At 32.4% G+C, this 72,089-nt stretch overlaps 3 protein-coding genes and 1 pseudogene across 3 annotated transcripts in view; 2 read left to right on the forward strand and 2 right to left on the reverse strand.

Annotated features, from left to right (window-relative positions):
- The window catches only part of LOC134707462 (proteasome subunit beta type-1-like), a 9,841-nt gene extending 3,460 nt beyond the window's left edge, over nt 1–6,381 (forward strand). The window contains exons 4-6 of the mRNA XM_063567215.1: nt 2,767–2,896; nt 5,161–5,267; nt 6,105–6,381. Coding sequence (XP_063423285.1) covers nt 2,767–2,896; nt 5,161–5,267; nt 6,105–6,290 — 423 coding nt within the window. The 3' untranslated portion in view covers nt 6,291–6,381. The remainder of the gene's footprint in view (nt 1–2,766; nt 2,897–5,160; nt 5,268–6,104) is intronic.
- A 3,769-nt stretch (nt 6,382–10,150) lies between these two features.
- Nucleotides 10,151–40,409, reverse strand: LOC134705818 (glucose dehydrogenase [FAD, quinone]-like; annotated as a pseudogene).
- Nucleotides 40,410–41,289: 880 nt separating this feature from the next.
- On the reverse strand, nt 41,290–57,981 carry LOC134705819 (oxygen-dependent choline dehydrogenase-like). Its single transcript, XM_063564535.1, has 10 exons — nt 57,861–57,981; nt 57,295–57,503; nt 55,385–55,574; nt 52,246–52,367; nt 51,291–51,458; nt 47,449–47,538; nt 44,211–44,385; nt 42,946–43,171; nt 42,490–42,657; nt 41,290–41,377 (listed from the first exon to the last, which is right to left on the reverse strand). The coding sequence occupies exons 1-10, from the start codon at nt 57,979–57,981 to the stop codon at nt 41,290–41,292; spliced, it is 1,557 nt and encodes a 518-aa protein (XP_063420605.1).
- Nucleotides 57,982–65,697: 7,716 nt separating this feature from the next.
- LOC134705821 (uncharacterized) lies at nt 65,698–68,148 on the forward strand. Its single transcript, XM_063564536.1, has 3 exons — nt 65,698–65,721; nt 66,158–67,426; nt 67,606–68,148. Exons 1-3 carry the CDS (start codon nt 65,698–65,700, stop codon nt 68,146–68,148), a joined length of 1,836 nt encoding a protein of 611 aa, XP_063420606.1.
- The last annotated feature ends 3,941 nt before the right edge of the window (nt 68,149–72,089 follow it).

The raw sequence follows: 72,089 nt of genomic DNA on the forward strand, positions 1-72,089 counted from the left end.
GTTTATGACCACAAAAGGAAGGTTGGGATTAATTTTTGGGAGTTTTGATCCCAACTTTTTAGGAATTAGGGGCCAAAAAGGGCCCAAATAAGCATATTCTTTTTTTTTCGCACAGTAACTTTAGTTTAAGTGAATAGAAATCTATGAAATTTTGATACAAGGTTTATAACCACAAAAGGAAGGTTGGGATTGATTTTGGGAGTTTTTGTCCTAAAAGTTTAGGAATAAGGGGCCCAAAGGGTCCAAAATTAAACTTTGTTTGAGTTCATCAAAAATTGAATAAATGGGGTTCTTTGATATGCCAAATCTAACTGTGTATGTAGATTCTTAATTTTTGGTCCTGTTTTCAAATTGGTCTACATGTTTGTACATTAAAGTCCAAAGGGTCCAAAATTAAACTTAGTTTGATTTTAACAAAAAATGAATTATTGGGGTTCTTTGATAGATGCTGAATCCAAACATGTACTTAGATTTTTGATTATGGGCCCAGTTTTCAAGTTGGTCCAAATCAGGATCTAATCTTTACCATTCAGTGATAACAAGCACATTTTTACATTTTAATGTATTATGATGTATTTAAATGAGTACTTATTGTTGCAAACTCCATTAAAAATTTGAATTGAGATCAGTTTTGGAATAAAGGATAGGGGGATATGAAAAAAAATGGGGGGGGGGGGGGGGGTGTTGATGGGGGGTACAATTTTTCTCATTTGAAATTTCACAAATAAAAAGAAATTTCTACAATTTTTTTTTTGAGAGGATTAATATTCAACAGCATAGTGAATTGCTCTAAGGCAAAACAAAAAATTTAAGTTCATTAAGACCACATTCATTCTGTGTCAGAAACCTATGCTGTGTCAACTATTTAATCACAATCCAAATTTAGAGCTGTATCTAGCTTGAATGTTGTGTCCATACTTGCCCCAACCATTCAGGGTTCAACCTCTGCGGTCGTATAAAGCTGCGCCCTGCGGAGCATCTGGTTATTATTTGGTTAGAAAACAGCTTACAATACATGTACATTTTGTAATATGATAACTTTGTGGCATTTCCCATATGATAGTTTTAACTTCTAAAATATTATATACAAAAATATGTAAATTTTAATACACTTAATTTTACTGATAAACTCGTGATAATACTTAATCCATCAACACCAAATGATGTAAAAGCAGTTGTTTCTTTATTAAAGAGTCATTAGAACTGAGGAAAGGAGAACAGTAACTGTTTTTATCATATTTCTTATAATATTGTCGAGTTTTCATTATGTTTCATTATGTTTGTTTGTCAATGTATTTGTCACAACCAAAATTGGTTTTTGTATGTTTTGCAAATAAAGATATATATTTAACTGTGCATATTTGTGAGACAATCTATAACTATCTTTCTTATTAATGTTTTATACTATTAAATTTCTAATTTTGACTTGTAACTTTAATTTTATTGTGAAAACTATGATAAAATTTAATCTTATTGTGAAAACTATGATAAAATTTAATCTTATTGTGAAAACTATGATAAAATTTAATCTTATTGTGAAAACTATGATAAGATTTATCTCGAAATTCTTGTCTTAGGCCATGGAAAAATAATTCATGCACGATTAAAGTTCCCCTGTAGAAATAAAACATAAAGATATAAAATTATGCATGGTTACAAAAAAAAAAAAACCTGCCTGCCGGGACGTTAAAATTTTCCAATGTTAGGGGAAACTCATGACAATAATTGGCATCATGGTCAAGTGAACATTTGTTTTCCTCCAACTGTTGGTAAAATAAGAAGGAAATTTTATATGAATTCATATTGAAATTAGGAGACCTGTTCAAACCAGAAACATGCCAATTATTGACATTTTTACAGTAAAAAGTAAAGTAAAAAGCATAAAAAATTTCTTGTTCCAGATAGAACTATACTATCAGCATCATGACTATATGCATGTAATATAATAATAACATTCATGTACTTTTGATATTACATTTTGCATTAACTGATTATTGATTTGCTTAAAGTCATAAGAAACGAGTTACCGGTGAAAAATAATGTTCTTCCAATTCTTGAACCAATGCATACTCACATCATAAACTTAGTCTTCTGTGAACGAATTTCTCATTTTTTTCGTGTAAATTTCGTATAATCGTCTTTTTTTTTCAATTGGCCAGTGTTGGTGTGAAAATATGGCAGGTAAATAAAGTTCGTGTTTTGAATCCGAAGTTTAACGATTGTCACCTGTTTGTCAACAATCGACATAAAATCAACAAAAAGCATGGAAATTGAGCACGTGTTTAACATGTAAATTCAGATAACAGTTTATTTTAAGGACATTCATGCGTATTGTGATCACCGGATTTTTACGAGGTGGGTCACACTGAGGTCACTTTGCATACGGAAAATATGTCGGGGGGAATTAATTGCTGGAAGCAAGCAATTGAAATAAAGTAAACTTCTTCTAAATGTGAATAGATTAAAGAATTTTCTTCAGAAAAAAGTATATGTACATAAGTTTTATAATGAAAACTATCCATTGAGTTATAAAAAACATATACATTATTTTTTTTGATTTGAGGTTTCTTATGACTTTAAATAGTTTTAGTTATTTTTTATCATAATCAGGATGCAGACAATTCTCAATACTACTAGACAGGTTAAGAGGTAAAGAGCTTCTTAAATGTGGCAAAAAGTAGGACATACACTCAAAAAACTCAAATGGAAATTGTCTTTGATACACATATTTTGATTTTCTAATTAATTCAAACTTTTTTTCTTCAGATGTATGAACATGAACACAACAAGAAAATGTCAACAACAGCTGTAGCCGCCATGTTGTCAACCATGCTTTACTCCAGGAGGTTCTTCCCATTTTATGTCTACAACATTGTAGCAGGACTAGATGAGGAAGGTTAGTTGATAATTAATTTGCACACACTTTAGACACCTCTTACATAAGAAAAAAATGTTGTATTTTAAGTTTGTGACCAACTGTTTTTCAACAAAAGGTTTTATCTTAATATCAGATGCGTACATAAAAAAAATAAAAAGATGGGTTTTTACCTTCAAGAATATATTTTTTTTATTATTTTATTAGGCCACACCAATTTGATTCCTTGTTTTCAACGCCCGCACCTATTTTTTTCAAAACAGTTTTTTTTTATTTTTATTATATTTCCGCTTCCCGCATCCGGAAATGAAATCATGTCCATTTCCCCCACCGTTTTTTTTTGTAAATATTATATAAAGATCTCAACATTTGTTTTATTAAAATCACAGTCTAGCCTTTATATAACGATTTTAAACCTATCAGCACCCCACAACACTGTAAATATCTGCGAGAATATTTGTTTCAGCATGAAACCAATTTATTCCAAGCGGGAGTGCTCCGATATAAATAGAAATACCAGAACAAAACGTTGGTTTCTTTCCCCCTAACTTATATTCCCTATAAAAAAATGTTCGTTGTTAAAATACAGTACAAAGAACTTCTGAAGGATTTGCCTTCAACTGCAATTATAATGTATGGTGACGGTTATACCCGCTGCAGGTTTGTGCACCTGTCCTGGTTGATTCAGAGACCTGTTGTTCAGCAGTTATCGTTTGTTGATGCGGTTCATTGGTATTTTCCCGTTTGGAAATATAATTTAGATCGTTGGTTTTCCTGTTCGAATTGTGTACAATACTAAGTTGTGGTCCCTTATAGCTTGCTGGTTGGTCTTGATCAAAGCACTGTGTAAAAGGCCGTACTTTGACCTATGTTTGTTATTATCAGGTTGGGACAAACCCTCCCTAAGACAAGGGCCTTGAAGGGGTCATTTTACCATGTTTACTAATACTGTTCAGTCTATTGTAGAAAAGAAAATATAAATATTAAGGATTTGTACAGTGCTACTATACAAAACCTTTGACAACTTAAGAATTTTTTACTCAAAAAGAGGAGAAATACATTATATTTTAAACAACTTTTCTAAAAGAGGGATGGGTCCACTTATTTTGAATGATATCAAACTGTTAAAGTAAATGTGTTAACATGGTTAAAGTCCAAGAATATTACAAAATTCTTGGACATGTTTTGACCATTTAATACCAAATATTATAGTTCTTTGGGAAAATATAAGCCCTTTTGTACTTAAAGTGTTTTTACAAAAAAAATATATTATAACTTTAATATTTTGACCCCTCATAAAAGGGATATTCATAACATTAAGGGGTTGTTCTGAACCTGATTATGACTGTGATGGAGAATTGTCTCATTGTCAGTCACACATACATCATGTACATAGTCCAGATTTAATTATTCAATTATTTCTTGTTGAACAGGGAAAAAATACTTCATAAATTAAAGAAATGTCAAGGTACAAGTGATAAATCAAGTTTTAATATAGTCAAAACATACTTTTTTAGGATTACAAAAAAAAATTATAATCGCTCGCCTTTGCTTTTTAAGCTTCGCCTCAAAAATTTGCAAATTAAATATTTTTTTATTAAAATTTTCAAATCGCTCGCTCGCCCCAATTTTTGGAGTTCAAAAATCCGTAGAACAAGAAATTAAATTGGTGTGGCCTTATCTTGACAAAATAAATGTGACATACACAATACATTAGATTTGCTTTTCAAGCATGGATACAACATTTTTTCATTGAATCCTAATTTAATATTCCAATTTAATACGTTCATTTCAGAATCAGTACTTATGAAATATTATTGGAATATATGATGAACAGATACATTTTTAGGTGGCTTTGAAACTAATATAGTTTGAACGTTGGGTTTTCTTATTATGCATATTTAATGAGAATATTTGTGTTTTACAACCTGTGACTATATACATGATATAGCATCTATTTCAAGGAGAATTTTAGTATCAATTTGTCATCCTTTATAAACTTTTTGAATTTTTATATTGTATTAAGTTTATGACTACATGAATAAATTTTTAAACAATTTGATGTAATATTCCATTAGTATTTGGTATGATTTTCTAAAACAAACATGTCATTCATTTTAATAGAGAGTTTTAGAAATGTGTTCATATGGTAATTTAAATTATGTAAACTATATGCACATATGTGAACATATAAAAGTGGATGGTTGTTTCACTGACAATCATACCACATCTACTAATTTTTGTGTAAACTAATGAAATTTGATATTTTATTTGTCATTATGTAGGTAAAGGATGTGTATTCAGTTTTGATCCTGTAGGATCTTATGAAAGGGAAACATACAGAGCAGGAGGATCAGCCAGTGCTATGTTACAACCTTTACTAGATAACCAGGTAAGCATTGCAAATTAAGACTACCAAAACAAGTCTTTTGATAATATTTAGGTAAAAAATTGTGACATATCAAATAAAATCTTAAGAAATAAAATTGCTTTGTACCCTACTTATAAAATGATAATTAGATATAAAATTATACACCTTATACAGGTATAATATTAGATAATAGTGAGAATCCAATTTTATACCTTACATGCTTATACATGTTTAGTGACTAAGTTCTACACTAAGCTTAGATAACCATGACCTGATTTCATTTAAATGGATGAATGACTATATTTTTAGTTAAAGTGCATATCCAATGCAAGCAAATACAAATCATAGTGGGGATATCTTTGCAAGTTGATGCATCATTTTCAGTAAACAAAGATTGTTCTCAAGTTAAATGACCTTGATATTTAGTAATGAATGATTTTCTTTAAATGAGAAGGGGGTAGACTACTGTTCACCATCACTCCATTTCTGTATTGTTCTAAAAATGTTATATGATATACTGTAGATTCATTTATTTTAGTGGGTACCAGTTTTCATGGATTATTTAGGAAAACCTGCATTTTTCGGGGATGTTTTATTTCCTTGTGTTTTCAAATTCTCCATACAAGCCTATAGAAAATTTGTCAATTGTTGAACATTTAATTTTGTGGTTCATCTCTGCTCATGAAATCAACAAAAATTGGTATCCAACAAATAATAATGAATTCACAGAACATGCACTAAATTGGCATTAAAACAAAGTTATTTCTTTACCATTTTTACAGTGTATCACACATCGTCACATGGCTGGGACGGCAAACATTTAATAGATGATTGATTTTGATTATTTTGTACTTTTAGATTGGTTTTAAGAATCAACAAGGAGTAACCAAAACACCTCTATCACAAGAGAAAGCTATCAAATTAGTTAAAGATGTGTTTATATCAGCTGCAGAAAGAGACATATACACTGGTGATGCTATTGTATTAAATCTGATTACAAAAGATGGAGTTAAAGTGGAAACTTTCCCTCTGCGTAGGGATTAACTTCTATTATCTCATAGACTAAGTGCTTTGTTTGTAAAATCTCCATTATATTACACTGTGACAAGTTCATAATAAAATTTCATAAAACATGGTTTCTTGTAGACTTCTGCATTCTTATACCTGTATATTGCATGGGTGCCCAATATCAACATGAAATTGCTAAACTTTCTCAAAATATTTAATCCCAATGGCTAATCTGTCATGAAACAAGTTGCTCATTCTGTTAACATAATTTTAATAGTACATACAAGTAAAACAGGAATTTTCAAAATATCAGAACAGAGCAACCCTACACCTACCACACAACCCAGTCTAGATACCCAATAAGTTTGACTTGATACAGACACAAGTTGTACCCATCTTATGTGATCACAAACAAAACTGCCTTGTTTGTTGTGATTTGTTAAATGTTGATTGGTACTAGATATCAGAAAGTTTTTGCTATATAATTGGTGAACATATGCGACAGAATTGTCCAGGTTAGATGGATAGATCGGTAAACAAGTTTACCCTCTCCTTTGGAATAAGATAATTAAAACAGTCTGGTTTGCATTTCACAAAACAGTTCAACAATGATTTTTATATTCAGATGAAAACAAAAAAGGAGAAGATGTGATGAACTTTAAGATTTTTATTTAAAACTATTTGAAATTGTGATAAACAAAACTAAACAGGTAGTTTAGAATCTATGATGTAAAAGGAAATCCTATTTTGAGCATTTTATGAAAAAAAAGTAAAATCACAAAAATACTGAACTCAGAGGAAAATCAATTTGGAAAGTCCATAATCACATGGCAAAATCAAAAAACAAAACGCATCAAAAACGAATGGACAAGAACTGTCAAATAGATGAACATGGGTTTTATCTACATTCAAGACATTACAAGGAAACAGGAAAACAAACTTAGAATTGTACCTTATAGTCATTAGGCCTTATTTGTATGGACAACCTCTCCTTTATAAATATCGTGTATTTTCTTTGGCTTGAATCTGCTTGAAATATTTGCTATTTAAGCATTGTTTTGGCTATTTTATTCTTGAAAGTTTTAAGATTAATCATGATTTTTAAATGCCTTCATAATGCTAATTGTACAAGAAATATAAAGGAGTAGCGGCATTAAGGCCTAGTTTTGGCCCAAGAAAATAAAATGTTTGATAGCCATTTTAAATTGGCACATAATGTTAAGAAATGCATAGCGTCAAGACATATAAATGAAAAACATAAAGATTTTTGGAAAGATTAGAACTTGTTCTAAATCTTTACTTAGGCACTGGCCTCCCTAACAATAGGACAGGTTAGCTTCTGTTACTAAATGTATTCACACTGAAATATAGTTCCCTGTGGTTCTCATGTATGTGCACATAATACACATATAAACTGAACAAAACTGGATTTATTATTAAAGCAGTTCATTCAAGAATGTAGGTCATTTAGGTGTGTTGATGTGCAGGCTTTTTAAAAAACATTTTGATATGGTAACTGGGTATTGATTCAACTAGTATGATTGACAACTGTCATTATCACCAAACAATCAGAGACAAGGTGGACCTTTAATTACAATGCCCCACCTCCTAAACTGCCATTCAAATTGACCACATTACCTATCAACTTCAGTCTTACATAATTATACAGACCACTCAATATACATATAATTTTTGATAATTTTTGATACACAAGTATTTGACCTCATAATTGAATACACAAATGTTGTATATTAGATGTTTGATATTTATAAGGATGATAGATTTATTTATTGCCAATTACTTTTGATCTACATTACATAAAGTGATTCTGTAAATTATATCTGAAAGATAAATGATTAATGGATTAACCAGATCATAAAAACAATGAAATATGAATATAAATATGAACAAATAAAAGATATTCAAGTAAGGCCTATAATTTACTTGATAAATTTCAAATAATCATCTGTGAGTAATCAACAATTAAATTAGTACACTTTTTTTTTTTATCAGGACAGTTTAAAAATGTAAAAACTTTTAATTATAACCATTGTTTATTAGTTTATTTCCCATCAATCATTATGTCTATTTTAGTCATTTAAATTTGTATTAGAAGTGAATATATATTTTTGCAATCAAGAAAGAATCCCCATTTCAATAATATAAGATTTTTAATTGGTTTATGTTGAAAAAGTACATTTTCAATGCCCTGTGTTGAAAAATACTTTAAAAATTGACCATAAGTCACTCTAAAACTTTTTAATCTTCAATGCCATATAATTTCTGTTTCAACTTACAAAATGCCCCGAAACAACATTTTTCATTTTTTTGTTGTTGACACTTTAAAGGTTTAAGCTGTTTGTCCAGATTTATGTCTTATAAGGATAGTTGGTAACATTTACTATAAGAAATTTTGCATTTTTAAAAAAAAATTATAAACATGTTCAGAATCGGCAACATAATTTCAATAAGATATAAACTGCAGTTTAAATAAAACTGTGCAAGTTAAGAGACCCATATTATTTAATTTGAGCTCATTTTATCCTCATACTGGAAAAGCAAGTTTCCTTCTAAAGACCTGCTGTAAATGCAATTTTCAGCAATAGTGCTTTAAAAATGTTCATTTTTCCCCACCATACCTTAATATGAAAAAGTAAAATCACAAAAATACTCTGAGATAATTCAAACTACTGTTCTAATCTTTCCATGAGTGATATCCATCACTTTGATTATCTGATGATGCCACAATTACGTCATATGTGCTGTTTTCACAAAAACAATAAAAAATACAGAATTTATGCAGTTTTCTATCTTTAATTCCGTTTTGAAAACATCCTGCGCAGCCGAGAAACGACAAAATAATTTAACAGAAGCTTTATTATAACTATTGGCATATTCTGACCAAATATAAAGTTGTTTCTTGGGTGCGCACATACTTTTTCAATCTAAAATATACTAAGAATTTGACGAAAAAACAAGGAAAATCACGAAAAAGAAAAAAATATGCAAATTAGGTTATGATTTGTTGCCATGGTAACTTGTTTGATGTCAAATTTGATTTGTGTTTCTTAGTACCTTATACTTAAGTCAAGTTTTTAGTAATATAAGAATATGTATGATAACTTTTAAATTTGCAGTAAATTTTGGGCCAAGTAAGGGCCTTATTGCCCCTACTCTTTGGGAGATTTGACTGCTGTCAAGCTACTGGTCTATAGAGGGATATTATCAAGTTAAAATAATGGAGGATTCCAACAATTTCTAAGACTTGACAATACTTGAGTTTCATTGGTGTTGTTCAAATACAGTCTGAGAAATAGCAGTATTGCACTGACAGCTAAGTATAGCTAGTTCCATCAGTGGCTGAGTCATACTAAATACTTGAATTAATAAAGGCAACAGTAGTATACCGCTGTTCAAAATTCATAAATCCGTTGAGAAAAATATAAATCTGGGTTATAAACTCAAACTGAGGGAAACACATCAAATATAAGAGGATACCAACAACACAACACTAATATGCAACACACAGAAACGAACTATGATATAGCAATGGCCATTTTCCTGACTTGGTACAGGACATTTTATGAATAAACGGTGGGTAGTAACTGGTTTTGTGGCTAACCAAACCTCGGGATTTACTGCTTTTCCTGTTATGCTTTTAGAAAACATGTCGACTCGAATTCAGAAAATGTGTCCAGGTAGAAAATGTGACATGAATTCCTGTGGACTGTTTTAATGTGAACAAACTTGTTAATAGCCTTTGTTGGTCATGCAGAAAGAAGGCTGCATAAAAATTACATTCATATCACTCAAACGTGTTTTTTCATGATTTGCATGTTATTGTTTTCTCTGGACGCAAAATCATAACATTTAAAATCTTGGTTACAATACTTAGAAAGTATGCCATCAATTTTATTCAGAATAGGCGAAGATACATTTTCTGTACACACCGTTATCCGGATTGTCACTTGATTTCTTTACAGATGCAAAATTAAAGTTTGTGTACAGGACATACCCCTTATTAACGATGATAATTATGATAAGCTATCAAAATAGTTTATATGAAGTATGACCAATATGTATTTTACATAATTAATTGTAAGCTCTAGTATTTAGATGGCCAAAAATACTGCCTCTGAGTCTAAAGAACTAAAGTTTTAAAGATTTTATTTGTTGTCTATATTCTCCGACAGTGTCTTTTCCTCTAATGAGATCAGCAGCCTTTTCTCCTATCATTATACAAGGAGCATTTGTATTACCAGATACTTGACGTCTTACAACAGAACAATCAGCGACTCGTAGTCCTTTTATGCCTCTAACTCTAAAATGAAAAAAAGAATGTATTTACAAATAATACTGCAGTGGTACGATCGTTTGTTGTGCTAGATGTCATAATTAAACGAGATACTCGATATTGCACCAAAATAAGAAATTGCTAGTAAAAGTACTCAATTATGACAAGGACTTATATACTATATACGTCCCTGATTATGATAATAATATCAATATTGACATTTTTCTGCAAAGTACATATATCTTTCGAGTCAGATGAACGTATACAAATAGATTCCAAATCTTGACGTCCAATGTTTATATATTATAGGTGTTTTCTTTCTATTTTGTATCTTCTATCGTTTTGTTACATGTATCACCCCTCAGTTTTAGTTTGTAACTCGGATTATTTTTTTAATCGTATTATGAGTTTCGAACAGTGGTATACTACTGTTGCCTTTATATATGTACACACACAGTCCTTACCTTAAATCTTGGTCAACAACAGCCGTCTTGTCGTTGGGTCCACCCATTCTACACGTTGATACTGGGTGGTAAACAGACACAGCAAAATGACGTAATAGACATTCCCAATATGAATCACTGTCAAATTTTTCTTTGTCACATATCCCGTCAATAACAAATTTGTTTAAAGTTGCACCAATTTCTTTCATTGCTTTGGTAGATGTAATTTGTTGTGATTTTTTAATAGCTGAAAAGACAAAATATTAAAAAGAAAATGTATTATTTCATCGCTATAAGGGGCTAAGGGACTCGGTGATCGAGAGGTCTTAGAAGTTAATCTTCTGTATCACTAGCCTGTGAACACTGAAGTTGTGACGGTTAAAACCATAATCTTTATTATCAAGGATTGCAACTTTTTCTGAAAAAAAGTGACTTAGTCGGTGGTTCTTTCCGTGAACCCTTGCTATATCTAATAAAAACAATAATAGCATGCATGAAATAATTGATTATGCCGAAAGTTAAGTTTTATTTCTGTTTTTCATTTATTTTTGTAATTAAAGCTTCTTGTTACTTTTTATATAGTCTAGCATTCGTTTGATAAAAAAAAAATAGAGGCATAATCGCCCCACTCCTGTAAGAAAAGTTGATAAAAAGTATAGGAATTAACGATTTACGTTTTCTCAACTGTATGGACTTTGAAAACAAAAACAATACCTTTAGCATAGTTTTTCATACTTTTGGTGTATTTTCATTCTCTTTAAAAATAGAATGACTATTTCTTAAAATGATTTATATAAGTTGAATTTCAAGAGTCCATTGCGGTAAACCTCTACACATACCGCTTAGTAAAACTTTGATATCATCCGGATGTTGCAGGTAGTTTGGATTTATTATAGGATTATCAAAAGGGTCTGCACTTTTTAGCCGTATTGATCCTTTACTCTCAGGATGCGACAAAATGCTCAGCATGGTAAACTCTTTCTTACTTCCTGTTTTTTTCAGCTGATCTTTAACCTGAAAATAAGAAAGGATTCATGGTAAGCTTGAATTCAACATATAAAAGAGAATGCTAAATAAAAGACTATCGTCAAAGTGTCAAGCGTCTCTACCAATATACAATGGTTTGTTAGAGTTTTTAATTGCATATCTCCCATGAGAATTACTCCTTTAAATAATCGATACAGGCTTATTTTCAAATTCATCTCTGATACTGCTGATGTAAACCTTTGACATGAAATGGAATGGAAGAATGGAAATGGGGAATATGTCAAAACGACAACAACCTCACCAAAGAGCAAATAATTACTAGTAACAGCCGAATCTCACTAATGGGTCTTCAATGCCACGACAAAATCCTAAACCCGGAGGTGAGAATCATCTGGCCCCTTAATAGAAATATATACTTATTCGATGAAAATGGACGTCACACTAAAATCCAAAACATATAAGTGAACTAAAATTAAAAAAATCAAAACATTCAAGACTAACAAAGGCCAGAGGCTCCTGACTTGAGCCTGACAGGTACAAACATGCAATGGAGTTAAATATGTTTTGTGAGATCTCAATCATCCCCTTATACCTCTAGCCAATGTAGAATAAAGAAACACACAACAATACACACAGTTACACTCTGATTAAAAGAAGTCCGAGTCCAATGTCTGAAAAAGGTAACAAATAAACTAAGCAAAATGATACACAAATTAACAAAAGACTACTTACATGCCACCTCAAGACCTCAATTAAACAGATTGAAATATTATGTTTTCATCATATGAAAATCAAGCATAATCCATCCTGTTAGCAGTTAAGCATCATACCATCATAAAATATAGGAACATAACCAGGCCAACAACTGGTTTTGGAATAAATGTAAAATTGAAAATGGAAATGGGGAATGTGTCAAAGAGACAACAACCCGACCATAGAGCAGACAACAGAAGATCACCAACAGGTTTTCAATGCAACGAGAAATTCCCGCACCCAGAGGCGTCCTTCAGCTAGCCCCTAAACATATATATATACTAGTTCAGTGATAATGAACGCCATACTAACAAAGGCCAGAGGCTCCTAACTTGACTTGTGTTTATTTCCGATGCAAAGAACCTATGAATGAATCAATATTAATACCATGATATGCCATCCATAATGACCTGACAACAGTATCGTAACTATATCCCGTCTAAATACATATGTTTAAAGTTTGTTTAATTTTTTAGGTGAAAACCTACATTTTTGTGCTTTGCAAAAAATATTATCATAAAAGATTGGACATGAAATACCAGAACATAATAGAATACACTGTATATACGATAGCTTTTCTATGTAAATCGGTTCAGTTAACTGATCTTATTTCATATTTTTTTTTAAATAATCAAATCAGTAGGAATAACATAATTTATGCTTCTAAATTACGTTTTCCTTAGTAACGAGATACATAAGAAATTTTATGGCAATTTAAGATCATGTAGTATTACTTCTCTTTTCAAGTTTAATTTTAGTCCGTCTTCAATAAAGTCTTCATCTTGTGCACCATTGAATAATTGTAGCTGAAAGTCCGGCCACTCTGGTTCATTTTTGCTTCTGTCTTTCATTTGTCCAAAGATGTGGCCTTCGCCTGCACAGTATGAATTCCATCCTTATGAAAAGAAATAAGCATAACATATCGAAGTTAATATCCAGAAATAAAAAAAATAAAAACTTAACCTCAAACGACATAATCAACACACTAACAACGATCTGTTAGCTCGTTCTTTTGAAAGCATCTCAGCAGTCAACATATAAATATTTCAATACAAGTCTATAGCTCCTACACAAAGACGTTGTATTTTACAGGATGTATTTGATTGCACTTAATATTCAATTTCTTTTATCTTATACCAGACAAGTACATATATAGCCCTACTGCACTTGCCTCTCGTAGTTTTGAAATTATTTTAAACTCAAATATATGGACCTCTTATAGTACTATTCTATGCTGGTCCCCTCCCTTGCAACATACGGGTATCGCAGTTGCTTTTAAAATGCTTGTTACACTGCATGGACATTTGCCCATATGGTTAGACTATATGATGGCATCTAGATCCAACTTGATTCACTGAGTCACTGATAAGGTCTTTGCATCGGAACTAAACACATTTATTCTAAAAACAGTTGTTGGCATGACACGGGTTATGTTCTTCTCATATACGTTATGATAGTATGATACTAAACCCCTAACGGGAAGGATTGTGCCTGATGTTCATATAATGAAATCATAATCTTTCAGTCAGTTTAATTGAAGTCTGGAGCTGGCATGTCAGTTAACTGCTAGTAGTCTGTTGTTATTTATGTATTACATGTATTGTCATTTTGTTTATTTTCTTTTGTTACATCTTCTGACATCAGACTCGGACTCCTCTTGAACTGAATTTTAATGTGCGTATTGTTATGCGTTTACTTTTCTTCATTGGTTAGATGTATAGGGAGAGGGTTGAGATCTCACAAACATGTTTAACCCCGTCGCATTTTTGCACCTGTCCCAAGTCAGGAGCCTCTGGCCTTTGTTAGTCTTGTATTATTTTAATTTTAGTTTCTTGTGTACAATTTGGAAATTAGTATGGCGTTCATTATCACTGGACTAGTATATATTTGTTTAGGGGCCACCTGAAGGACGACTCCGGGTGCGGGAATTTCTCGCTACATTGAAGACCTGTTGGTGACTTTCTGCTGTTGTTTTTTATTTGGTCGGGTTGTTGTCTCTTTGACACATTCCCCATTTCCATTCTCAATTTTATTGATATAAAGGATACGATATACACAGTGAAGTCTGTTTCATATTTTGACGTACAACTATATATTTACAATGATTGTCGTTTGCAAAAAAACCTTTAGGACAAAGTGATGATTTTAGCTTCCCAACTGCGAACTTTCCATTTCTATGTAGTGCCTGCATATAGAGTACATGCCTCCTAGTTGATTCGTTATTCCAGGGTTTGTTTTTCCTGTCATATTGTCGTTGATAGAGGATTGCTGCTAATTAGTAAGCTATCAAACAAGAAGTTTCTAGTGGTGAAGTTGGAAACATTTCATGCTAAATTTAATTAACGCCATCCGGAGTTGGTTGACTGTTATGAAATATATGTTTCAGAGATGAAGACAGCTATGCTGTAAGTGTTTTCCCTACAATCCCGTCCTCTTTCCACAGAATGCAACCTACTGAATAAGACTTATCACCGGGTTTGTACTTACACGAACAACATGACGGGTGCCATATTTGTAGCAGGATCTGCTCATCCTTCCGTTGCACTTGCGAACAATTCCGATTTTTGATGTGGTTCGTGTTGCTCAGTTTTCTATATTAATTTGGAGTACTTTTGTTTATCTTTTGTTTCTTTTCTTCTAATGTCATGGCGTTGTCAGTTGATTTTTGAATTATGAGTTTGAAAGTATCTTTGGTATATTTCGCCTTTCTGTTTTGTGCTTGCATGTAACATAAACGGTACACATTTTCTGCATCAGATGCACATTGCGACAAATCATTTATCTTTCGTGATGCTTGCGGCCAAAATATATTTGAATATCCATTATATTTGAAACCTATCTTATCTCCATCCCTCCCTTTTTTTAAAAAATTAATTCTTATCTAAAAGCGTTTCATAATCATGCGATAACTTAAACTGTTGTTGACTTGTTTGTAAGTAGAAATCTTACAAAATAATTATGTGGACTCATGTATACCTTTTTATTTTTAATGGGCTCTGCTTATTTTTTTTTTAATTCATTGGTAGTTTGGTGGAACCGTTTGTCGTGAAGCTAATTAATCGACAAGATGGAATTCCAAAATTCATGCATAAGATCATCCTATTCGATTTCCATTATTTAACTATCATATTTGTCAGTCTCTTCCTGCTTTTCTTGCACTGTTTGTATCATAACAATAAGAAAATTTAGTTGAACAATTTTGTTTTATGCATGGTTTGTTTCCACATTTCTTACCTTTTCCTGTCAGTTCGTACCAAATTGTATTGGCCATTGAATTTGACAAATCTTTAGTTACAGTATATGATTGGTTGATTTTATACTTCATAAAAAACATCATGTGGTCTTCTAAGTTCTCCCCAACGGGTAAATCAGCTTTCAACGGTATCTAATTATATTACAAACAAATGATATAACTATTGCAAGGTTTAATTAGAAATATAAATCCAAATCGAATACTACATGGACACCTATAGGAATCTGAATTGTTTACTTGCCAAACACATGCATCAGTAACAAAATCGAGAAAGGAAATGGGGAATGTGTCAAAGCGACAACAACCCGACCATAGAGCAGACAACAGCAGAAGGCCACAAATGGGTCTTTAATGTAGCGAGAAACTCCCGCACCCGTATGCGTCTTTCAGCTGGCCCCTTAAAATATGTATACTAGTACAGTGATAATGGACGTCATACTAAACTCCAAATTATACACAAGAAACTAAAATTAAAAATCATACAAGACTAACAAAGGTCAGAGGCTCCTGACTTGGGACAGGCGCAAAATTGCGACGGGGTTAAACATGTCTATGAAATCTCAACCCCCTATACCTCTAGTCAATGTAGAAAAGTAAACGCATAACAATACGCACATTAAAATTCAGTTAAGAGAAGTCCGAGTCTGATGTCAGAAGATGTAACAAAAGAAAATAAACAAAATGACAATAATACATAAATAACAACAGACTACTAGCAGTTAACTGACATGCCAGCTCCAGACCTCAATTAAACTGATCGAAAGATTATGTCTTCATCATATGAATATCAGGCACAATCCCCCCGTTAGGGGTTTAGTAGCATACTATCATAAAATATATGAGAAGAATATAACCCGTGTCATGCCAACAACTGTTTTTTTTTTAAATAAATGTGTTTAGTACCGATGCAAAGACCATATAAGTGAATTAATATTAAAGCAAATATATGCAATATTCAATGACCTGAGAACAGTATCGTAACTATATCCCTTCTTAATAAGTCTGTTTAAAGGTTTTGTAAGCTTTTGAGGTGAATACTGACATTTTTGTGCTTTGTAAAGAATATTACCATAAAAGATTGGATGTGAAATACCTGAACGTATAAGACGTCTGCATGTTAATTTATATTTACGAACTTTTTCCTTTTACCGATGATAAAATTTAGAAAATTTTTTGACTAGTTTGTGATATCGAAAACCCTGGTGTAATATTTTTTCAGTAATACATAAATTTCTCTCGCTAAAATCTAATACGTTGTTACATAAACGAGCGAATCGTACAAGTTAAGATATATAAATACCATAAGATGACGACAAGGGAACGTCATCATCTAAAAAAGGCAACAGTAGTATACCGCTGTTCAAAACTCATAAATCCATGGACAAAAAACAAAATTGGGGTAACAAACCAAAAATGAGCGAAACGCATTAAATATAAGAGGAGAACAACGACACAACACCGAAACGCAACACACACAGAAACTGACCATAAAAATGGATAAGACTACATACAACAGTACCGGGGAGGTTTGGCTAGCCAGAACACTCCCCATATTTTCTCAAAATGTCCAGTACCAAGTCAGGAGGAATATGTCAGTTATTGTCAAATAGTTCGTTTCTATGTAGGATTTAATGGCTTTTATTTGTGTTGCATTTCATTATTTCTGTTGTTTCGTTTTTTTCCATTATAATTGACGTGTTTTCCTCAGTTTTAGTCTGTGATCCCGTTTTGTTACCTCTCAATTGATTCATGACTTTTGAACAGCAGTATACAACTTTTGCCTTTATTTACCGACATCTTTCTCATACAAAGCTAAATTGAAAAAAAGTAAAATTACAAAAATACCAAACTCTGTGGAAAATTCGAACCGGAATTCTCTCAGCAAATGGCAAAATCAAAAATTCCAAACACATCAAACGAATTGATTACAAATGTTTTATCCTGATCTGGAGACTTTTCTTATGTAGGAATTGTGGATTTAACCAATTTGAATGATATCCTCGTTAAAAGAGATAAAAAAAAACCTGGTCAAGTAATTAAAACTCAATACTTGTAACCCTAATAAGGAGTTATTTGATATTTTCTATCATTGTGTTCTCTGGTCTTGATGTCGGTTTGATATTTTGTATAGGTATATCAAATAACTATACTAGTAAATCAAAGTAGTGATATTGACCGCTGATAATAGTTAAAATGGACAAATCAATTGTTATTTAAGTACTCACATTAATAGGCGATACACAATTAAATGATTAAATGATTATTTGATTTGAAATTGATCTCAAAATAGAATAAACGTAAAAAAAGGTCGAAACAGTCATACAAGGGCAATGACTCCGTGAATGAGACGGTTGTTAATTTCGCTCGATCGACCTTTCTGGAGGTCTTTTGTCACTGATTATTTCTCCTCAAAACACGTTATACAGAGTTCAGGGCAACGGTATTTCAAGGAGTAAGTTTGGACTTATTTGTAGTTCTTGTCAAATAATTAACTGTCCATCCATCATAATTTTAATGAAAATTGTCAATTACACTGGGAAAAATGAATAAACCCTCAATCAAGGCAATGTTTTAAATAGGAGTCAATTGACTTTTTCGTTTACCGGTATATCAAACTATTTTTAGAGCTATAATTTCATTTTGTAGGTTTGATTTTTTTATGTTCAATCATAAATAAAAGTAAATTAGTAAAATAATAAGTATTTTTTAGCAGCCTAAATATTAAGCGAAGAAACATTGATGATAAATTATTCACTTGTAAGTGAATTATGCGACCGCATTGAATTCATATTCATTTAAACTTTAATGTAACCCATTGGCTAGCGATGGATAACGCAGAAATTATTTGTAGTCAATTATTAAAAGGAAAAGAATGTCAACATCGACAGTGAAACAAATTATATTCATTTGATTGACTGATTCGATCCACAAAAACTCACTGTTCTACAGGTAAAAACGATAATTTATATATATTCGTAATCCATAATACGAGCTTAAACAGACATAGAAAATTTCAATTGCACGAGGTCGTTATCTATTTATATTTATATTCATGTTTTCATAGCTTATATAACCAACGGTAGTCTTCTGAGTTAAACTTGATAGTTAATTACTAGAAGATGGCGTCTAGAATCAAATATACACGAAACAAAGATACCTGTTATCGATGTCATGCACTGCAAATTGTTTTTTTTTAATACTTTTTAAAATTTGGAGAATGCTTTACATTGTTATAAATCAAATATGAGAATTTGAGTCAAATCGATTAATTTGACAGCTAGTGTCTTTTTTGTGATTTCTATTTATAATTCAGGGGCAGCAACCCAACAACCGATTGACCGATTCATCTGAAAATTTCAGGGCAGATAGTTATTGACCTGATAAACATTTTTATACCATGTCAGATTTCCTCAAAATGCTTTGGTTTTTGAGTTATAAGCCAAAAACTGCATTTTACCCCTATGTTCTATTTTTAGCGGTGGCGGCCATCTTGGTTGGTTGACCAGGTCACGCCACACATTTTTTAAACTAGATACCCCAAAGATGATTGTGGCCAAGTTTGGATTAATTTGGCCATGTAGTTTCAGAGGAGAAGATTTTTGTAAAAGATTACTTTAATTTACGAAAAATGGTTAAAAATTTACTATAAAGGGCAATAACTCCTAAACAGGTCAACTGACCATTTTGGTCATGTTGACTTATTTGTAGATCTTACTTTGCTGAACATTATTGCTGTTTACAGTTTATCTCTATCTATAATAATATTCAAGATAATAACCAAAAACAGCAAAATTTCTTCAAAATTACCAATTCAGGGGCAGCAACCCAACAACCGATTGACCGATTCATCTGAAAATTTCAGGGCAGATAGATCTTGACCTGATAAACATTTTTACCCCATGTCAGATTTGCTCTAAATGCTTTGGTTTTTGAGTTATAAGCCAAAAACTGCATTTTACCCCTATGTTCTATTTTTAGCCGTGGCGGCCATCTTGTTTGGTTGACCGGGTCACGCCACACATTTTTTAAACTAGATACCCCAATGATGATTGTGGCCAAGTTTGGTTTGATTTGGCCCAGTAGTTTCAGAGGAGAAGATTTTTGTAAAAGTTAACGACGACGGACGACGACGACGACGGACGACGGACGACGACGGACGACGGACGCCAAGTGATGAGAAAAGCTCACTTGGCCCTTCGGGCCAGGTGAGCTTAAAAATCTTAAATAACTTGCCAACAATATAGTCATATGTTGAATTAACTTTGATATTAAGTGCGTCATCTGGATTCTGTTTTGAAGTAAACCAATACAAAACAGCAAACAAAGCTGTTATAACGGCAGCAGTATGTACCATTGTCTAAAATAAAGTTTAAAATGGTGGTTATCTTACTTTCGTTTACGACTTTTCTTCAACAAAACAGCCCTGAGTGGCGCTTCAATTTATAGATGAAAGACAAAATCAGAATGAAATTTAAGGGCAGTGGAAATCAGGAAGAATAAAAATAATGTGGTAAATCTTGTCTCGATTACCATTGAAAAGACGTCAATAATCGTCGGAATTTGTATAACTTTTAGTTAAATCGATGCCGTTACTTATTAGTTTACTATCAATACCTGTATTATAAAACCAAAATGATCTGAACACTTATAACCATAGACCGTTTTCACGTAGGAAAATGATATATGCATGCTACTAAAATCAAGTGAAAAAAGTTAAATATAAAATACTCCGAACTCTCACGAAAATTCAAATGGCTAATTCAAAATATCTAAGACATCATTCAAAACAACTGTCACATTACTGAATTGGTGCAGGCGATGCATTAAAAATGGATGGTAGGTAGATAGTCTAGTAATACATACCGAACGAAAACATGTAAGCTTTAAAACACTTGGAGCACATGCTCAAATATATAGAACTAGATTAGATATCTTAATTTCAATTTCTTTTCAAAGCTATTTTGAAGTTATTTTTTGAAGGTATGCAACACATCTCTGTTGAACGATAGATAGGTTCAAAGGAAATATATTGGTGTAGCACTATAATAGCATCTAAATGATCAACATGTGCTTACAAATTTTTTTTTTAAAAGGAATTTTACATTAATCGTTCAGCATCGCGCGAGTAAAGGACGGCTGTGTCCCATTAACCCCATCAATCACTGAAATTACATTTAAATCTGATGATGCTATAGAAAAGAAAAATTGTCCAAAACCTTCTTTACCCTCATTTTCTCTTTCCACCTTTACTTAGTTTACATAAAATTACGGTGCATTGGATTTTCCGTGAAGGTTCGACTCCGATCATGTACCAATACAAGCGTAGGGAGATGTGGTACATGTAGGATTACCCACTGACAAATATCAACGACAGTTCAAAAGAATCGAATGGAAGCACTTATAGCCAACAATTCGACCGTAAACAGTGTGAGAAATCCGAAAACGAGATTTAAACCGAAAATAAGGATAGTTGAGTATTTCTCATGTGATGTATAAATGTTAGAATTATGAAGTTTTGATGGACTCGACAAGTATTCATATATATTCTAACTTTTAACTTTTTCATGATTTTTTTTATATCAAAACAAACAACAAAAATCTTGATTAACAAGACGCAATATGCATTCATTTTTTGGTGATGTTTTCGATGAATGTAAATCTAGAAAAGCACTTTTGATGCATACTGTAACATACTGTAACATGCTGTGTTGTTCACACTATCTGCTTATATAACAATATGAAAACATTATTATATTAACATAATAATACTTATCTTGGACAGAAAATGACTATACCTGAATTTGTCATGCAGTACTGTAACATCTAAACTGTTAACAAACTTTAGTCAAGGTAAGCTATATTTAGATGTTTATAGAACCTACACGTCACTAAACTAGTATCAAGGTGAATGTTGTCTCTACTGAATGTAAAGTTGATAATTCCCTACTTGATCATATATTAAATATAATCTAATTATCCATTCTTAAGTTCATATTTCTTCTGAAAAAATTGGCAAAAGTCAGCTTTAAGAGAGAGAGACGAAAAATACCAAAAACGGACATCGAAACTCATAAGTAAAAAATAACCCAAATTAACAAGGCTAAAAAAGAAAAAAAGACAAACAGACAAACAACAGTTCATAAAATACAATATAGAAAATAAACATAGAGAGACACGAATAGATATAGGAAGATGTGGTGTGAGTGCCAATGAGACAACTCTCGAAACAAGTTACTATTTATAAAAGTAAACCATTATAGGTCAATGTACGGCCTTCAACACGGAGCCTAGACTCACACCAAACAACAAGCTATAACGAGCCCAAAAATTACTAGTGTAAAACCATTGCAACGGGAAACCCAACGGTCTAATCTATATTAAAAACGAGAAACGAGAAACACGTATAAATTACATAAACAAACGAAAACTACTGTACATCAGATTTCTGACTTAGGACAGGTGCCAACATTTGCAGCGGGATTAAAAGTTTTAATGATACCAAACCTTCTTCCTTTTTCTGAAACAATAGTATAACATCACTACATAGAAAAACACACGATAAGATATCAGCTGGAAGACTTAACTCAATCAAAAAACGTAAATAAACATACTATGAACGAATAAATTTGATTGAAAACAGGGGGTGATCTCATATGCTTCAGAAGTATATACAACACATGGGCATCTGGAATTCAACAATAACGTGATCTTTTTTCAATATTATATTTGTTGATTATTTTAAACATTTTATAGTGTATATACCAAAATTAATATTATCCCAATGGAAAATATGATCTTCCGGACATTTTTGATAAGCACCTGGATTCTATTTATAAGTATTTTTAAAACAAGTTCGAAGATTGGAAAGAATGCAAAGAAACACATATCATGATGTCGAATTCAACGTATAGTATATTTAATCAACATAACAGAATTACAAAGGCACGACTGTAAATGATGTATACCATAAAAACGCAGTCTTTATTTTGCACCATTAAAACGAACATACCTTTTTTTTAAGGAAAAATCTATGGAGTACAATTACAGAGATGTGATGATTTGAAGACAAATTCTAGAAGGTTTTTAGCCGATTTTATGTGCTTTCCATAAAAAATGCAACATATGTATTTACAAATGTACACATAATGAAGTATTTCAAAAGATTGTTAGCAATATTAACTAATTTGATATATACCTATGATGAATAATTTACAATTATTATAAAAATAATTAAATATGCGATCTTCTCCTCGTATCCTCTACAAAATATGATATGCACGGACATCTATCCGTGGATTATCACTAGATTTCCTTAGAGATGCAAAATTTAAATATGGTAATAGTGCACTTTTAGAAGTAGCACTAATATAATCAGCAGTCAAAATAATTTCTATGATGATTGACCATTATGTATTTTCCTGAATTGATTCTAAAAATGTATCAAAGGCAACTATTTAGAAATTGTGTCTGAGCCAGCATATTAATGTTTTAAAGATTTTATTTGTTGTCTAAATTCTCCGACCGTGTCTTTCCCTTTAATGAGATCTGCAGCTTTTTCTCCAATCATTATGCAAGGTGCATTTGTATTACCAGATAATTGACGTCTTACAACGGAACAATCAGCTACTCGAAGTCCTTTTATGCCTCTTACCCTAAAATTAAACCAATTAAATTAAAAGAATTACTGATAAGATTATTAGTTACACAGTGTGCAATTGTCCTAATACGAGAATTTGTCGGGTCAGCAAAATGCATATCGGGTGAGGCGAAGCCAACCCCGAAATGAATTTTATTGGCCCGATAAATTCCATATTAGGACAATTGAACACTGTGTAACAAATTTATTCAGATTTTGTTAAATTACATATTGTTATATTCGAATTCAACATAAGGAGTACATCAACCAAATATATTTTAGATATTTAATCTAAAACTGAAAAAATAGAAATATTTTGAACTATAAAGCAACGCAATTATTTTTTTTATTAGGTCAATGATGCAAGGGAGATACTTACAATTGACGTAATAATTAACAGAGATAATTCCAATTGACAAAATGATTAAGGGAGACAATTCCAATTGACGTACTTAAAAATTGTACTGAAATTTATCAGGACAATATCAGCCAATCAAATTGCGAGAAATTATTCTAAATCAGGATAACTTCAGATATCTGATGTCATCACTTAACGACAACACACTTGGTATTGCACCAATATTAAAAACAAGAATTTACAGGACAGACTTCTCTGAAAATACTTCTTGATTTCTGTAAGTATGGATTTGAAATTGTTTTCTGTGAGATAGAAATATCAAAATATCTTGAATCCAATGTCTTCATTTTATGTGTTTTTTCCTATAACATATTACAAAATATCAATAATATGTATCATCTCTTATATAAGGAGAATAATACATAGCCCAATCCGTATCATATTCCGTATTATCCCGAAATACCATTATCGACACGAGGGCCTGTAGGTGAGGTTGATAAGGCATGTGCTTTGGATTTTGCCATGTATTATTTTCTAAATATAAGAAATATATCAAATATTCAAAACTACTTAGTATATGATAAATATATATGTGTGTGTATGTCCAACAAACTTTCGTTACCTTAATTCTGGGTCGACAACAGCTGTTGTGTCGTTAAAATCACCCATTTTACACGTTGACACTGGATGGTTACCAGTTACTGCAAAATGACGTAACATACATTCCCAATATGAATCACTGTCCATTATTTCTTTGTCACATATCCAATCAATAACAAATTTGTTTAATGTTGCACCAATTTCTTTCATTGCCTTGGTAGATGCAATTTATTGTGATTTTCTAATAGCTGAAGACATAATTTGAAAATGATAATTTCGTAGAGATTATATAATATTCAGAAACTTCGCTATGACACGGGCCTCGGTTGTCGTGATCTCAGAATTGTCTGTATCAATAGTCTGCGAACACTAAGGTCGTGACGCTTTAAAAACCTTACTACTATAAGATTAATTACCTAGGATTGCAAGTTTTTCCACAGAAAGTCGGTGGTTTCTTTTCGGACATTTGGCTATCTCAACTATTAAATCAATAAAAGCACACATTAACTAGCAGATTGTGTCGAACGTGTCTATTTATTGCTTTTTCGTCTTTGTTGAGTTGTTAACCAGGTGATCTGTAACGCATAACTATACAAAATTAGCACACAAACTTAACTATAATTTGCCATAAGTTTGTTGCTCTCTTCAATTGGTTGAAAAAGACATTACGAAATTAGGTTACTTTGAATTTGCATATCTTCCAAACAAGGACCGTAGCTCATAAACTCAGATACAAAATTATTGGTATGTATATAGAAGGTAAACAGTGTCTAGGGAGTTGATATTTTCTAATCATCTTTAAATTGTGAAATGCTAGCGTTTTTGCGACAAAGAAAGAAGTCTTTAAAAAGTACTTTCTGCTGCTTCTTCATTGAATTAAAATTCGTTTCAAATATATACAAGACAAAACATTTAGATTCTCTTTACTTTAATTAATTAATTAAATTTTCATATTTGCATGAATCTTTATAACAAAAGCAATACCTTATCTGTATTTTTCACACTTTTGGTGTGTTTCTCATTCTCTTTTTGAAAAAAAATTACTATGTTTTAAAACAGTGTATTGAATTTAAAATTTTATTCGAGGCAAACCTCTTAATTCAAACATACCGATTATTAAAACATTGATATCATCTGGATGTTGAAGGTAGTTTTGATTTGTAATAGGATGATCAAAAGGGTCTGCACTTTTTAAACGTATGGATCTTTTACTTCTAGGATGAGACAAAAAAACTCTTTCTTACTTCCTGTTTTTTTCAGCTGATCTTTAACCTGAATATAAGAAAGGATTCATGTTATAATAATATATAGAATGAACCATATCAAAGAGATTGTTACAGAATGTCGTCACAGTGACAAGTGTCCTGGCCAATATACAATGATATGATAGAACTTCAATTTCCTATATTTCAAGAGAATTACGTCTTTAGTCTTTAACAAATCGATCCAGGCTTAATTTCAATCCATCACTAATATTGCTGATTTTTATCTTTGACATAGACTTAACTGATCCCTTTTAGGAAAAATATAAACGTATGTTCAGGAGCTAGCTGGCGCTTACAAGGTAACTATTCAATATAACTGTTATTTACGTTTCAATTAAACTCTTCATAGATACCAGGATTGACATTTTATATTTTCGTCTACAAAAGATTCATCAGTTACGCTCAAATAAAAAAGTGTCAAAAAGGCCAAATAAAGTACGAAATTGAAGAGCATTTAACTATTTCATCTAAAATACTTCTGGTTTCATATAAACAAATTTCAACATTAAATTCTACTGATAAATGAACACGAGGGACATATAACTTTCTATATCACTCTTTCGAATAATATAATTCATTACATCTTATTTGATTCCCCCCACACAATGAAGTTAAATACGAACGGACAGCTTGTAAAATAGGAATAGAATCATTGTGTAGAGGTGGATGGAAACTTTTTTCAACAGACAGTCATAATTCATAAATGTACTTATTTTGTACCCCTGGCTTTGTATTTATATAATAAATTATATTATAAACTTGTTCAGAAACAAGTGTCTGTGTAACTGTTCATATTATCATATATCTTCATAGAATACATATGGTCGACTTTAAATTGGAATCTAACTGACGAATGTAGGTGTTTGAAGTTTCAAATTTTCAACTTCCAAAATCTCAACAAATATTAACCCTCTGCCAATAAATTTTACATATTCTTAACATAATGTTTATTATAGCCTTTACATTAACAACCGATAAGAACAGCTAAAGAGTTATGAAGAAAAATTACCGAAATAAGCAAAACCACAACACGCTATCGATGCGTCAGAGACAGTTGAATGTGCGTTTTAGATTGGCATAACAAAACAATGTTTAAATTGTAATCGTGTTCTGCAGATTTCGTATTATGTCTCAACATACCATAGCGAAATGTTTCCATAGTATTAGCTCCTTAGATACAAGAATAATCGTCTAATCTGTAGACTTTTATCTAATCAATGAGTGAGGATTTGTAAGCCTAGTAATATGAGCAAAGCAGAAGAAGCTTTACCTGTTGGCGCAACCGGTTTCCCTTCTTATAAAGTTCACATGATGTTTTCAATGTTTTGTATTTTACATTATTGATGTACATCTTTTAAGGAATTTATGAGACTTTAAAAGCGACAAACATAAGCTGAATATATTTTGTATTGTTTTAATGATGTATCAAAGTAATACACATTAGATACAATAGAACTTTGCTTTTCAAACGGCCATAAAATCTACAACAACAAGAGAAGAACGGAGACTTTTCTAAAATACGAAATACCCAATATTTAATGTCATTGATCAGACAAAAGTCCGGGACATTTGGTGAGTATGTTTACGAAAATACTTGGTTTGAAACAAAAATGCATAGTTGATTTTAAATACATTATAGAAAAGTCACTACAAAAAGGGACTATCAAATATTACGTGTGTAAGTGTGTGTCTCTGGCTGTTGTTTTGTGAATTGAGATAAACTTTCAATCATACAATTACGTAAATTGACCTAAACTATCATTTTCGAATAGTAAATAATGTGTTATTAGTCCTGTGGGCAATGCTGATGTTGATATCTTTTATAAGAAAAAAACCACCAAATTCATATAATCAGACTCATCAAATTGACCCCTTATGGTTTACTTATAACTTATGGTGAAAACAAATTATATTATTCATTATCATGTTTATAGAAAATATTACATAAGCTTAAGACATTTTATGATATAGATAATGCATATTTTAAGGTTTTTCTTGTCGTAGAACACACCGTCGAAACATATTCTGTTTTTTAACAATTTTGCAAAAAATTGTTATCCTATCTTACCCATCATTAAAGTGGGAGTTTCTGCCCAAATTATTTTGGTTATAATCACGCCTAACATTTAAATTATAATGTATATGCAAATAAGGTGAAAATAATTCATTAAAATAAAACTCACTAATTTAGAAATAAAAGTGTGTTATCATTGTCCAGTTATATTAAAAAGAAAATTTACGACCATGGATGATATGGATTTGTTAGAGTGGGACCCGATTATAATTACGCAAAGTTCGTACTCTCAAGTAAGTGGGAAAAAAGAAAGTGACATTCTAAGTTATTTTGATTTGAAACCAAGTGATACTGATTTGGAAATTACCCGTCATCAGTTTAGACACGGTCAGTCAGAGACAGTTAAATACCTTCAACACAAGATAGGGGAAACTTAAGTAGAAAAATATAAATGGGGTTACAATGCTTTTAATAGTTGGCAAGCCCGGCGCCGTTTACGTCAGATGATTTAGGAATTCCTCCGAATTGTTTGCAAAAGGATTCGGTACACATGCACAAAACAGAACTGTCTACTACGTTACACTATGGTATAGCAGAGGCCAACAAAAAAGACAGAGGTACATATCCGTACAACATTATTTATGACCTGTTTTCCACAATACAGGAATATATTCGTCATCAGAAATCGTCCAGTATTAACTTCTTCACGGATCCCGAATTTCTTAGGGCTAGACAAGTGTAAGATGCTGTCATGAAAGAACGGGCAACTGAAGATCTCTGGGCAAATACGTGCTAGCAGGCTGGTGTGATATCGGTAGATGAAGAAACGTCATTATATGACAAGATATCTATGGCGTGGATAATCCCCAACAACTTCTAGACACATTGCTTTATTTATGTTGTTTACATTTTGCATTAAGGGGAGGTACTGCACACCGACGGCTCAGACTTAATTCCAATCTACAAAAAACTGGCTCGTTTCAAGATAAGGATGATTAATTAAGATACCTGTTGTACACAAAGGATGTTTCAAAAGCTAACGCGGGTTGCCTAAAGCACAGAAAAGTTGTTCCAAAATGTTTCCGAGCATTTGAAAACCCAGAAAACAGAAATAAATGTATTGTTACTGTATTTGAAAAGTACAAGTGACTTTGGTAAGTAGCTTATTATTTATTAAGAACTTTATAAAAAAAGGGGGCGGTTATTTAACGCGTTAATGCTTTTCAACCGTTACAAAAAAAACCGACAAATGGTATTCCTTGTACGTTGAAATGAAGATAAAAGAAGGGATAAAGATACAAGACGGACATTCAAACTCATAGGTAAAAAAAGTGACAACAATAGTATCCCCTCCCCACTAATTTAAAAGCCGTATCTGTACCGATTTCCTTATAAAGGTTGCATTAAATTTTCCAATACAAATCCACAGGATTTCATACTATTTTCTTTAATATATCTTCTCATCTTGCTTCAATGAATATGATAACATTTGAAATATTTGTTGATTTAATCTAACATAATTTACTTTTACAGCTTATTTCCTAATGCATGTAGGGTAATACTTTGGTTAACTTGTTCGTCCTATTACATATATTTATAATTGTAGTTGGGATAACTTCCAATCAAATTTGAATATATGCTTGTTTAATAATACTTTATTGGTTGCAGATGTCAATCTTAAATACAATGCTTCCGCTTATATTTATACAGATAAATTAAGTAAGCCAGTCAAAGTGTTACTCCACAAGCATTAAGAAATTAGCTGTAATTTACCTGTAATTAAAATCATCTTTACATTATTACATTATGTGTTTTTAACATAACGTTTTCTTTTATTTCAGTCCAGCTAATGGAGGAAAGGATTGTTTCTAACTAACACTTTTAAAACATATCAAAGATGGACAATGGTATAGAAACAATCCTATTGGACACAACACATTTCAAGGCACTGTGAAACGGTTATGCACAAGTATTGGACTGATAGGAAAGTGCACAAACCATAGCATCTGAGCATCTGCTACAACATGCCTTTATAATGCAGGCATAGAAGAACAACGTGTTGCCGAAACAGTAGGTAATATAACAGTAGAATGAAACATTATAATGTTAGTATTTTCTTTTCAATATTCTTATTTATCCAACACAAAATTGAATAAAAAAAGAAGGTTTCCTTGTCTGCGTGATATTTCCCAATATCTTTTCTTTTCCCCAGTTATTTTCAATTGCTTTAATAGAGAACTGATGATTGTAAATAAAATATATAATTATCTTTGTACAGGGACGTCAGGAAACTTATTATTAAGATAAATGATTGGATCTGTCACGACCACGAAATTTCTGGTAATCAGATCTACTATCACTAGTCCGATCGTCTATGTGTCCTTCATGCTTGAGTTACTCGCTTCTCGAAATTTTGAATATTATTTTATTTCTTGTATTGTGATGTTGAATATGCAGTTAAATAAAAAAAAAGTGCTGACTTGAACACAAAAATAATTAAGCTTTTTATTGCAGGTCATCGTAGTAATGCATTTAGAGTACACAAAAGAACTTCTGCCGATCAAGAAATAGAGGCATCGAATATTTTATATGGATTAAGACCGTCAGACGAAAGAAAAAGACAAAACCATTTGCAGCTGCGGGTGCACCAGTTGGTAGTGCTTCGGTTGAATATTCAACAGACGAGAGTGAGAAGAAGACTTGCAACTTTTCTTTCATCTTTTCGTTATGATCAATTCATGTAAAATAAAATGAATTAAATCTGTTCAAAACCAGTCATTATTTTATGCCTTGGAGCGCATTGTATTGAAAAATGGTATCGTCCGGGTCGATTCTGAAAAAGAATGACCTATCGTTCTGATTGAAAATAACTCCATATAGGTTTATAAGTCAGTTGAAGAACATATACTTCTCTTTTCAAGTTTAACTCAAGTCCTTCTTCAATGAAGTCACCATCTTGTGCAGCATTGACAAATTGGAGCTTATAATCAGGCCATTCCGGTTCATTTTTGTTTCTGTCCTTTATTTGTCCAAATATGTGGCCTTCGCCTCCACAGTATGAATTGCATCCTTATCAATTCAATAAACATATCGTAGATAATATCCAGAAATTTGAGGAAAAAAAATGATAGTTATCAAAGTAGCAGGATTATAGTTTTTTACGCCAGACGCGCGTTTCGTCTACACAAGACTCATCTGTGACGCTCATATCAAAATATTTATATTTATATAAATATAAATATTCAAGTACAAAGTTGAAGAGCATTGAGGATCCAAAATTCCAAAAAGTTGTGCCAAATACGGCTAAGGTAATCTATTCCTAAATGAAACGGTACATTCAACACACTTACCATGATCTCGTAGCTTGTTGTTTTAAAAGCACATAAACAGTTACCATATAAATACTTCAAGTCAAGCCTATCGCTTCTGCATCACGACGTTTTGTTTAACATGATATATTTGATTGCGCTAAGGATTCAATATCTTATACAATATAATTAACCATACTAGACTTGCTTCTCGTCGTTATGAGATCCTTATAAACTCTCTTGAAACTCTTATATAACTATTAATGCTAAAACCAAAGCCATCTTGTGTTATGCATATAACAAAAGACGTGCAGACCACTACGATCACAAAATGTTTGAATCACAGATATCCAATCATCAAAGGCGTCTTAATATATATCCACAGCTAAATTTAGTAACAAATACACAAGATACCTCACAGGAATACATTATTTCACCATATTGGATGATAAACTCTGTCAAATTCCGTATCTTATATGTTAGAAAGGTGTGATATAATTAGTATGTAACACGCTTCAGAGCTTTATAAAGAATGTATTTAAGGATTATGTACCCTTCTGTTGCTTCAATGCTAAACATATGGAATTTTTATAGAAAATCCACCGCCTTAATCCTTGTTCTATCATATTTGGCAATTTGATGACCGATAGATATAGGATTATTACATGCAGTGCTAGCATTGATTTCCTTAAAACAAGTCTATTAATGTAGTTATTGGTAAGAACAAATACAAATACTGACCAAATCAAGTACACCTTGTAGGGTACTCTCGACTTTAGGTACTCTGCACGAGGTATTTTGGAATTAACAGGTTGATTAGAACTTTTTGTAAAAAATAAACACTATCACATCATAAAAAAGCAAGTGAGTAATCTATGTTTCATGGGTAAGTCATTAAAAGGCAGAACTAGTAACCAAAATGGGGAGTCATTTGACGATTCCTATCATCAGTATTAGCATAGGTCTGGCCTTGTTGTCGGTTTGATATTTTTATGGGTATAAATCATATATATAAATCAAGTTCTAGAAGATGATCGCTGAAAATAGTTAAAATAAACAAATAAATAGTCATGAAAGGAATAACATAAATAGGGAATACACAATTGATCATCTTATTTGTAAATCGCATACGTTTGACCCCTTTTGCTGTTTAAGAATCTCTCGAACTATTGAAATAGATCTCAAAATAGAACAAACGCAAATATAATGTAGAAATTGACATACCACGGCATTAACACATTTGAGGTATCGATATTCAATTGCAACCGTTTGACCTTTCTGTAGATATTTTGTAAATAAACTCATCATATATATCAAGATCATATCATGACAAAAACAAGTGAGACAATCTGCAAGGCAGCGTCATATTGATAGGTAATTTTGGACTTATTTGTCGTCTATTTGCATAAATTAATTTACTGCCTATTCATCATAGTTTTGATGAAAATTGCCACTTTACACTGGGAAAATGGTTGCATCGTCAATCAAAGCAATGTCCTTAACAGGTAGCCAATTGACGATTTCGTATACATCAAATTATTTATAGAGCTATGATGACATTTTCGCGTTTGGTAGGCTATTTTACAAAAATACGTATTTGTTAAGAAATTCATTTCTCCGGATTATAACAACAACACTGGACTGAAATAGTTAAATACATATCAATGACTTTAAAACACAGAGCTACACATGATTTTCAGAAGTATTATGCATTGCACATGCATGCCAACATATATGTTGTCAACTAGTACGTCAAATGACCGAGATATATTTACGAAAGTATAATGCATAAGCATACAAATACACGGCGATCAGTGGTACATGTGTTATGCATAGTATAATATGCAAATGCTCTCGATTAATTCCACATATGAGTTATTTGTTTCCAAAATTAATTATCCCTCATATTTGTTTTTAGTTTTATGTGTACAAAGTGAATAAGGTAATCTGTTTAGTTACATGTATTATATGATTTCTATTTATAATTACGAATACTTTAAATCCATATACCCCGAGGTCTTGTAAATGTTTCTTTGCTCCAATTCCAGATAACATCAATAATGTCGGACTATTAACTGCCCCAGCAGAAACAATTATTTCTTTATTGGCAAATACCTGTGCCTTTCTATTATTCTTGATAAACTCCACACCAATTGCCTTCTTATGCTCAATTAAAACCTTGAAAAAGTGAAAATAACTGGTTGGAACTGTTTGAATAAATTTGTGAATTAGGTAATGTTTTCAAGATTTGTATATGTCCTAATTGAAATTGTAACTTTACTATAAATCCAGGTTGATTTCACCATTTTGAAGCTTAGGGAAATGCCTGTTCCAAATCAGTTCGGTATCTTTATTATTTTTGCATTTTAGAAAGCGACCAGACAATTGTCAAAATTCATTCCAAAGAACTGGAATATTTTCATACAGTGTATAATACTCAACTGTGACAATTTGAAGGAAAAAAGAGAAACCAATAAAAACAAAAACAATTACCGGCATTTACAGTATTGTACCATCTGATGATCTGAAACTGTTATCTGATGATCTAGAATGGGTAAGCATATCGTGCTTCGCATGCAAGAACCAAATTAACTAGTGAATACAATTCTTATAAAGAGAAATTTCCAATCAATTATCATCATGGCAGTGCATCAAAAATAAATAGGTTGGTGTCAAACAGACATACAAGTCTTTTAGAAAATATATTTACTAGAAGAAGCTGACACAAAGAGAATGGCGCATAAAAGCTATAACTGAATGAAAATATAGCTTAAAGATGGAGACCATCATATAATTACCTATATAGTTAACTTATATCCGAAAATAAGGGAACATAAACTGATGTATTTTCACCTGTACTACTTGTATCTCAAGTTGATATTGTTTTCCAACACTTTATCTGTGAAGATAATGTAAGTCAATATACAGAATAGTTATCAAAGGTACCAGGATTATAATTTAGTAAGCCAGACGCGCATTTCGTTACATAATATACCTTGGTAACATAGCTGTGAATACTTATATGTACATGTGTCCTTCTTAGAACAGGTCTGAGGTAAGCCTTTGCTGTACCATACCGTTCTACGTTTTTAATGTTGGTCTGCATGTAGGTATAACCTTCAAATATTGTCAAACATTATAATACGATGATACCAATTACTGTACTACATCATTTTGTTTTATCTATTAAAGGATTTGAATGAACAATTCAACTATGGAATGTATCTTTTGTTATAAAGACACGAAAGATACGTCCTGTGGTCATGCATCATTTTATCGTTGTTTTATGTTAGAGTTTGTTGGTGATAGCGTTTATTTAGATTTTTTTGGTTTGTTGATATTATCAACGTAAATATCTGAAATGTTTACGATGCATTGTCAACCATCCTACCTTGCTATTGACAATAAACTAACCAAGCGTATCTTCTCTATTTAAATCAACAGTTTGCATACCCAATTCGTCTGCGCTTCTACTGTCAATATCAGGAAGTGGCGATTCACGAGTTTCTGTTATAGGTATGTAACCTCCTTTCGAGTGATATGCTGCATAAGATAAAATTAAAAAAAATTTTTTTTATTCCTAATTGACAAAAAAAACCGATTTTTTTCTACATAAAATAAACAGTAATAATCCACACTTACCATCATGTGTGCGAAGGACCGAAGGTGTAGATAGATGTATGGTATATTTATATTTCTAGCAGAGCTATAGACTTTCCCCCGTGAAACAGGATACTTTCAATGCAATGGTTAGTATACAAACCCAGCAAACATATTGTTCAGAGGATACTCTACAAACTGTTTCATTTGAAAAAGTGTTGTTGGTGTCGTTTTTGTTATGCACGATTACAACTTTGTATCCGCAAATGTTGCTTTGCCGACTTAAATAGATTGTCATTTTTTAGCAATTTCTTCTCGCCTGCTACCCTTTTGCATTTTTTTTTATCCCTAACAATAAATTGAATAGATTTGCGTATAAAATTTGTAGTTGAAATGAAGAATAAATAGCTCGAAAACACCTTTCCGCTGTATTTCCTCATTCTCTTTTTACAACAAAATAAAAGAAGGAAAGCATGCCTTAGCATGCATACACAAAATATTGCAGATTTTTTTTTAGCAATTGTCCTTATCTAGCTACTGCAACACCAATTGCGATATTTTTTCAAGCATTTTCAACCTGCATAACACCGTATACAATAATTAATGTTAACACATTGCTGCAAATATTTCAGGAAGGAAAATAAAATCGTTGTAGAACATCACTATCGTTACTTTGTTTTGGATCGACGGTTTATTTTTACATTTTGAGAAAGCCCACGATTTAAATGCTACCTATATGTAATTGTAATCCTAATCGTAGGTGTATGACAGTTTCCGAAAATGTTTAATAACAACCGGTTATCCATATATGTTGTAAATTGTTCACACCATATGATGCGACAAGATGAAAACAGCATTTTAATGAAAAGTTGATAGCATGTTGTTTGCCTTACATTTTAGTTTTCCCTTTTTTAATTCCGTTTGAATTGAGTTAAGTCTAAACACTGACAACAATGTCTCTATTCAAGAGGTTTCCAGTAAGTAAGTTCCTTCAGGATGTTTGACAAGGTATCTGCAATGTCAACAGTAAATATATTCCTTCAGGATGTATGTTTAACAAGTTATCTGCAATGTCAACAGTAATTATATCTGCATCATTATTTCATAGTCAAATCTCCAATGAAAAATATATATAAATAAGGTTAATATTCTGCGATTTTTGGTGTGTTGGTAGTATTCAAAGGAAATGTGATAGTTTGACGATTTGGAATTTTGTAATAACACTCAGATTTATTATAATGCTTACTGTTACTTCGTACATTACTTACGAGAGTTATACAGTTCTGGTATTTGTACATTTTCCATTTTAAGAAAGTACGATAGCACATCTTTATAACTCCATCCCGTACATCCTTCTGCAGCCCATTGATCATAATCATGTCTGCTGCCTCGAACAAATGTTAAGTAGTTTATAGAACTCTATCCTCCGAGAACACGCCCAGGCGGCCAAAATGATTTCTGCAAAGCAAATCAAAGTACCTTAATGTTATCATACTATGTAAGAACAACATGTGCTTACAACTATGTCATTTTGTCTCAGGTAGATATGCATCGTATTGGTCATCATACCAAATCTACTTATTTTGATACAAACAAAGTAAAATCTGATCAAGAACCATTGATACCATACCTGATCAACCATCGCTCGATGACTGTATTTTTGAGGTATTGTATAATACTCCCAGTCTTCATTAGACAGTTGTAAACTACCAACTTTTAATGGAACACGTATATTGTCATTGTCTAATTCAGATCCACCAGTTTCAAGTAACAACACTGATACATCATTGTCTTCTGAAAGTCTGCTAGCTATGACAGCTCCAGCTGATCCTGATCCAACTATGAATATCAGAAGAAATAAAGTTACTGCTACTATAACCATAACAATGTTCTTGAGAGAGGTGGGTTCTATTGATATTTCATATTGGTTTGAAAGTAGGGACATTCTAAAAAAATATTAGTATTAAAATTTCCAATTAATATCAAAGCGTTACAATATTTAATAAAAAAAAAGTTGCAAGGCAAAAGAGTTTACACAATATACATATATTTCAAATACATTAGAAATATGTAATAACCTGTATATAAAGGAGTGGAATATCTCAGTGGAAAGTTCCTTTCTAAAATTAAAGTAATATAAAATTTAAATATAAAATACATTTATAGAATAAGATAAAAAAATCAATCTTAAATAACTTGCCAACAATATATGTTGAATTAACTTTGATATTAAGTGCTTCATCTGGATTGAGTTTTGAAGTAAACCAATACAGAACACCAAACAAAGCTGTTATGACTGCAGCAGTCTGTACTATTGTCTAAAATAAAGTAACCAGCATCATGTAAAAAATTTGAAAAAGTGCAATTAAGAATCGAAGGTTTTTGACAATTTTTCTTTCTAGTAACAGTAACGTAACCAGATTTAAACGTGTTTCAGAAAGATGGAGAGTTCGGGCGATAACTTGCTGAAAGATTAAAGACAGTTGACTCAAGTTTTGTTACTTCTTATATAACACGTCTTTTATTCCCTCAGACAATAGAACAAGTGTGACTTGTCGACCAGATCATGTTCACCCATCAGTAGAACCTATGTGAGATCAAGTCACGTTTGGTATCATCCCTTCATTTTTAAAACCATGCAATTAAAACATATTTAAACTAGAGAAATATATACGATTATGCAGCCCCTTCTTACAACTTCGTTTTGTTACAAAGTGTAGATTCACTTCTTTCTGATACAAAGTGTAATTTCACTTCGTTCTGTTACAAAGTGTAGTTTCACTTTGTTCAAAATCAAGTTTTAATCTTTTTACATGATAGTGAAAGTACTATGTAACTGGATTTGTAATATGGCACCCTCGTCCCCTAATTATCGGGGTAACGTTAGCTATTTTAAAATTTCTAATTCAACAGCGTATCTTTAAATGCCTGTACCATTGTTATCAAAGGTACCAGGATTATAATTTAGTACGCCAGACGCGCGTTTCGTCTACATAAGACTCATCAGTGACGCTCATATCAAAATAGTAATAAACCAATCAAATACAAAGTTGAGGAGCATTGAGGATCCAAAATTCCAAAAAGTTGTGCCAAATACGGCTAAGGTAATCTATGCCTGGGATAAGGAAATCCTTAGTTGAACGAAAAATTCAAAGTTTTGTAAACAGGAAAATTATAAAAATGACCACATAATTGATACTCATGTCAACACCGAAGTGCTGACTACTGGGCTGGTGATACCCTCGGGGACGAAACCTCCACCAGCAGAGGCATCAACCTAGTGGTGTCAATTGTTATCAAAGGTACCAGAATTATAATTTAGTACGCCAGACGCGCGTTTCGTCTACATAAGACTCATCAGTGACGCTCATATCAAAATAGTAATAAACCAATCAAATACAAAGTTGAGGAGCATTGAGGATCCAAAATTCCAAAAATGTGTGCCAAATACGGCTAAGGTAATCTATGCTTGGGATAAGGAAATCCTTAGTTTTACGAAAAAATCAAAGTTTTGTAAACAGGAAATTTATAAAAATGACCACATAATTGATATTCATGTCAACACCGAAGGTTGATTACTGGGCTGGTGATACCCTCGGGGACGAAACGTCCACCAGCAGAGGCATCGACCCAGTGGTGTAAACTGTTATCAAAGGTACCAGGGTTATAATTTAGTATGCCAGACGCGCGTTTCGTCTACATAAGACTCATCAGTGACGCTCATATCAAAATAGTAATAAACCAATCAAATACAAAGTTGAGGAGCATTGAGGATCCAAAATTCCAAAAAGTTGTGCCAAATACGGCTAAGGTAATCTATGCCTGGGATAAGGAAATCCTTAGTTTTAAGAAAAATTCAAAGTTTTGTAAACAGGAAATTTATAAAAATGACCACATAATTGATATTCATGTCAACACCGAAGTGCTGACTCCTGGGCTGGTGATACCCTCGGGGTGATACCATATCAGGAGTATGACAGTTCTTGCCCATTCGTTTTTGATGTGTTTTATTATTTGATTTTGCCATGTGATTATGGACTTTCCGAATTGATTTTCCTCTAAGTTCAGTATTTTTGTGATTTTACTTTTTTCCAAATAAAATTTTCTGGTAAAGTTCAAACAGATTATGTCATTTTGGATTGAGCAACATGTTTGGTGTTTCTATTGGTTCAATGATCATTTTACATCCAAGTTAACTTTTCGGTAAATGTCAAAACGTTTAGAGCATTTTGAAAATTCTATAATTTTTCCTTCGTTTTGCTGTTTCTATTGTAACGATGACCATTTCCAAAATTCTTAAGACAAATGCTACATTTGAACATGCTATGTTATAATACATACATTTTTATTGAGTTTGATGTACTTTAAGAAAACCCAGAGTTCATGTATTTACATAAAGAGTCAGAGTTTTACTTTTCCTTCTTTCCATGACCTTGGCAGTCGTTTTAAAATTAGTAAATACTGTCTGCACATCGAGGCATACCAGATAGAAATAACATAAAATCTCATCTAGTTAGGATTTATAATGACAATTTTTAACATTTTGAAATTGTGTCGCATGTTAGCAGTTTGCATGGCAACGGTAGCCATCTTGAAAACGCCATACCCCGTTTGAAAATCTGCACATGCTGGTTACCATTATGGTAAAGTTTCATTGTAATTGATTCGTTCAATTCCGAGATATGTGCTAGAAGAAAAAAATGGAAGAAAAAGAAGTAGTTTTAAAAAATTGTCAACCCAACTTCGTTTAGGGTGTTTGTTGAGCATAATCTTACTTTACATTGCATATTTAAATTGCATGCATATATATGTTTCCATGAATTTTGTATGCGTCTATATATTTCGTTATTCAGTCGATTGGAAAAGCATACTTGAGTTTACTGCAAACCGTCTCTAAATAAAACATTTTGTCATCCTTCCCAATGCCTATACATCACCATGCTCAGTCGATCTGTAATTCCGGTATCACGCCTGAAACTAGAACAGGCATTTTTAGTGACGTCACAATGTCTGAGAAGAAGTTATCAGCGACGTAATAATGTGCAAGGAGACGTTATCGAGCTTGCTTTCGTCAAGTGTGATACCGTCTTGGAGAGGCAGAAAAGACCAGTAACAAAACGATTAACCGATAATCTGGTTTTCTTCGTATAGATGTTGGAAAATATCAGCTTCTCGACACAATGTAAAGCTTTTTAGCTCGTTTGCTGCACTAACTAGCTATTAAAGCCCCAATCCCACTAGATCACGATCACACCACGCTGACCGCGATCGCAAATAAATAAGATCGTGGTGAGGTCGCGGTAAGAGAGGCATGAACATGTAGATTTACGTTGTTTTCACGATGCTACTACGTCCTCATGACGCTTCTCCAACGATCCTGCCACGTTATCACCACGCTTGTTCTGCGACCTCACTACGATTAGCACGGTCGTATTACGCTCATTACGTTCTCATAACGATTATACCACGATTCTTTTTCGATTGCAACACGATCTTTCCACGCTTCTTTTGCTATTATAGCACGCTCTTATCTCGAGCATTCTACGATCTTTACACGTTCATATCGCGATCTAACTACGCTCTCAGCAACAACGTCAACATCATGTTCCATAAAAAATACTGTTTTATTCCTTCTTATTGTCATTTATACGTAGAATTCTCAAAATTAATATGGACATCCTCCGAAATCTACCAGAACTGGTGGACGTGTGGTAAGTGAAGAGTTAAAGTCAAAGGGGCCTCTTATACAACTCCTGATCCAGTAGAGATGTCGGATCAACCAATCCAACCTGTATTCGGTAACGCATTCCTGAGCCATCAAGATCAAATAGCAATATTTTTTTAACAATAGTGGGATGTGTCAAGCATGGTTGAGCTGTTGGAAATAAGGGACATGAGGTAAAAATAACATACAAAACCTGGAGAACTTTTATATAAATTTAATGTGACAATGGCTAGAACTCGAAAGTAATTCTAGCCATTATCGAAGTTTGAACGAGAAATGCATCGCTAAAGCAAATAATAGGAAATATTTGATCGTATCAGTGTAGCGGGTATGAAAACAAAAACTAATTATGTTAACCTATATCTTGTTCTAAACGAGTAATGCATATTATTAGTGAAGCTGGTATGATTCGATATTTGTTCTCTTTCGATAAAGTTAAATCTTAAAATTTTAAAACGAGCGGCTTGTAGATTTACAATCGTTCATAATGACCTTCTGCAGCGCGTATTTGTTGTCGGATAGCAGTCATCATTGGTGAAGTTTATGTATGTGAGAATATTTTAACTGGTTGACCTTTATAGCAGGAATTAATGTACAGTTCGCAGTCAAAGTTAAAAATAAAAGTGTTTGTAGTATGAACCATAATGAGCAGCTTCACTTTATATTTTTTTATCCAACTTATTAAAACGAGTTTGACAATATGACACAAAAATGAAATAGATGGTATACCGATATTAGGCATGGATTATTTGACGGAGGAAGATAATTTAACCATGGTGGTGTGCCGTCATAAAACTGTTCACGCAGATCCTTGTAACTCTACCTCCAAAATAATGACAATAACAAGTTCAAAAAACACTAGTGTAAAATTTAACTCTGTCTTGGACCTGCAAACATACAGTGCATGTAAAACAATCTTACAAATAATACCATGATACTCATTTATATGAATGTTTCTCTTATAAATATCATACTATATACTATATATACCTCGCTTGAATACGCATGAAATATTTGCCATTGGACATTAAGCATAATCCAATGAAAAGGCATTTTTTGCCTTTTATTTGGGAATAATATTGATGATATTTGGAAGACATTTGATTTATTTCATGTCAATCAAATATATACCTATATATAGATAACCAACTAAACCAAAAGACATCTAAAAGTCGGCATACAGTTTTCAACAAGAGACATGTGTGTTTATACAATCTTTCATTCAAGTTATGAATGTGAACCATGATATAGTTCCCTGAAATATATATACATATCACAAAGTATCAAAAAATGAACAGTTGATATATTTATTATCAATTACATACAATTAGTACAATAATATGCGAACTTCGAGAAATATTACATTAGCATAAAGACTTTTACTGTGGATCCATTTATTGTTTTATCAGTTTTTGTGGATTAAGAAAATCTTGCATTTTTGTGGGAATTTGATTTCGTGGTTTTCTCTTAGTCTGAATACAGCCAAGTAACAAAACAAACTCACCATAGAAACCAGGATCAAAATTTTATATTTATGCCAGAAACGCGTTTCGTCTACAAAAGACTCATCAGTGACGCTCGAATCAAAATAAATTTTAAAGGCCAAATAAAGTACGAAGTTGAAGAGCATTGAGGACCAAAAATTCCTAAACGTTTTGCCAAATACAGCTTAGGTAATGCAATTTTATAATTCGTTGAATATTTAAACTCGTGGTTCACCTGTTCAAACGAAAATCACTAAAATTGGTATCCCACGAATAACAACTAATCAACAGTACGTGTTTCATTTATAAATTTTTTTTTTTATACAAGTAGCTATCTATGGATTATCCCGAGAAATCTTTAGAGTACAAATTTTAAAGTTTGTAAACAGGACACATTTGCAAGAAACACTTATATGATCAGCAGTCAAAATAATATCTATAATGTATGACCACTATGTATTTCCCTGAATTAATTGTAAACTATTTATAAACTGAGTATGAGCCTGACAAATTACAGTTTTAAAGATTTTATTTGTTGTCTAAATTCTCCGACAGTGTCTTTTCCTCTAATGAGATCTGCAGCTTTTTCTCCTATCATTATACAAGGAGCATTTGTATTACCAGATACTTGACGTCTTACAACGGAACAATCAGCGACTCGTAGTCCTTTTATGCCTCTCACTCTAAAATGAAAAAAAAAGAAATAAGAAGTAATACTGATAATATTTCAGATATCTGATGTTCAGTTTAAACGACAAAACACTTGGTATTGCACCGATTCGAACAAAAAGAAATTGCAGAACAGACTACTATGAAAATACTCAATTATATTGTTTATGCCTTAATTCTGTAAGTATAATTTGGACAAAAAATACATTTTAAGTGTTTTCCACCTATTTTATATTTTATATTAATATTTAAACATGTATCATCTCTTATATATATGTATGCACACAGCAATCATTTGATACCTTAATTGTGGGTCGACAACAGCTGTCGTGTCGTTGAATCCACCCATTCTACACGTGGACACTGGATGGTTAACAGTTACTGCTAAATGACGTAACATACATTCCCAATATGAATCACTGTCAAATGTATCTTTGTCGCATATCCCGTCAATATCGAATGCATTCAACGTTGCATCAATCTCTTTCAATGCTTTGGTAGAAACAATTTGTTGTGATTTTCTAATAGCTGAAAAGACATACTAGTACCTCTTTTAAAATGATAAAAAAATCAACTTATTACCTTTTGAACGTTTTTTTTATTGACCTTTTTATTATTACTAACTATCAGATGTATAAGTTATATCATCGCACCGCGGGTATATTATCACGTTGTGATTGGTTAAACGCCGTTCGGTACGCGGCGAATCTCTATGGACTAACAAGAGGGTAAGTAAATGTCATAGGGGTTCATGACGGCTCGTCTACTGTTGATGCTTACGTCATCTATTAATGCTGTTGTATTTCATTGTTTTTTTCTTTCACAAAACGCAGCAGGAAAAGTTATTACAATCAATACGGGACTCGACATATTGCATCAGCACCTATGGATTTTAACATCCCTAGATGGATCTGATCCGTAAGGGGTCAGTAGCAAACCATATAACTTATACTGCTAAACCATTCTTAGTATAATACTAATGTTTGATATACACTTGATATATATATTTTGTTTCTTCGAATACTTATATTTCAAAAACCGCTCACATTGTTATAAATAGTTTACCTTGTCAAATTAAAAAGGTCGCATTGAAATAAAATTGAGAAAGAAAATGGTGAATATGTCAAAGCGACAACCACCCGACCATAGAGCAGACAACAGCCGAAGGCAACCAATGGGTTTCAATGGCTATTTAATTTTTTGGAAAAACTGAAATAGCCTTTCAAGACGTCAAATATAATTCAGACTATGATTTACTATAATATTTAGCATTATTTAGTTTCTTTTACTATAACATTTTAGCAGTGAACATTTTTGAATTGATTTAAATATACATCATAGATAGTATTACACTCAGAAATACTTTTCGAACAGCGATTGTTTCAGTTAATACAAATACAGATACAAAACCCCGTCACCTTACAAAAGCGAATAAACGAATTAAAATATTTTAACTTATCTTAACAAACAAAACGAAACCTTATCACTATAACTCATTCTCTTAATAAAATCGTTTTGTAATTATTATGTATTTCATTCGCGGCAAATCCATCTACCGTTAACATACCGCTTATTAAAATTTTGACATCATCTGGATGTTGAAGGTAGTTTGGATTTATAATAGGATGATCAAAAGGGTCTGCACTTTTTAAACGTATGGATCCTTTACTCCTAGGATGAGACAAAATGTTCAGTATGGTAAACTCTTTCTTACTTCCTGTTTGTTTCAGCTGATCTTTTATCTGAAAATAAAAAAAGGATTCATGGTAAGTCTATATTTAATGTGTAAAATAAAATGCTACTGTACAAAAGTAACCAAAGCTCTGACTGATATACATTTACAATGACATGCTATAATTTTTGATTTCATATCTCCAAAGAGATTAACTTCTTAAAATAATTGATCAACGCTGATCCTCAAATTCGTTTCTGAAATTAATGATGTAATCGTTTGACATATGTTAAATCTGATGAGGAATATAGTCGTAAAGAATCGAGAGCTTCAAAGTTTATTAGTTATTTATGTTTGAGATGAATATTTAACTACCAAGTATATTCTAAATCGTCTCGGAACCATGAAATTAGCAATGTGTTGCTTCCATATTCCAAGTTCTCGGGGGCAATGTAGATAGATGCTGATATCTTCAGAAGAAGAAAAAGCGAAATCCATTGATCGTTCTTTTTATATGGTGTATACGAAATTTATGATGAATACAATTTACTTGTATTTAGTATCATATCATAGAAAACCGAATATTTTGAAAGATATTTTTTGTCTAAATCGAGTTGTATCGATTATATTTCATAATCATTGATTTTGAAATAAATCAAAATATTATGCTTCTGGAACTGTGTAGAATGAAATTATATGAAACGTCATGTTAATATATAACTGACCATAGTTACAATTAAAGGACACATACTTCTCTTTTCAGGTTTAATTCGAGTCCTTCTTCAATGAAGTCTTCATCTTGGGCAGCATTGAAAAATTCAAGCTGATAATCTGGCCATTTTGGTTCTTTTTTATTTCTGTTTTTCTTTTGTCCAAACATGTGGCCTTCGCCACCACAATATGAATTTCATCCTTATAAACGAAATAAGCACATCATATCGCAGCTAATTTTGAGAAATGTTAAAAAACCTTAACTACTAGTATATAAGCAAAGCACTAACCATGATCTGGTACCTCGTTGTTTGTAAAAAAAAATGTCAGCAATACCATTAGAAATAACTAAATGCAAGAATATCGTTCCTACGTACAGACGCTTTATGTTTTTTTTAAGGGATATCGATACTGTCTTCGATATGATTTGCACTAAATACCAATTTTTCCATTTTATACGAAAGAAACATTCCAACTGAGCAGGTCTCGCCTAGTTTTGAGATTATTTTTCGACCTTCCTAAAACCAATTAGTTATTATCAATACTTAGAAAGTCCACCTTCCTTTGGTATACACACTAAAACACCACAGCCAAAAGCGTTCACTGTGATATGTTTGTGTCAACGTAAATAATGACGTATTTGTATCATATTACTGTACTAGACTGAACACATACAGTTGCAACTCGAAATAGCAAAACAGCCTACCCTTCAGGAAAACATTTGTTGGTGTTACCATTTTTTTTTTATTCTGTATTGTTATGTTTTAACCGAGTGATATTTCCACTGTATGTAAACATCTGTAAATTGGATAGCCATAATTAGGTACGTTTATGACATCAAATTTACAAAACTAAAACGTAAGAAGTGCGTCGAGCTTAAACTTGGGTTAAATAGGTCATTGACTAAGGGATTTAAACTACATTTCATCACCGAGAATTTTTAATAAATATCTTGTTATCAACAGCTTATCTAAAAGAGGGACGACAGATACCAAAAGGACAGTCAAACTCGTAAATCTAAAACAAACGCCATGGCTAAAAATTAAAAAGACAAACAGAAAAACAATAGTACACATGACACAACATAGAAAACTAAAGAATAAACAACACGAACCCCACCAAAAACTAGGGGTGATCTCAGGTGCTCCGGAAGGGTAAGCAGATCCTGCTCCACATGCGGCGCCCGTCGTGTTGCTTATGTGATTACAAATCTGGTAAATAGTCTAATTCGGTAGGTCAAATTCATGAAAGGGAAGGGGATTGCAGTTACGACGTAAGGAACATATCCGATACCATTTGTGAAACGGTTATTCCATAACGGTCAACCAACTGATGGCGTCCGTAAAATTTATGAAGGGATGATTTCAACTTCACCATTTGGAACTCTTGGTTTAATAGCTTCCGTGTGAGCAGTTACCCTCTATCAAGAAAATCATGATAGGAAATGCAAGCACGGGAACATCGTATCAATTAAGAGATATATACCCCGTATGCAGGTGCTGCTGGAATGTTGCTACTTAGAAATGGAAAGTTCACAATTGGAAAGCTGAAATCATCTCTTTTGTCGTAAAGTTTTGTCTTCAACCGACCCTCATTGTCAATTTCTAGATGTAAGTCAAGATATGAAGCCGACTTAACTGTATCTGTAGTATCCTTTATCTCCAATTCGATGGGATAGATGCGATCCACATAGTCACCAAATTTTGAATTGTTTAGTGAAAGAACGTCATCTATATAGCGGAAAGTAGAGTTAAAAGGATATTGCTAACTTCTTATCTTTCTTCTTAAGAAGTTCCTGTATGAAGTCAGCCTCATAATAATAAAGAAACAAGTCAGCAAGAAGGAGGGGCACAGTTTGTTCCCATTGGGATGCCGACAGTCTGTTGAAAAACACGTCCTCCGAACGTAACAAATATGTTGTCAATCAAGAAATCAAGCATCTTGATAATATCGGTTTCAGAGAATTTTTTGTTTGAATCAGAATGATTCTTTACAAAGTAGGATTTATCCCTCCCTAAGACAAGATACTTGTATCTACGTTAGCCATTCTTTTTTATGAAGCAAAGTAATACCAACTCTTTTAATTTGTCTTTTAGTTTGGAATGTGGAATACTTGTGTAAAGAGTAGAAAAGTCAAATGTGGAATACTTGTGTAAAGAGTAGAAAAGTACAATATATATGAAATAAGGTCTATCTCATCGTCTTTTACCTGCTTGTTTATGCTTGCTTGTCAACATTTCAGTATAAAATAATTTTGGTTAATTCAACTATTGTTGACCTTTTTTTGCTTTAATAGTATGACCACTACAAGAAAACGTCGATGACTATTTTTTTTACGTTGTAAATTTCAAAACATTTTACCTTTTCCAGTCAATTCGTACCAAATTGTATTAATCATTGAATTTGACAGTTCCGTGGTTACTGTATATGATTGGTTGATTTTGTACTTCATGAAAAACATGATGTGGTCTTCTAAGTTTTCACCTACGGGTAAATCAGCTTTCAATGGTATCTAATGAAGATATATATAAAGAATATAACAATCTATTGGCAAGATCTAACTTTAAACAACAGTTTTAAATGCTAATAAGAGACTCTAAGGTATTTAAATCGTTGAGTTGGCAACATGTATGCATCATTAAGATCATAAGCAACTGTGACTGAGATCTTAAGCACACATAGTAAGATTGAAACCAGTTTTGATGATGATCTACTGTAAGAATGTTAATTACAAATTGTCAGACCAAAGGACATTAATTCATATCAGGAAATGATTTCACGATTCCCATTATCAATGTTCTTATAGGTCTGGTCTTGTCGTTTTGACAATTGTGTGTGTGTGTACGATTTTCACATATACAAATGTATAGTTAAGTTTTGATGAGGTTTGCTGATAATAACTTAAATGAGCATATTTATTGCCTTTAAGGGTTGAAAACTGATAGTAAAAAGGCACTTATTTACAACAACAAAAACCCATACTTATTCTCTCAGAAAATATTGACGATATTATCAAAATGCTGGACTTTTTAATCGACAATATATTTGCTGAGTGAAGAAGATTCACATTTCGTCAGACAGTCGATATTCCTATGAGAACTTTTTGTTCACCGCTTCTTGACGACTCGTATTAAACAGAATTCATTCAGAGCCTTCTAATAGACAAAATGCAAAAGCAAAATCCTGATTTTTTTAATTTACTTTCAGATATATAATAATGATGTTACATCACTAAATAACCCATATTTCAGTCAGTACTTGCAACTTATATATCACACAGAACTTGCAATTAAGGATACTTTTGATTGAAAAAAGACTGCCTCATAAATTGATCTTTTCCTCAAAATAGACACCGATAGACGACTTCACACTAAAATCAGTGACAAACGAGAGGATATCAACTTCCAAAATGCCATTTTCCCATTACTCTGCAGAAACATACCCTCTGCTCCGGCGGTGTTCATATATCTCAAACTAGAGGCTCTAAAGAGCCTGTGTCGCTCACCTTGGTCTATGTGAATATTAAACAAAGGAAGCAGATGGATTCATGACAAAATTGTGTTTTGGTGATGGTGATATGTTTGTACATCTTACTTTACTTAACATTGTTGCTGCTTACAATTATCTCTATCTATAATGAACTTGGCCCAGTAGTTTCAGTGGAAAATGTCAGTAAAAATTTACAAATTTTATGAAAATTGTTTAAAATTGACTGTAAAGGACAATAACTCCTGGCGGCCATCTTGGTTGGTTTTGCGGGTCACGCCACACATTTTTTAAACAAGATACCCCAAAGATGATTGTGGCCAAGTTTGGATTAATTTGGCCCAGCAGTTTACAAATAATGGTAAAAAATTTACTTTAAAGGGCAATAACTCCTAAAGGGGTAAACTGACCATTTTGGTCATTTGACTTATTTGTAAATCTTACTTTGTTGAACATTATTACTGTTTACAGTTTTTCTCTATCTATAATGATTTTCAAGGTTATAACCAAAAACAGCAAAATTTGCCTAAAATTACCAGTTCAGGGGCAGCAACCCAACAACGGGTTGTCCGATTCATTTGAAAATTTCAGGGCAGATAGATGTTGACCTGATAAACAATTTTACACCCTGTCAGATTTGCTCTAAATGCTTTGGTTTTTGAGTTATAAGCCAAAAACTGCATTTTACCCCTATGTTTTATTTTCAGCCATGGCAGCCATCTTGGTTGGTTTGGCGGGTGACGCCACACATTTTTGAAACTAAATACCCCAATGACGATTGTGGCCAAGTTTGGTTTAATTTGGCCCAGCAGTTTCAGAGGAGAAGATTTTTGTAAAAGTTAACGACGCACGACGGACGCCAAGTGATGGGAAAAGCTCACTTGGCCGTTTGGGGGTTGTTCATCCTATACAAAGTTTATATACAAGATTGTACTCCTTACGCGGAAACAGACTTATGAGGAGGAAAGATAACAAAAAAAATGACACTCCATTAATGTTATGGACACGACTTGGTGGTATATACGATATGTCTTTGTCTAAAATAACTAAAGACACTTTAACAACATCTCTATCGTCTGTCTGCTAAGAACCAAACGTGACGTATTCCCGAATATGATTGTTTTGCTTAGTGTGAATTTGCATTGTTTTACGACGTGTCTTGGTGTTTTTAAACACCTAAAAATTCATGTTTTATTTATGTTTCTGTTGGATGTGAAATGTATTATCGTGAGTGGTTAGCATTCTGCACTTTGATGAACTTGATATATGTCTTAGCTGTCAATATAATCAAGTTAATCTCCATTTCCGATGGATATTTTGTTAGTCCAAATATCTTTGTCACAGCATTTATTTAAAATCGCCTTTCAATACCGTCATTATCATGATAGTTGTTTAGACTTTAGCTAGTATTGTGAAAAAATTGTATGGGTTTCAAGATTATATATGAGTTACAAAAATACTTCACTTTTTAATATGTCCTGTTTTGTCTGTTTGTGATTTTTGTTGTTATTCTGCAAATTTCATGTTATTATGTAATTTATCTGTGATAAAAGTTCCTGTATTTGTTAGTGTTTTTAACATTCGCATATTAGCGGCAGATTTGGCTAGCCATGAAACCAGTTCAAGTTACCAGTTTTTACCAAAATTTCCTGTACCAATCAAGGAATATGGCAGTTGTTAACAAATAGTTTGTTTCTATGTATGTCGACATTTGTTTTTGTTGCACTTGAGTGTTTCTGAAGATCAATTGTTTTCCTCATACAGTTGATGTGTTTCTCTCGGTTTTAGCTCGTAACCCGACTTTTGAACAGCGGCTAATTACCTTTATCTATCTGCTAACTCATTTGTTGATCGTAAAAGTTTGACCATTTTTCGGTTAATGGATTCCTTCGAACTTTTGAAAATTAGTGAATAATCAAACAAGTGATGAAATTGTCATTCAAGCAATAACTCTTTTAAAAAGTAAAAACACAAAAATACCGAACTCCGAGGAAAATTCAAAAAGGAAAATCAAAAATCAAAAGGCAAAATCAAAAGTCCAAACACATCAAACGAATGGGTAACAACTGTCATATTCCTGACTTGGTACAGACATTTTCTAATGTAGAAAATGGTGGATTGAACCTGGTTTTATAGCTAGCTAAACCTCTCACTTATATGACAGTCGCATCAAATTCCATTAAATTGTCAACGATGCATGAACAAAACAAACATACTCAAAGAGTAAAAATGTCAAAAATAGGGGTACAACAGTCAATATTGTGTTATCATCTTAATATCTCTACATAAACAACAAATGTAACAAAGAAGCACAAAAGGCATACATTAATTTAACATTCTCATTTTGCTTTTCTTATACGGCTGAATTTATCTATGTAAAGTCTACCCATAATGATAGAAGGTTTCATTACTGGTTTAAAAATGCGCGTTTGAAATTCGCACAGGTTTGATTCATGATTTTACTCGTTTTTTCCTGCATTGTAGATCATATGCTACCGACAACATGTTTTTTATTTTGTTGGCCAAATAAAAAAAAAGATCCCAAAAGGCATTTTTAATATGCAGATGTTTCCACGAAGATAACTGATTTATTCAAGATATGTGTTATTTGTTCCGAAAGGAGTATGTCCACGAAGTGCCAATATTGGCACTAAGTAATATACGAATATTTTGTTTTTTCGTTTTAAGAAACACAACTTAAACAAATTTAGGATGTGCATGTTATTTAATGTATTATGTGATTCTATTTATAACTACGAAAACTTTAAATTGACAAACCCCTATATCTTGTAGATGTTTCCTTGGTCCAATTCCTGATAACATCAATAAGGTCGGACTATTAACTGCCCCAGCAGAAACAATGACTTCTTTTCTAGCAAAAACCTGCGTCTTTCTATTATTATTGATAAATTCCACACCGATTGCCTTCTTTTGTTCAATTAACACCTTAAAAAATTAAACGAAAACAAAAATTGATAGGAATTGATTAAATAAATTATTAAATTAAATTATGTTGAAAATTTGGATATTTGTGTCATTACGGTCGTCATAATAAGCTGATTGGCCATTATGACAAAAGTGTGTCAAAAATCTCTACTATCCTCCAAATATCTGATATCTTCCTCAGTCATTATTACCTTCATCATTACAGAACTGAACAAAGAAATAACACGACAGATGCCGTATACAATGCAGGAAATGCTTACCCATTCAGAGCACCTGATTTCACTACCGGTTTTTAGTGGAGTCGTGTTGTTTCTTAATTATTATTTATAACTGTTGATATAAATGTCCTGGTTTTGTGAGTCTTTGTTTACTCTTTGGTTTAGTTGTTATTGCCTTAGAAAGTGAGGGACATTGAAAAAACTCTATCCAAAAAATCTGAAAAAAAAATAATACTGGGAATTATACACAACTGTGAGAATCTGCAGGAAGTAAGAGAAACCAACAATTACATGTTACTGCATGTAAAGTTATCAAATGGTTATCTCAATTTGGAGTGCTATTTGTTGGTATGAAAGGGGTTAGGATATCGAACTATGCATGCAAGATTGGACTTAATAAGTTGTTTAAAACTCATTCTCGATCTCTCCTATAACGTAAACTTATATAAGGCAAAGAAGACAAAAGAGCATAAATGTGTCCTACACATCGGTATGACCAATTGTTAGATATTTGTCTCAAAGACTGCGTCTGTCATTATGTTTATCAATAATAAAAACAAATATAATACCTTGGTGCCATAACTGTGAACACCTATATGTAGATTTGTCCTTTTTAGAACAGGTCTGAGGTAAGCCTTTGCCGTACTATACCTTTCTCCATCTTTGGTATTGGTCTGCATATATGCATAACCTTCAAATATTGCAAAACATAATTAATACGAAAATACCGGTTAGAAATACCAACAAGAAAGATAAGAAGTTAGCAATATCCTTTAACTCTACTTTCCGCTATAAAGATGATGTTCTTTCACTAAATAATTCAAAATTTAGTGACTATGTTGAACGCATCTATCCCATAGAACTAGAGATAAAGGATACTACAGATACAGTTAAGTCCGCCTCATATCTTGACTTACATTTAGAAATTGACGAGAGTCGGTTGAAAACAAACCTTTACGACAAAAGAGATCATTTCAGCTTTCCAATTGTGAACTTTCCATTTCTAAGTAGCAAAATTCCAGCGGCACCTACATACGGGGTATATATATATCTAACATTGTTGGGTTGATGTTTTATATATATATATACAACTCGTCTAAACATCAACCCAACAATGTTAGATCTGTAAATTTGCTTTCGCAAATTTTTGGTTCTTCCCTCGCCGGGATTCGAACCCATGCTACTGTGATATCGTGACACCAAATCGCCTGCACTGCAGCCGTCCCGTTAGACCACACGACCACCTGGGCTCTCAAAAAAAAGAGCTTTCGGTGGCCATATGTTACCTTTCCACGTCAGTTTTAATCTAGCGGCGGACTACAGTACATGATATATAAGGCATGAAGATGTTATTGTCACAGATCAGCTAAATTATCTATAGTAAAGGATCCTACAAATTAATATAAGATACAGTCACAGAAAATAATTATATTCATAAGTACGTCTGAGTCAGTGACAACCCTACAACAGATGTATCCATCGGATAGTTGTATATACATTATGTACACAGCCATTTATCACCATCATTGATTGCGATCCGATGGATATATCTGTTGTAGGGTTGTCACTGACTCAGACTCACACGAAAAATACCAGTCTTACAATACAAACGTCAAACTCATGTTTTGTCTGACAATATTTTGTTTAGTTTCGGGGGTAATCAGTGTCGCTTACGTCAAAACAGTTTGGAGGAAAAAAACAAATACTATGATAAGAAAAAATATTTAAAAACCACAAATTCGGAAAAGTTGTGTCAAATACGTCTAAGTTAAGCGATGCATGGGATAAAACAAATAAGGGTTTCAAATATAATTCAGCTTTGAATAAATGGTTACAATCCGTATAATCCTGGTGAAGAAGTCAAGGTTCAATCAACTTTCATATTTACCCAGAACAGATGGCATCAGCCATCAGCTCTCGAATAATCAAATATAACAAGAGCCACATATACAGGATCAACCATTGCACTTACATTAACAAAAATTAAAAGATGTAGTATGATATCAATCAGACTATGCACACGACATTTAATGAAGAAGTAAGCAACTAGAGGTCATCGTGCAGCCTTCACCAATGAGGAAAATCAATATCCCATAGCAAGTCAAAATCCAACAGAATGGTTAATTACAAATGTTTAACAATTCAAACAGTTAACGAAACAATTAACAAACAACAAACAAAAATGGTATACAGCAAAAATCGACTATCACTGAATTACAGACTCTTGATTTTGGAACAGTTTCACACATATTTTAACGGAGCAATAACTGTTTGCTGGCGCCAATCACTCTCCATAACTGGAACATATGCTATTTCAGAATAACATCAGATCAAACTATAGAAAAATAAACTATAATTGTGTCCCGCCATGACTTCCGAGGCTTATGGATAGAACTTCATTGTTAGCAAAACGCCGTATACTATTATAAACATGATATTCATAGAATAAGTATTTGTGAAGAAGAGACAAACACTTCACCTTGGCCTCGTTTTGCTGACACTGAACAATTCATCATATGTAAGTTATGTAGTAGTTCAACGTTATCGTTTTAAGTAATATGATATCTACTTTACATTTTAAATTGGTACAAAAAGTTAAAAATTATCTGCTCTATAAATAAATTATAACCATAATAAATGCACTGTATAAAATGTGCATATGAGAACAGCTAATTATACACTGTCATGCGTCGCAAATTTTGAAAAGAGACATGCATCATAAGTCTAAGTCAAAATACAAATTAGAAAAAGGAATTCTAAATGCTTTCTTTGACATATTTTTTTATCTAACTGCAGTGCAACAGGTTTAAATTAAATTAAAATCGATTGAAGTTTTGTTTTCAAATACAATGTTGAATATTACTACGTGCTATTAAAAAAAATCTTTTTTTTGTAGGCATTTATGGTGCTCAATACTCTTCAACTGGGTCGATGTCACTGCGGGTGTAGTTATTATTCCCAGTATGTATCACCAGCCTAGTAGTCAGCACTTCTGTGTTGATATGAATTATCATTGGTATAGTCATAAATATAGAATAATTATTCAGAAATCTTGAATTTTGGAAACACTAAGGCTTTTCTACCTCAGAAATAGATTACCGTACTGTATTTGGCAAAACTTTTAAGAATGTTCGGTTCTCAGGGCTCTGCAATTTCGTTTTATATTTGGTCTTCTTAACTCTTTTTATTTGAGCGTCACTAATGAGTCTTTTCGATTTCAATCCTCGTATCTATGATGAGCTTATTTTATTAATGCCTTCGATTATGAAAAGTCTTCAAATGGTCTCTTTTATATTACAACAAATATGCTATACAAACATAGACAAGGTACTATCATAGACTTGGAATAAAGTAAAATCACAAAAATTATAAACTTCGAGGAAGTTCATAGCCTGAAACAAAATATTAGCTCAGGAAAATTGGCATATTAAATTTTACTGAACGTTTTATAGTTGCAGAAAAGAATCTAATCGCAAGTTTAATTTGAACACAATTTTATGATATGTGTCGTCATCGAATCTTCCATAAATCATGTATGAAATATCCGCTGATTTGTGCAAAAGATCGATTTCCTTTGTCTAAAAGAAACATTTCTGATATTTTGGTAGTTTCAAAAGGAATTCCAATAAAATGAAAATCTTGTCCTTACTAACCGAAATATTGTAAAGTCTTATTTACATTTAACCACCTATAACATGTATTACTAACGAGAGTTATAGAGATCGGGTATTTGTATATCTTCCATTTTTAGGAAGTAGGGAAGAACATCTGTATAACTCCACCCCGTACAACCTTCTGTTGACCATTGATCAAAATCATGTCTGCTACCTCGAGCATATGTTAAGTAGTTTATAGAACTTGATCCTCCAAGAACACGCCCACGCGGCCAAAATGATTTCTGCAAAATGATTTAATTAACAAATATAAAATAATTGATTACCCATTAGAATCATAGCAAAAGACAAGTGAACTGAGGTTTTCAAGAGGAAACGTCTTGTACCTGCCTCATCAGAGGAACCCGTATAACTCATTTGAAAGAGAAATATTGGCGAAATTGACCACCAATTGGACATACTTTAGGTCTTATATGTTACTAATTCCATAAGAATTAACTAATTCAAGATTTTTCATCAAAACTATTTGAAAATCTTTGTTCAACAGACTTTTATCAAGGTGAACACTAGTCATTGAATGTTGTTTAAGCAAGATATTTCCCTAAATATAGGCGTTGCCAGAATGACAATTCACATAAAAAGAAATTTCACTATAAAAAAGGAATATGTTTTGACGTAAAGTTAAAACTAAACAGACTTTTTTGAAAATGTCTTCATACTAGTAATGATATGAATTATACTTCTTTTTGTTATCGAAGAAGTAAAGACAATTACTATATAATCCCCAAGCTTTGAATTATCTGAAAAAGGAAATCGTTTTTTTTTATCGGGATGTTAAGTTCAAGGTTGTTGCCAATGTTTTTATTTTTCTGTATGAGTTCTGTATACAGCCGGCTACGTGGTAAATCAACTTTTGGAAAGTTCAGAGTTTGGATGTGTCAGTATTCATTAACATGCCATTTTGTCTGTTGAAAATTATGTATCCTACTCCAAACGTAGTAAATATGTTATCAATAAAATAAATAATATAAATGTTACATTACTTGATGATGTAAGAATCATAGATGAATAGGGTTCTAGCTACTAGAAACATACAAAAAAAAACATAAAGTATGATTTGTTTTTGTTTAATCAATAATGAAAGTGAAATAGTGAAATAATAATTAACTTTTTAGCAGCCAGTTTGGTTCAATGTTTTCAAATAAAAAAAAGAAACAGTGATGATGAATTATTCATTTGCCAGTGTATAATTTGACCTCAATGAAGCCGTAATCATGTAATCTTAAATTAGATACAGATGAATAACGCACAAACTGTACGTGTTTGTATCATTTGAAGGAAATGTTGAAAGTGAAACAAAGGTAAGTCATTTGATTGACTGATTCGATCAACAAAAAATCCCTCTTATATACAGTAAAACGCCGATTGACATATATTGTTTATCTATAATATGAAATTAAACCGACCTAGAAAAATTCACTGTACGAGTTCTCTTTCAATTTAATTCAATATTTATGGTTATATCGCTTATATGACCATCGATGGTCTTCAGAGGTCAACTCGATAGTTAATTAGATGTCGCCTAGAGTCAGATACACACGAAACAAAGCTACAGATTATCGAGCCCTTGTTCTGTAAATTGTTTAGACTTTTTATAATTTGGATAAATCTTTCACATGGTAAAATATGAGAATTGGTAGAATCGGTGGACATTAAATTGGCAGATAATGCCCGTTTAATGAGTAGTACCATTTTGGCAAATCGTGTAATATGTGATCAGTTATAGATCACTGCTATAAAATCCTTTGGTCAAATTGGAAAAGTTCCGATAAAATACACATAAACTTATTGAGAGTCAATGTGCTTATAAAGAATTACAGTTGCTCACACTTCCGTCTTTTGGTCTCGGATAGATAACTGACGTATTAGCAGCCATAACATGGCCATATGTTTTATTTGGTTATAAACAAAGTAATTTTTTATCAATACCCATTCCAAGCGTACCTGATCAATCATCGTGCGATGACTGTATTTTTGTGGTACTGTAAAATACGCCCAGTCTTCATTAGACATTTGTAAACTACCAACTTGTAAAGGAACACGTATATTGTCATTGTTTAATTCAGATCCACCGGTTTCAAGTACCAATACTGATACATTATGGTCTTCTGAAAGTATGTTAGCTATGACAGCTCCAGCTGACCCAGACCCAACTGTATATATATAAAAAAAGAATAGTATACTGTTACCATAAGAATATTCTGTGGAGAGGTTGGTTTAAGTGATATCTATTCTTTTTGAAAAGGGACAGTCTAAAAAAAGTTTTATATGATTGCAAGTTAATTTCAATGATTCAGAAAATGGTGAAAAAGATGAAGGGCAATATGTTTTACAATTAATATGCATACTTTGAATACACTAGATATTTGTTATTGCCTGTAAACAAAGAGACCGAAGATCGACCTTTCATGTGCATTTCCTTTCCGAAATGATCATAATAAAAAATTAAATTGTACAATTCATTTATAGAATGCAAATAAAATGAAAGGAGAAAAATCTGAATAACTTGCCAACAATATAGTCATATGTTGAATTAACTGTAATATTTAGTGCTTCATCTGGGTTCTGTTTTGTAGTTAACCAATACAATACACCTGTCAAAGCTGTAATAACTGCGATAAAATGTAACATTTTCTGAAATAAAGGTACATTTTTTTTTAATATCAATCTTTTTACAAATGATGATTACAATATATATAATACAAAACTCATAAAAACATATAAGTTTCGTCATACGGACTTTTCGTCTTAAAAGTACTCACCAGAGATACAATCAATAGTCGAAAGGCATAATTAAATACAATATTCAAGAACACGGAAACATTAGCCTAGTCTAGATTTGAAGAGACATCCATTGTTAAAATACACCTCTTGTGCTGTAAAAATGTCATCGTTTCTTTTATGATTTTATCTTTATCTTGTGATATTAACTGCTAGTGTCTCAAACAATTATTACCTTAAACCGTTTCCATACATGAACATAATTAACGGATATTATTTCGACAAAGTAATAATATTTGAAAGGGGTTGACAAGTAGATAACAGGAAATAAAAGTTCATTAGAAAACTGTTAACTTTGGGTCTTTTTGAACACATCATAATATTGATATATAATTAGATTCTGTTGATATCTCAATTTCAATTTCTTTTCAATACTATTTTTATTCAATTATCATAACGGTACCCGTCGCATCTGAAATAAACGATAATTTCTAAATTCGTATATTATCAGATTATTACATGGCATTTTTCATATCGCATGTTTTATCAGCCCTAGGTTTAATATCAGCCCACGAGCCGCATGGCTCGAGGGCTGATAATGACCGCGGGCTGATAGTACATGCGATATGAAAAATGACATGTTATGATATTTTTATCATATGCTTCAACAGTAAAGAAAAATAACAGATTAATGTATTGATCCTTTTACGTGCTTCCCGAAGTTTAAAGAGTAAAAACGTTCACGGACGTCGGACCCAAAATTTGATACATTCAATATGACTTTTTTCTATCATATGACTCAACAGAGAGAAAAAAAACCAATAGTTTAATATAAACGAATCGACAAAAAAATAGATTCAACAGTATACATAATTATGAACATTGTTTGGAAAAGTCATTTTTTTTAAAGAAACTTTCTAAATTATGTTTCAGAATTTTTTTTGAAATGCATTTATTTAATAATTTGTTTGTTTTTTAATTATTTTTATTACTTTTATTATTTTACACGATATTCTTTCCATTATAATTGTTTTGTACACTACTATGTAATGTTTTTTTCACTGAAAACGTAGCATTGAAGTGTATTTTCCGGAATTGGCCGAATATCACCGAAAGGCATGTGATAACAATCGAAGCATGTGATAAACTTTTCAAATCAGCCCGCTAAGCACCAATTCGAAAAATATGAAATTTACGTCAATTTAATGCTATCCTTATACGGTAAAATTTATATATTATTTAGTGTAAGTATATGATAATCATCTTTATATGTACTTTAACATTTTCATGAAAGGTTAATATGCGAAATACGTATAAATTGGATGGCGTTATAGGAAAAATATTTTTTTACTTTGATAGGAGTAATCATAATTATGATGATATTATTTTTTTAAGTTTTTAACGAAACAGAAAATAAAAAAAACTTTATTCTAGATACCCTAAGGATAATTCAGCTTAGGTTTGATCTGAATTGGTTCAATAGTTTCAGATGTGGAGATTTTTTAAAGTAAGAAAAGATGATAAACAAATTGAGTAAAAGGGAAAAAAAACTCCTTAAGGGGTCAATTACAATTTTGGTCATGCAAACTTATTTATAGATCTTACTTTGCTGAACATTTTTGCTGTGTACAGTTTATTTTTATCATTAATAGTAATCAAGATAAAAACCAAAAATTGCAAAATTTCATTAACCAATTTAATAGTACCAACCTAACAGCGGGTTATTAGATTCATCTGGAAAATTCAGGACTGATGGAACTTGACTTGATGAACACTTTTATCCCTTGTCAGATTTGATCTAAATTCTTTGGTTTTAGAAAAAACAAAAACTGCATTTTAAACCTATGATCTATTTTTGTCACTGACGGCCATTTTTTGTTTGTTTGACGAAACAGAAAATAAAACACAACCTTTAATCTAGATATCATAAGCATCATTCATTCTAAGTTTGGTTGAAATTGATTCAGTAGTTTCAGAGAAGATGTTTGAAGTACAACGGACAGCCGACGACTGACGCCAAGTGATGACAATATCTAATAGTTTCGGAACGGTGAGCTAATAACAAGACACAGTAGGTAAAAAATTCACGAATACGGGAACATCAGTCAGCTAGCTAAACCTCTCACTTCTGCGAAATTCTCATACAATATGAATTTACCTCGGAGTTCAGTATTTTGGGGATTTTACTTTTAAGCACATTGTTTCTAGATATTTTTAAAAATCAGTTCTTAAAAACTGATAATTTAAGTGTGGAGCAATTTTTCTATGCAAATAGAGAGGGAATTCTCAGAGTTTTTAGTGTATTTAGAAGAAATGATTATAATACAAATGAAAGTTTACGGTGCATAAATATTAAAGAAGAGCTAAGACAAATGTTTGGGCATTCAAATGTACAGCTGTTCCTTTGGAGAAGTCGGCATCTGTAAAAGGGTTTACAAATTTGAAGGAAACTTCAACAAGCAATTCTAAAATGGGGCTTTACAAATCAAGCAAGCATGTCAGTGTCAAGCTCTCAAAAGACACATTGAAAACGATTTAGAGAACATAAACATTGGCGAAGGCCTAAATTTCAACAATGGTTCTTTTGGGTATGGAAAAGATGGTAGACCATCTGCTTCAAAGCTGGACACAAAGCTAATAACAATAAAAACAATATATATTGCTCCAATAATTCATACGCAAGCATTAACCTTTAGGGTCAATCAGACAAGTATCCTGAATACATAAATGAAAAAAGAGCAAAACACAAAGGAATTGCGCAGCTCAAACAAAAGATCAGAAAACTTGACGAAGATAAAGCTCAACTTGAATCGTTTATGGATTTCGAGAAATCAGACCTCATGTCATCCATGAGAAAATAACCCCAAGAAATACCAGGATGGTTCAAAATTGAGGAAAGATCTTCATTGTCTTAAAATAACAAACAATGAAGTTATCCCAGACGATCGTTTGTAGGATTACTTTGACATTTGACACAAAACTAGACTGGAAGATGATACAAAAAAAAAGATACAAAGATGTGCGTTCTTCATTCACCACAGATAGAACACATGAAGATGTAGAAGATAAAAAAACCAATCCTGTCAATCACCAGATTAAATTTCCCTTTCAGCAGTAGTATCATCTCTTATTGTCATACTTCCTAAGTTATCTGTCGCTTTTCATCGCATTTACATGTATTATAACAGGGGAAATATTTTTTTGTAAACGGCACAAATGTACAAAGTTTTACTATTCTTCTCAAATTGAACTAGTTGTATACAAATGTAAACAGCTATTCAATAAATTGTCTGAACTGATCGTCAGAGACAGTAAACCAAATAGTACTGGAACAACAGTTGTCAAGCCAAACACAAAACAGACCTGCTCTAGTGCAATAATCAGTATCAGAAAAAGAAAATTATAAAATCTAAAAAATACTGAAACCTTATTGTATGTAATTACTAAAAGTATACTAGAAGTTAAAGAATTTCAGATGAATACAGGATTTCAAACAAATCACTTCTTAATATAAAGCTAAAGAAATCCAGAGAAACACTTGATTTCAAACAAATCACTTCTTAAAATAAAGCTAAAGAATTTCAGAGGAACACAGGATTTCAAACAAATTGCTTCTTAAAATAAAGCTAAAGAATTTCAGAGGAACACTGGATTTCAAACAAATTGCTTCTTAAAATAAAGCTAAAGAATTTCAGAGGAACACAGGATTTCAAACAAATTGATTCTTAAAATAAAGCTAAAGAATTTCAGAGGAACACTGGATTTCAAACAAATTGCTTCTTAAATAAAGCTAAAGAATTTCAGAGGAACACAGGATTTTAAACAAATTGCTTCTTAAAATAAAGCTAAACCAAAGCGATTCACTACTGGTACACTTGATTTAAAGATCCCCGTCAAATATTACCGATGATGTTAATGTTAAATCCATGAGGTTAAGTTCAGAGGCAAAAAACTGGAGTTTTCACACATACTCATTATTGGAGATTTTTACGGAGCCCCTCAAGTGCTAAGGATAAAATTTGGAATAGTTGTGCGCGCGACATTTAATAGTGAACGCACAAGTGTTTTACTTGTGTGCACAACTTTTATCTTTAAGAAATTCCACATGAAGAACTAGTTCAGCAATCATAGAACATTTTCTGGAATTTGGAACCTAGCTTGATTATTCCAAAGAAATAACAACAGTTTAACAAAACGGAACAACCGACTGTAAAGGACGTTTTGGGAAGCCTTATTTTTCTTACAACCTTTCTTCTGCTGATAGAGATGTCATGCAGTATTCAAGAAAATATATTAAAGAAATAGACCAGGACAAATTGATTTTTTTATATTTCTCAAGCAATTACCTACAGATTATATGGTTATTCTTTTCACTCTCACAGTGTTCAGTTATTTAAATGCAAAACTATTCGTCTTGATTAACAAATCCACTTTTATCTCTGTATCAGGTAAATTACCATTCCTTTGTACGTCCCAACAAAAGAAAACCAAGGTCAGATTTGAGAGTACTCACAGTTACGGACTCCTAAAACAGTGGACAAAATTTATAACACTAACATTCGGATAAGGGATTAAAAAAGAGATTGCGACGATGCCAGATATACTACAGAACTTGGTATCCTGAATATCACACACACACACACACTTATCTGTACCATTCCCTACACAGGATAATTTGGATATTATTTACAATACAGAAAGGAGATGTGGTATTATCGCCAATAAGACAAACTCTCTACAAGAGCCAAATGACATTGAAATTAACAACTAAAGGTCACAATACAGCCTTCAAAATGAGTAACGGCTATACCGTTGAAATAAATGCCGGTCGGAGAAATTTGTAATGTCACTGGGAAAAAGTGTGTAAAGTGTGTATTGAAAAGGACAGAAATTTTGCCTTGCAATAGACCCACTACCTATTCCTAAGAAGTGTTTTTTTCCGACGAGGTTAATACGAGGCTTTGGGTTAAACATCCCCATTCTGACTGGACGTAGCTGTGTTCTTATAAATCCGCCACATACTGTCCTCTTTGGAATGAGAATCACAGCCAATCGGGAGGAAATAAAATATGTCTCCTCTCTTGTCGGTTGTATCAGAATTTGTTAAACAGTGTAACATGTCAAACAATATTTTTTTATTTCTACCAATATCACAGTTTAAATATTCATATAAAAACTGAAGATGTATTACAAGTAAAACAGCAGGACAGGTCTAATATTTTACAATAGAAACTACCACCCAATTTCCCTCACATATATACGTTGCAAACGTCTAGAATATGAAAAAAACACCATGCAATTAATATCCCTTTCAAGATGAATTAAGGTAAATATGCATTTATCATGTTTTTTTTCAAAAGTATTAATGTTCCATTAAATCAATTACAAACTTCACCATTACGAGTTACCGGGGGAATTAAATTCCTGGATTCAAAATTTATTAAATTATCACAAGAAAGTAGTTCTTTAAGAGGAGTAATTCTCTAATTACTTAGCAGTTGATCGAAGAGTTCATCAGGGTAAAGAGGAGTAATTCTCTGATTACTTAACAGTTGAACGAGGAGTTCATCAGGGGTCAGTTCTTGGGTCATGTCTTTTCCTGAACTGCATAAAAGGTATTCCAACCGGTCATAAATTTACTCTTAATCTTTTAACTCGAGTCAACCGAGTTGGACGAATCGAAGTTGCCACGTCAATTTTACTATATTATCAACACACCGTCATTTCTAAGACATTTATAAAATTGAACAATATATTTTGTTTTCTAGTTAAGTTTATCTGGTTAAACGTAAAAATAATAATAATAATAATGGAATTTCAAGCGATACGATAAATACATAGTATGCATGAAGCTTAGTTTTACATTCGAAATGTACCGCAGTGGACTCCAAACACACTTGACAATAATAGCTGTACCTAAATTTATATTGATGTTAGTTATTTTCAGGATTTTCATAAACTGATGCCGGAACAGAGATGCAAGAGAATGCCATTTACATTCACTTGCTATGGATCCTCAAGATCCAGAACCATTTTCAGGATTATTTTCATTTGTGTGTTGATTCAATGCTAAACATATGGAAATTTTATGAAAAATCCACAACCTTCCCCTTGTATTCTAATATCTGAATATTTGGAGTTTGATAGAAACTTGGATATTGGTTAAAACAAATATAAATATGGACCAATTCCAATCGTAACTACTCGGCCGTTCTCGCTTTGCAGCACAATAACGTTACTTCTTCGTGCAACCAAAAAGGCCGAGTAGTTGCTGTTAGAGTACGCATTCTAGGGTGCGCTGGTCTTGTGACTCAGCACGAGTTATTTTTGGATTTAAAAGGTTGTTTATGGCTTTTTGTGAACAATAAACGCTAGCACATCATAGAAAAACATGCAAGTAATCTATGCTTAAAAACTTATAAAAAAATGTCTGTATTAAAGTCTGGATTTAATTAAAAAATCTTGGTTTGTTTGCCACACAATCCCTTTCTAAAATGAAATAATTGATAGCAATTTTTTGCACAACTTAGTACAGTGGAGATCACTTCTAACCTCTCATTAGAACTGTCAGAATAATCTGTCATAGAACTGTTCTAACCTGTCCTAGAACAGTTCTAGCTAGAACTGTTCTACCCTAGAACTGTTCTAGGTAGAACTGTCAGGATCAGTTCTAGGTAGAACTGACTAAATCAGTTCTAGGTAGAACTGTCAGGATCAGTTCTAGGGTAGAACTGTCTAAAACTGTTCTAGGTAGAACTGTCCAAATCAGTTCTAACCGTAGAACTGTCAGCAGAACTGACTAAATCAGTCAGGACTGTAGAACAGTTCTAAATGACGTCACTACAGTAAGGGCACTTTAGAATTTAGAAGAAATAAATCACTTCCAATTACTTTGCTATTTAATAGCAGATTTTCTATATTTTTTACTAATCAAACGTTACATCAGAGACATATAATACATGTATTAATTATATGTCTCTGGTTACATGTACAAATATCGAAGTGAATTGAAGGTTATCCAACTCATCGGAGAAACATTTTTATAAGATTGCATAGAAAACATCATTGTTTACGTTTCTTCGTTCCCCGTCTTTAACAGTCTCTTCATAAAACTCTGCATTTAATTCATGGAAGTTTAATCTGAATTTACCTTGTTTACCTTGGATTTACATTCATGATTTAAGATTCTGTTTTGACAAATGTTCAAACGAAAATTGTACAGTGGATGAATTATGGGATAGTTTAACGAAAAAAGTGTTGTTAAACGTAAAAAAACTATGAAGCCTACATTTGCATTATCTCGTTGATAATCTGGGAGTGTGGAAGTTGGAACGTCAGAAAAATATTCTCAATGTGAACATGAATGAAACATTTGCCACTGGACTTTAGGCTACAAACAAAACCAATCATGTTCCTCCTTCAAATTATTCCAAGAAGAGAACTTCTCATACATTACATGTACTTTTCATTTTAAAATAAAGTACAGTCTAGTCACATAACTTCGTGGATACATAAGTTCGTGGACTTCCGGAAATCCTAAATTTCTCGCATGCGTGTTATTGTTATGACGTCATCACTCGCATGTTTTGATTGCTATAGGATATCCCTACAACGTCAACATACAAAATGAATTTCGTAATTTCTAGCAAGGTAAGACAGTTTACTTATTTATTTAATTACCAAAATGGCGGATTTTACTTATTACCTAATTTGTCTGATTTCCATCGACCCATATATATTTATTCCAAAGCTATAATCCCAAATCCAAGTGTCGTCTGTTTACTCTACTGTCTAATGAACAATATCACGTGACAAACACGGAGATTCCCTGTCGGCCAAAGAAATCTATGGAACGCAATCAGTGTCATAATCTTATATGTTTTCAATGTATTTTAGCGTTAAAAGATGATTTTTGTTTCATCAAATGAACTTCCAAGAAGTTATTGAGCACAGCTTTTGTCAATTAAATTCAACTAACGTTGATAACTAGGTTTTATAGAGGATTTGTATAATTTAAATTTATTGTGAATTTATTTGTTCTGTGTATCACAAAATTATTAATGTGATTTTTTTTAATATTTTACAGGTTCAACTTAAAAGACAGAAATATAAATCATATTCGCCAACAAAACTGACCAATGCTTATCTAGATGTCACTGACAACAAGCTCAGTGTTGCTAAGGCTGCAAGAAAGTATTGTCTACCTGAACAGACATTGAGAGATCGTGTGCTGGGCCACATATCTGTGGACAATGTCAAGTCAGGACCACCACCAGTGTTTGATTGTGAACAGGAGGCGAGGTTGGTGCAGCACATCAAAGAAATGGGTGCCGTAGGCTATGCTTACACTAGGGCTGAAGTGGTGGATCTGGGATCAGAGTATGCTGTCCACTTGGGGATGAAAAGAAAAGATGACAAGCATCTTTCTCTGAGATGGTTTTACGGTTTCATGGGTAGATGGCCAGAACTTAAAGTATGGAGACCCAAAACCATATCAGAGCTTCGAGCAAAAGCAACATCAAGGACTTCAATATATAGGTACTTCGATGAACTTTATCGTATAATGGAAAAATATGAGCTTAAAGACAGGCCCCAAAGCATTTATAATGTCGACGAAAAGGGTTTACAACCAAACTATAAACCCCCAAATGTTGTAGCATCTGCAGAGTATGTACCCTCTACATTGTCCTCTGAAAAAGGCCAAACAACAACGGTAATGGGATGTGGTAACGCCTTAGGACATCAAATTCCACCGTATTTCATTTTCGCTGGTAAACGTATGAGACAGGAGTTGTTAGAAGGAGCCACACCTGGTGCTGATGGGTCTGTCAGTGAAACTGGATGGTCTAATTCAGAAATTTTTCAGTCATATCTGGAAACTCATTTCATCAAATATGTAACTGGAATGCAGGACAAACATACTCTTCTTCTCTATGATGGTCACAGGACACACATAACACCGGATATAATTGATTGGGCAGTTGAGAAAAAAATTATCTTGTATGTTTTGCCTCCTCATACTAGCCATGTTCTTCAGCCCATGGATGTTGGTTGTTTTGGGCCCTTTGCAAGAATATACAGTTCCGAATGTCACAAATTCCAACGCACCACTTCATCTGTAATTAACAAGTACAACTTATGTTCTATTGCCTGCAAGTCTTACAACTCTGCTCTTTCTCCAACAAATTTACAGTCTGCTTTTCGTAAGTCAGGTATATACCCATTAAATAGAGATGCTATTGATCAATCATTGTTTTCAATTTCTGATGCCATGCATAAACAGAGCCAACTAGAGGAAAATACATGTACAACAGTTGAAGATATCCCTGCCATTGAAAACATAACGACTGAACCAGTAAATGTAATGTCCAATTCAGAGATCAATGCTGACACAGAACCTATATCATCAAACCCTGAAAATGGAAGCATCCAAATTTATGTTGCTGAAAAAATTACTGTTGAAAAACGGATGAAAATACAGCTTTCTTCAATTCTAAATCAACAAATTTGTCCAAAAAAAATCCACCAAAAAAGGAAAGACGTTCCATCTACAAGATAGTAGCTGGAAAAGCCATAACAGAACCAGAGACACGTGAAAAAATAAATGAATACATTGCGCAATCAAAGTCAAAGACCAAGGCAACAACCAACAATAAATCAACAAAACCTAAAGTTAATAAAAATCCTAAGAAAACAACTACTAAACGAAAGCAAAATGATTCATCACCTTCTGTTACTACAACAACCACAAACAAGAAACAAAGGCCTAACCAACAAGAGTCTCAACAACCAGGTCCATCAGGACTGCAGAACATAGTCGTTTCTGATAACTCAATATCAGATGAAGATGATCGAGATGATAGCACTTTATGTTGTGTTTGCAACATGTGGCAGCCGAAGGAGTTACAAGATTGCATCTCCATTGTATTCACACAATGGGCCAAGTGTGAATATCTACAGTGTGATCATTGGACTCATCTCAAATTTTGCTGTGATGTTTCCGTCATACGCAGATCAGATAAATTTTACTGTCCATGTCATGGCTTACCCTGCAAACAGAAAGAGACTGAAGAATAATGATGATGAGATAAATTTGTAAATAGTTTGACAGTTTCCAGTTATTTATATTTAACATTTAAAGTGCGGTTCTTTATTAACACTTACAGTTGGATATGTTTAAGTTGTGAACATTTGCTTGATTTTATAATATGGATATTATCTGCTGTGGACTGAAAAAGTTAATCATGACTCTGAAAGGCAAAAAAAATATATATTGACTGAATTGTGGCTTTAAGCATTTTTTTTTAAATTAATGGTAAGTAAAAATAATTGTTAATATCAGCTTTTAATTCTATTTTTGTTACTTTTAATAATTTAACTAATTTTTCAAAACTTAAATTTTTTTATTATCTATTTTTATTTCGTTTTTCTTTGATTTTTGTAAGATTTTCAGTCTCAAAAAATAAATAAAAAAATACTTGGTTTTAAAAACTGTATTTGTTTTCACTACACTGAGCATGTTCACAAATATGCTTGAATGAAATAACAATGTTATGCTCACCACTGGGCTTCCATACTGTGTGTTCTTCTTGTGTTATTTTTAGAACGAACTTTTTCCACGAAAACAGGTGACGTACTTGGCATCATATGCCGATTTGTGTACACAAGAAATGTAGGTCATATCAAATAAACTAGCTAACGGAGAGAATCAAACTAAATTGTATTATTTTAATGAAGTTCTAAGGTAATATTATCGGCATAAAAAACAATTGGTTGTTTTTTAGTTTTACCGCATTCCGTTTCAATAGTCTTATGTCCACGAATATAGGTAACACTACCGTATATGAATCAGTCATGTGAGTGTTGGATGATGCCGTTAAGGTTCATCATAACAAATGGACAAATATGGCCGTATTTTTACCTCAAAAACTACTCTGTACAGACTTACCTGAGCTGTTTGAAAAGTTTTAATGCCTAGCATCCACTAGATATATAAAAGTTAAATGCATTTTGTGTTTAAGAAAGATAAAATCTTTCTTGGTTTTTGCTGGGCATTTTTTTTCCTTTCTTCATAAGGTGCAAAAATAAACAAACACCTGCATTACTTTGATACTGTCCACTCACTGACTCAGATAAACTCTTTTACTCACCTATAGTTGTGAAGATACCTGGTGTCCAGGTCTATTAACAGATTAAGGACAATGAAAACAATACAAACAGGTTTTTTACCTGAGGGAGCATCTCATAGTTGTTCCACAACTTAGTCAATTTTCACACCTTTTGCATGAAGGAAAAAAAATGCCCATCAAAATCCAAAAGAGATTTTATCTTTCTGAAACACAAAATGGATTTAACTTTTTTATATCTAGTGGATGCTAGGCATTAAAACTTTTCCAACTTTACAGGTAAGTCTGTACTCAGAGTAATTTTTGGCATGTACATACAGCCATATTTGTCCGTTTGTTATGATGAACCTTAAATAGTTTTGTTTAAAAAAAAACATCATGAACTACACTGACTAAAAAAGTAACTTTTGTGATGATTCATTATTTATTAATTTAATTTTGGATGTAACGGGTCTCTGATTGGCTGACGTTAGTTTGTTATCAGCCCATAGATAAAAGTTAGTCATGTGACCGTATCGTCATCAACGTTTTTTCATGGTTTTCAAAGGTTTAAATTGGAAGTTAGAATTAAATTATAAGAAAAAACCTGCTTCTCGCGTTATTCAGTGTGCACCAAATTTTTTATGTTATTTCTTCATAGACAGAAAAAATATTAAAGTCATTTCTTAAATAATAATATTATCAATACAGAGAGGAAATAAGGGCGCGCTAAATCGATTTTGAAATTTGGTATTGTCTTGATCATGCAGTATCTATCCTGACATAGAAATATTATTGGTTTACAATGAGGCCATACATGTATATATTTACATGATAAAGTATATATGTTCAGTTTTGGTTGATGCGGTCAAATAATGTTGTTATTAAAACAACTCAGTCTGATATATTGAAACTACTGAAATTTGTTAGCAATTCAATATTTTGAATATAAAGAGGACATGCTGTCATTTGAATTATACTATCCATCGTGATTGGTTGTTGTCTGCTCTTTGGTCGGGTTGTTGTCGCTTTGACACCTTTCGCCATTTCCTTTCTCAATTTTATAAGTGATTTACTATGCAGCTATATAATTATCTATATATTAAGATTTACATAATAAAGTGTAAATATGGTCAGTTTTGGTGGCTGCAGACACACAATTTTGTTATACCAGCTGTCTGTCTTCGGTATGAAAACTACTGAAATTTATTTATGATACAATATTTTGATTAAAAAGAGGACACGCTGACACTGTTAATTGATGCAAAAGAAATTAGGTGTTCCAATATTTCTATCATTTGTATTATACAATCAATTCTTACATAACAATATAACAGATTTACTACATGTATGCAACTAAAAGAGTTAAAGGTACATAAAAAAGAGCAAATATGGTCAGTTTTGGCTGATGTATTCATATATGGTCAGTTTTGGTTGATGCTGTCAAATATGGTCAGGTTTGATTGATGCAGAAAAATAATTTCAGATATGAAATCTAACGATGTTTGTTTCTGATGGGATATTTTGAATAAACATGATAAAAGTAGGAAATGCTGGCACTCTCAATCGATGAAATTTTTTTTTGTGGTCTTTAATTTCCAATATTGCAGTTATTTATATACTACAGTCCTCTTGACCTTAAATTATAACTGAAGTACTGTGCAGCTATATAGACTTGCATAAAAAAAAGCAAATATGGTCAGTTTTGGTTGATGCGGTCAGTAGATTTTATTACGCAACTCAGTCTAAAGTATCAAAACTACTGATATTTGTTAATGATTCAATACTTTGAATAAAAAGAGGACATGCTGGCACTATACATTCATGCAAACAAAGTTTTGAGGTCATTGTTTTCCAATATTGCTGTAACTTGTATATTCCAGTCCCTCTTGACCTAAATTATATCTGAATTACTGTGCAGCTATATAGATTTGCAGAAAAAAGGAGCAAATAAGGTCAGTTTAGATTGATGTGGTCAAAAGATTTTATTACATGACTCAGTCTGAAGTATGAAAACTACTGATATTTGTTTACGATTCAATACTTTGAATAAAAAGAGGACATGCTGGCACTTTAAATTCATGCGAACAAAATTTTGAGGTCATTGTTTTCCAATATTGCTGTAACTTGTATATTACAGTCCCTCTTGACCTAAAATTATAACTGATTTACTGTGCAGCTACATGTATATAGCTTTGCAGAAAGAAAGAGCAAATAAGGTCAGTTTATATATAAAAAAGAAGATGTGGTATGATTGCCAATGAGACAACTATCCACAAAAGACCAAAATGACACAAACATTAACAACTATAGGTCATTGTACAGCCTTTAACAATGAGCATAGCCCATACCGCATAGTCAGCTTAGATTGATGCGGTCAAAAGATTTTATAACCCGACTCAGTCTGAAGTATGAAAACTACTGATATTTGTTAACGATTCAATACTTTGAATAAAAAGAGGACATGCTGGCACTATACATTCATGCAAACAAAGTTTTGAGGTCATTTTTTTCCAATATTGCTGTAACTTGTATATTACAGTCCCTCTTGACCTAAAATTATAACTGAATTACTGTGCAGCTATATAGATTTGCAGATAGAAAGAGAAAATAAGGTCAGTTTAGATTGATGCGGTCAAAAGATTTTTGTATAACAGGTCCATCCGAGGTATGAAAACTACTCGTAAACAGATATCACATTTGTTTAAGATTCAATATTTTAAATTAAAAGAGGACATGCTAGTATTATAAATTGATTGCAAATAAAATTTTGAAATCATTAATGTTTGCCAATATAATTGGTATCTTTGCCTAAAAATAAACTGGATTCCTGCAGTGTGCAGGTAAAAGTATATAGATTTATATGAAGAAATCAAATATGGTCAGTTTTAGTTTATAGTGGATCGATGGTCG

This window comes from Mytilus trossulus, chromosome 2 (assembly GCF_036588685.1).
Source record: "Mytilus trossulus isolate FHL-02 chromosome 2, PNRI_Mtr1.1.1.hap1, whole genome shotgun sequence".
Lineage (NCBI taxonomy): Eukaryota > Metazoa > Mollusca > Bivalvia > Mytilida > Mytilidae > Mytilus > Mytilus trossulus.

What these genes read in the sequence shown, in the direction of transcription:
- LOC134705819 (XM_063564535.1), bottom strand. Translation starts at nt 57,981, where the DNA reads ATGTTACATTTTATCGCAGTTATTACAGCTTTGACAGGTGTATTGTAT. An exon ending in ACCCGATCTCTATAACTCTC is followed by an intron (nt 52,368 to 55,384) that starts GTTAGTAATACA and finishes CAATATTTGAAG; the next exon opens with GTTATGCATATATGCAGACC. An exon ending in AACATCTACAAGATATAGGG is followed by an intron (nt 47,539 to 51,290) that starts GTTTGTCAATTT and finishes TATCTTCATTAG; the next exon opens with ATACCATTGAAAGCTGATTT.
- LOC134705821 (XM_063564536.1), top strand. Translation starts at nt 65,698, where the DNA reads ATGAATTTCGTAATTTCTAGCAAG. An exon ending in ATTTCGTAATTTCTAGCAAG is followed by an intron (nt 65,722 to 66,157) that starts GTAAGACAGTTT and finishes AATATTTTACAG; the next exon opens with GTTCAACTTAAAAGACAGAA. An exon ending in AAAACATAACGACTGAACCA is followed by an intron (nt 67,427 to 67,605) that starts GTAAATGTAATG and finishes CCACCAAAAAAG; the next exon opens with GAAAGACGTTCCATCTACAA.